Raw genomic sequence first — 72,089 nt, 5'->3', positions numbered from 1 at the left:
CAGAAGTGAAGTTCTTCGTAGCCTGCATGAATTGCATGAAATAACTTTCAGAAATTGCCTCTTAAACCCCCCAAGTCTCCCCTTGTTCCGCTATAACCCAACCAATTGAATGTTTTCTCAATTTGGTCCTTGGTAGTTTTTAATTTTACAACTTCATTGCTTGTTTGCTTCAATTAACTACTATGCTTTGTTTAAATTGCACCTCATGCATGAATTTAAGAGCTTTATGATCAAGTGAGCTTGCGTTTGCCTATTTCCTTTAATTTTCCCAAATAAATTGGTACCTTGACCATTTCTTTTATTTTGGAGGATAAATAAGTGACTTCACTTCATTGGGGCCCAATTTCAAGGGAGGTACACTCTACCCTTTTATTTGCACTTCATTTGACCCTACGTGCTCCTACGTGTTATGTGAATATGCATGTCTATTTCGCTTTCCTTGCTTTTCCTTAATTCCTTGCATTTATTTCATTTACTTTACTTTTATTTAAGTTATTCATTATGGGGTATGTGTACACCTCTTGGCTTGTAATAGATAGGGCTTGGCGAGCTTTCTTGTCCATTTTTCCCTTTCCCCCTTTGTTTAAGTTATTCATTATGGGGTATGTGTACACCTCTTGGCTTGTAATAGATAGGGCTTGGCGAGCAAATTGGGTCCATTTTCCCCTTCCCCTTTTGTTTTAGTTAGCAAATGTAATAGTTAAAGGCCTTAATTGCCTTATGTGTCTTGCATGCTTAGTTGCTACATGTTAATTTGCTTTATTAGGCTCTTGCATCTAGTCGAGCATGCTAAATGTTACGTGCTACGTGTTTATGAGTATTTGGTATGTTTACTTGCTTTCCATAGTGTGGATGAATGGAATGGATGAATGTACGTCACCACACTAGTCCAACGCTAGTTGTGGCTTCTTTTATCGTTTCCACTAGTCTAATGCTAGTAGGAATTCATAGAAAGGGCTAGTCCAACGCTAGACCCAATAGGATTTTTCCTTTGTTTTTCATTAATGCATTATTTGCTTGTTCACTACATGTCATGCATTTTTCCTTAGTTTTATCATCTGGCATGCTCCTCGATTCCCCTTTCCCCTCATTTTAGAATTTTGCACCTCATACTAGTTATAGGGTACATTTGCCTGAAGAGTCCCCTTCTGATAAGGGAAACGAGCGAGTGTGGCTACTCGATAGCCTTAGCACGCTAGTTTTGCTTTCTAATCAAAGGGAAAATCGAAGTCGAAAAGTTAGGAGTCATTCCCATACCCGACCTGATGCATTCCTTTAGGTTCATTCATTCTCATTTATCACTTACTCATTTTTTTAATTCACATTTCCTCATCACATTTCCTTTCCTTATTGTTCATTTTGATTTCTACTTCACAAAATTGCACTTAATTACACCTATATGCACTTATCACTATATTTCATACACTGGCACACAAACACTTGGATTTTTCATACAATTTCACACATGCACCTTTTCATACACTTGCACACAAACACTTGGATTTTTCATACAATTTCACATGTGCACCTTTTTATACAATTGCACACTTGCACTTTAGCCATCATTTGCATTAATCGACCTCTATAAGGTTTTCCTTTATTGGCCGCCACAACTCATGTGGTTGGGACCAAAAACCTTACAAGAGACATTTTAGAATTTAGGTTTGCATTTTTTCTTTCTTTTGCATTCATATAGACATATCCAACACGCGATACATACCTTGGGTAGAAAAATTAAGGAAAATTGGTTTAAGTCACGCAACTAGCCTTGGCTAGGTCGAAAGGGTGCCTTGGATTTTTATCCTTGCCTTCCCCTTCGTCAAATGTGACCCCCGATCCCTTTTTTGGTTACGTAGACCCAAAAGTTCTCAAAAAGGGTTTATTTACTTTTTCATTCAAAAACAGAAATCATTTTTGGGTGACTTGGTACACCTTAACTCTATACCAAGTGGCGACTCCATTTTTGATACAAAAAACCCTTTTTGAACTTTATATGGCCAAACCGTCGCATTATCAAGTCCCATGGCCTTTATTTTCATTTTGCACACGTTCACATATTCCACACTACTCACACACCACACACATCATCATTCATCACTTCAAAAAGTGGGGCGCGACAGTTGGCGACTCCACTGGGGACTTCCTAAGTGGGTCCAAGCATTTGATTTAGCCATTCTTTTCCTTTTTCTACCCCTTTTATGTATAGCATGTGGATATTAGGGTTGCATTTCTCATTTTAGGGCTTTTTGTCCTCGTATGCGTATCAAACTACTCCCTCGCTCACGTATGTATGATTGGTTGATTGGATGTATATTTTACTTGTTTCATGTAGCGCTTTGCATTACATTTGGGTGGGGGAACATACCCTAGAGCCTCGCATTGGTTCTTGATCCCTCCCCTCCAAATGAGCACTAGCATACGTGCATACGCTTTATATTTATCCCTTCTTTATTTTTTCTTTAGTGGCTTGTCACGCCACTCCACCCTATTAGGATTAGGTGACTCACTTGGGCATGTGATCACAACACGATGTGTGTGTAGCATGTTCCAATGGGTCACTCAATCTTCCGCTTAAAGCTATTGGTTGATAGCCTTTAGCTTTTGGTCGAAGATTGAGGTTTTGATAGATTCACTCAAACACGTAGCCGTGACACGATGTGTGCGTAGCGGTGTTTGGGGAATCGCTCGAGCCACCGACAAAGAATCTTGGGATTGATGACCCTTGATTTCTAAGTCTGAAGGCTCGGGGACCTGAGCTTATCGAGTCTAGATGCATTAGCGAACCCCAACCTCATGCATCCATAGTAGAATTGCCTAAGGTAGAGTCTGCCTTATCCTGTTAGGGACACTATTCACGAGGGGAGGGGTCCAACCCCTTTTTCCTTTTTATTGCTTTGTTTCTTTGATTGCTTTATCTTGTTGTTATAATGTGTTATGTGTACTATCAATTGCACTAACCATTTCTTTGTTTTCTTGGCCTGCATTCATGTGCCATAGCAATAAGAGGCCTCTTTGGCACTCTTTTAGTGACTCACCCACTAGATAACTCACATGTTTAAATTTCAGTCATTATACTTAATAAATACATGTCATTTTAGACCTTTTCCCCCTCGATGCATTATTTATGTCCTTTAGGTCATATTTGTCGCATATTTACATAGCTTTAATAAACTGGCATCATGCATTAACCCTAGAAAGGGAATGCCATTTAGGGGATCCCGCGTTAGGAATAAACCACCTTATGTCTCGGATACTTAATCCAAATGAGACTTGCACGTTTACCTTTCTCGTACCATCCGAAGGGGTAGTGCACAAGGTAAGGTAAAGATCCGATCATTTTCATGAAGCAATTTTTGGAATATGAGCGTCTAATAATCACTTTTTGGCCATTTTCTCAAAATTGGTAAAATTCCCTTGCATAAAAGGATATTAATTCGAAGAAAATTCACAAATGACTCCTCATTGTTGAGACGATAAATATAGAGGCCAAATTTTGATTTTAGAGGCTCATAGACCAAGGCATTGTAATGATTTCTTGAAGCCACCCAGTGGGCGAATAATTCAATCGATTTTTGAACAAATCATCCATCTTGTCCAATCCATTTTTTTCAATTCATTCAATTTTAGTACAATCTAATCATTTTTGAAATAAATTCATTTGACCAATTTACCCTTTTTAGGGTCATCCGGTCGATTTTTGAATAAATCGTCAATTCATTTGACCAATTTACCCTTTTTAGGGTCATCCGGTCGATTTTTGAATAAATCATCAATTCATTTGACCAATTTACCCTTTTCAGGGTCGTTCGGCCGATTTTTGAATAAATCACTAATTCAATTTCATTCATTTGGCCAATTTACCCATTTTTAGGGCAACCGAGCCGATTTTGAATAAATCAAGTTTCGTTCAATCTATTTGATCAATTTACCCTTTTTAGGGTGATCTGATTAATTTTGGATAAATTAAATTTCATTCAATTCATTTGACCTGTTTCCCTTTCTAGGGTAATCCGGTCGATTTTTAATAAATTGTCAATTTCATTTGACCAATTAGGATTTCAATGTCGAATTTCAAAATGGAAAACCTGGTCGATTTTGAGAAAACCATCAATTGTATCCAACTATTTGATCAGTTGGGGTTTAGACTCATGCTTCACTGAGAAAATTTGTCAACGAATTCCAAACTCTTTGATAGGAGGTTCGTCACGGTCAAACCCGTGCGTTTCGCAAATCAAAGGTGATCAATCTATTCGGACGTTGTCCTCATTTTGACAAATCTCTCATGGGCCAAATTTTTCAAAATTATTTTTCACTCGATGAGTTGATCGGATCCATCAGGTATTGTATAGTGCCTGCTCTGGAGGATTGCATTTTCATGCTAGGCCTACCCTTGGCATAAAAGGGTTCTCCCATAGGACATGCATACTGATTTTATATTCTTATTTACTAACTCAGGGTATTTTTTCTTTTGTTTTTCCCCCTCCCCTGCATTCATAAAAATGCTTCAATAAGGTGAAAATATTTTTCTATATCTGATAATAATTTGGATCTAATAAAGTGTCAAAATTGCAAGTATTGTGTGATTTTTTGGGCAGATCATACAATGGAAACATAAATGATCTATCTGGAAGCTCTACGATTTTCCAAAGGGAAATGCTGTTTATTTGATTTGTTAGTACATTTTGTTCCAAAAGAAAATGAGACAAAAGTGTATATGTTGAGCTCTTTACAAGTTTCTCTCTTCTCATTTGTATCGTAATTGAATGAGAATTTTTGTTTCAAACTTTTTCAGCAATAAAATTGTGTATATTTAGGTACATTTCATTCTTTATTCTTATTCATTGGAGATTTCATGATGAATTTTGAGAAATAAGACCAAATTGAGATTTTTTCAACCTATAGGCTGAATTTCACAAGTGTACACTCTTTAAAATCCTCATGTACACTAGGTTGGTGATCTGAGCTATACAATAAGAGTGCTCAAAAATTGAAGGAGGTCACTCAAAAGGCCCAATGAGATACCTTTTCTCCTTCACTTAACCCCAGAATAAAATCAGTCACATTGATTGATAAATTGCAAATTGGGACAATCTTTGCTTGGAAAAATCCCCATTGGTTTAATCGGATTCAATTCACATCTAAGTGAAAGAAAAAATGTGCATTATTCTTGTTTGTTTTGAAAACTTGGAATGATACTTTGAGCATTCGTTTCTCTACCTATACACATTTTATCATTTGCTTCCCCTTTTGAGCCTTTGAAAAAATGATTTTGTTTCAAACAAGTGCCTTGGCAATCACTACCCTATATTGGAAAATTTTCAAATATCAAAAAGGGGAATGGATTTTCAATAACCATTTCGTTACTTTGGTTGTCATGAGGTGTAAGAATGATGTTTTGGCCGTCGTTTCTGCAACCTAAACACCATTTATCCCTTGCGTCCTCATTTGAGCCAAAATAGGTGGTTCTTTTCGAATGCACTTATGATCGCACCCCACATTGGGGAAGGAGATTGGGGAATTTGAAAAAAGGAAAAGGGGAAAGGGAACTGCAATTGGGGAAATTTGATTCCACTTGGGTTCCAATTTTGAAAAAAGAAAAGGAAGAGTTTTGTCCGCGTGGATCGCCTATGTTTCACAAATATGGATGAACAAGGGTCTTCCTCAGTCAGTTAATTCAGATACATGCCAGAAATTTCCCATTAATGAAAGTTTCCTTTCAGAGTTATTGTAAGGAACGGAATACAAGTCAGGCCATCTTCTTTTCCGATCAAGCATTCTATCCCTAGTTATCCCTTTTGAGCCTTCAGAATAAAATATTTCGTTTGGCAACCCCTGAGAATCGCAAACCCCACACTGGGGGCGAGTTTGAGTTGAAAAGAAAGTTTCAAAAGGTGAAAAGTGAAAAGCAACAAAATCAAAAGCAAAAGAAGAAAAGAGAACCTCAGTTCAAAATTTTGTGAAAGTTCAAAAGAATGGCAAAAGGCCGAAAAATCAAAAAAAGAAAGAAAATGAAAGAGAAAAAGCCTCAATTGAGCAAAAACTGGGGCAAATTCTGGTTTAACCCTAAAATAGGGTTGACGCAACAATGTGATTTCAGATTTTTCAAACCGCTTTTGGAATCCGCTTTCAAGCCTTAACTTTTCTAAGCACCCCACCTGACCCCACTACAAAAGCCGAAAGCCCTGACTTCTGTTCTTTGCAATGGCCCTATCAAGAAAATTTCGGATGCCGGAAAATTTTAGCTGTATTCTGAATTGATTAGGTGTGAGGTTGACACTGCTCTTCATGTGAAACCCCGCGGGGGCATTTTTGGAAAAGAAAAGAGAGCGAATGCAAAAGAAAAATGCAAAAAGATTTGATACTGAAAGTCCTTGGTGAATGTTGAGAAAATGCAAACAAATTCTGATATCTTTGAGGTCAGAATAGGGGCAATTTTGAAAAATGCGATCTTCGGTGCAATGTCCTTGAAAGTTTTATTCTTTAACTATCGTTTTCAAGCCACATTACAAGCTAATAAAGTCCATCGTTGACTTATTCCTTCATGACAATCCAAAGTGACGATTATGCTCGTAAGAAATCCATCAATCATTCGTTATCATGGGGGTATAACCCGTTTTCACAGGTTTAGCTATCGCTTCTACCCATTTTGTTGCAAACCTACAAAGCCTATACGTTGACTAAGTTTTCTTAAGAAATAAGGGTGACAAACTCTTTGCTTTCACTAAGATGTGATATTGAATGGATTACATACAATTGGGGCACAAAATAAGACAAATCTTGATTTCTCATTTTCCTTAGCCATTTCAAAAGCAGAAATAATACCCACTCGGTGATCCTGAAAGATTGAGCTAACAGGAAATGGTGACCCATTACCCAAAGCATCGATGCTAAAGTGAGGAAGAAATCTTTTGTAATTGGGCATTATTTTGAGAAATTCATCACGAAATTTTCTGTATGAGTATTGAGCAAGACATTTTAGATTTCTTCACATTGTATAGGAAACACAGTTCCTTACTTTGTTCAAATAAATGAAGCTTCATCCAAACACATTTTTGCAATTAGATGTGCCCACACTGGGGCAAGTTTTCATTGGAGGGATTTTGAAAAATAAGCCCACATTGGGGCAAATTTTTGTTCATAAGATTTCATAAAATAAGCCCACACTGGGGCAAAATTTTCCGCAATACATTTGAGGATTTCGTCCAAAAGTCAAAATGATACATTTTCAAATCAATCACGTTGCTCTTTTCATGAAATTTAAGTGCATGTCATGCTTTGTTAAGACCCCTGTGTAGGTATTCATGATTCAAAATGACGAAAAGCATCCAGTAAGGCGGAAGGCCGATACTGCAAAAAGGAGCAAGAAGAAGGAGGAAAAATGGACCCGACACTGGGGCAAATTTTGTTGAAAATTCTCTCGGAAAAATCCGAAGGGAAGGGAAAAATTCAGAAAAATCAAAAATCAAAATCAAATTCTTGTTTCTTGGAAAATCAAATTTAATGTCTTGTTTCTTGACAAATCCAATTCAATTTCTTGTTCCAAATATCACGTTGGGCCTGGATTTAGTGCCGCCAACCTCACTTTATCACGTTGGGCTTGGTTTCCGTGCCACCAACTTCACAAAAGTCACGTTGGGCCTGAGTTTCGTGCCGCCAACATTCCAAATATCACGTTGGGCCTGGATTTAGTGCCGCCAACCTCACTTTATCACGTTGGGCTTGGTTTCCGTGCCACCAACTTCACAAAAGTCACGTTGGGCCTGGATTTTGTGCCGCCAACTATCATAAAATCACGTTGGGCCTGGATTTTGTGCCGCCAACTATCACAAGATCACGTTGGGCTTGGTTTCCGTGCCGCCAACTTCACAAAAGTCATGTTGGGATTGGTTTTAATTCAACCACCGTTAGCATCGAGTCTATCTCACTAACGTGTGCGTTTTCACCCTACCACCGTTAGCATCGAGTCTATCTCACTAACGTGTGCGTTTCTATTCCACCGTTAGCATCGAGTCTATCTCACTAACGTGTGCGTTTTCACCCTACCACCGTTAGCATCGAGTCTATCTCACTAACGTGTGCGTTTCTATTCCACCGTTAGCATCGAGTCTATCTCACTAACGTGTGCGTTTCTGTTCCACCGTTAGCATCGAGTCTATCTCACTAACGTGTGCATTTTCATTTCCTACCACCGTTAGCATTGAGTCTATCTCACTAACGTGTGCGTTTTCTATTCAGCTGCCGTTAGCATCGAGTCTATCTCACTGACGTGTGCATTTCTGTTCAACCACCGTTAGCATCGAGTCTATCTCACTAACGTGTGCGTTCTCATTCCTACCACCGTTAGCATCGAGTCTATCTCACTAACGTGTGCGTTTTTATTCACAACGCCGTTATCCCGCGGGTCTATCCCATTTTAAATTTCCTGTTCGGGTCTACCCCGTTTTAAAATTTCCATGGGTCTATCCCATTTAAATTTCTGTTTGGGTCTATCCCATTTACATTTCCGTCCGGGTCTATCCCATGGGTCTATCCCATTTAAATTTCTGTCTGCGTCTATCTCATTTAAATTTCTGTCCGGGTCTATCCCGTGGGTCTATCCCATTTAAATTTCTGTCTGGGTCTATCCCATTTAAATTCCTGTTCGGGTCAGTCCCGTTTAAATTTCCTGTCAGGGGTCAGTCCCCATCGTTCGAGTAGCTGCAACCGAATAACACAGGTAAGTATTCGGTGTCTACTTCTTTGTCTCAAGTTTTTTCAAAACTCAGACAAAGAGGGGCAAACTGTAGACACCAAATTTTTGGTGTAATTTCATTTACTTTTAGTTTTTATTTGTAGTGTTAGTTTTATTCATTTTTTAGTTTTAGTTTCTAGTTTTATTTTTATTTTAAATTTTTATCATAGAATTTCTTGAAAAAAAAAGGAAAAGAAAAAAGGGAAAAAGCATTCCAAAAAATATGATTTAGTCGTTTGTAATTAAAATTCAATGTTTTCTTGAAAGTGAAAAAAAAGAAAAAGTGAAAAAAAACGATGAAAATGGAAAATGAAAAAAAAGGATTTGGAAATTGCACTTTGTTTTTTCATGTTTATTTATTTTTTCACCCAATGTTAATTAAATTGTTTTTGTTATTTATTTTTATTATTATCAATTTGGTTTTTTTAAAAAATAAAAATAAAAAAAAAATGGAGGATACGCGACAGCAAGCTGCGTTTTTTCGCAGCTTGCAAAGAGGGGCTCGGGCAGGCCTTATCTGCAAATATAGGAGAGATGGCTGGGGTTTTAGGGTTGTGAGGTTTCCATATAAATAGAAAGAGAGCCAGCAGCCGCAGGGGAGAGGTTCTCGGATGAGGTGAAAAAAAAAAGACGGCAGGAAAAATTGAGAGCAAGAACAGAGGCCGGCTAAAAAAGAAATCAGAGAGGTAAAGGTGGCGGCGGAAAATCTGGGAAAAGAAAGAAAAGAAAGACCAGAGGAAGGCTGACGGGACGGCTGAAAAACTGAGGGCTTAGAGAGTTTGAGCGGCTGAAAGCTGAACACAAGGAAATCTGGAAGGTTGAGAGACTTCATCGGAGAATCCACAGAGAGTTTTGAGGGAGCCTTGGTGCAAGGCTGGGGAGAAACAACGCAAGGAAAGCCTGTCCAAGCCACCTCCAGTCTGTACCTGCCGCTGCTGCTGTTTGCCATGGGCACCATCGCGCGCAAGATGCTGTCGTACGTCTCCAGTTCCACCACAGTACGACCACCAGGCGCATGGGCATTCGACTCCGGAGAAAGCGAAGCCAACCTCCTCCAGCAGCATAATCAAGACTCCCTCAACAGCGTCCATCTCTCCAATGGTGCCTCTCTCAACTCTGCTCCCGCTGCCGACTTCCCATCCGTCGCCGCTCGAAGCCGCTGCCACCGCCTCGCTAGATTCTACCATTGTCGCCTACAAATCCGCCACCGTGAGATGGCCATTGGGAGGTAACTTTTACGATTAGTATTTCAGCTTCCTTCGAAGGGAGTCTTCTGTGAAATGGCTACTTCAATCTCTATGTTAATTATTCATGAATTATTGGGTGCATACATGTTTCCTGTGATTGTTCGGACCGAAGCTCTTTGTTTTCTGTGAATGCTGAAGTTTTCATTTGCAAGATTATGGTTGGAATCTTAGGCCCTTATCTTGTGGACTTGTTTTGAAGTTTCGGCAGAGGTTTAAGGCATTTTAGTTGAGTTTTTGATAAAAATTTGCAGCAGAAAATTATTGTAGAAAGCCTCCCTAGCTGCTGAACCCTTCTTAGCAGAAAGCTTGGTTTGAATTCTGGTTTGCATGAAATTCTGGTTTCTTATTGATTTTGTTTGCATGATAAAAATGGAAGAGATTGTAGCTGGTTAGTTGTAGAAACCTGCGCATGAAGCCTGCTGCAATGAGCTTAAAGCTTTGGTCTTGTTGAAGCAACATGCGCGAGCAGCTTTCTTTTTCCTTAGATGGCCGTAGCTTTGGCTTTGTTTGAAACACTGGATTTGTTTGCTGCTCTTTTTGTTGCATATTCAGTTTTGTTGTGTTAATCAAAGTGTCCAGATGTTAAATGAGGTCAAGTGATAGTCTTTGCTGGTTTTGTTTGAAGTTTACTTGAAACCTGCATTTGAAAGCTTGAAGTTGCAAAAAATTCTGGATGAATATTGCAGCAATCTTCCTCCTTTTTTTGCTGTTTAAGTTTCTTTCTAGCCTTGATGATCAGCTCCGTTTTCTCATTTCAATGAATTTACATGTTTAGTTGATGATTGATAATCAGAATTTTGGCATGTGGTGAACGTATTTGCATATTGAAATGGAAAGCAAACCTTGGCTGGAAAATAAACAATCAGTTTTGCCGAGCCATTTTTGTATGTTTTTCCAGGTTTTTTGCACTAGATCTTGCTAAGTTTTCTGCTTGTTTGAATGGTGGTGACTATGAAGTGGGTTGTCTAGTCTGAATTTGTGATGTTGGTTTGGAAATATCTAATCAAAGCTGTGCTCAAGAAATCTGGTCTTGAGGGAGATGTGCAGCAGATTTTTTTCGGTTGCTAGAGCATATGAAAATTGCAGAAGTGAAGTTCTTCGTAGCCTGCATGAATTGCATGAAATAACTTTCAGAAATTGCCTCTTAAACCCCCCAAGTCTCCCCTTGTTCCGCTATAACCCAACCAATTGAATGTTTTCTCAATTTGGTCCTTGGTAGTTTTTAATTTTACAACTTCATTGCTTGTTTGCTTCAATTAACTACTATGCTTTGTTTAAATTGCACCTCATGCATGAATTTAAGAGCTTTATGATCAAGTGAGCTTGCGTTTGCCTATTTCCTTTAATTTTCCCAAATAAATTGGTACCTTGACCATTTCTTTTATTTTGGAGGATAAATAAGTGACTTCACTTCATTGGGGCCCAATTTCAAGGGAGGTACACTCTACCCTTTTATTTGCACTTCATTTGACCTACGTGCTCCTACGTGTTATGTGAATATGCATGTCTATTTCGCTTTCCTTGCTTTTCCTTAATTCCTTGCATTTATTTCATTTACTTTACTTTTATTTAAGTTATTCATTATGGGGTATGTGTACACCTCTTGGCTTGTAATAGATAGGGCTTGGCGAGCTTTCTTGTCCATTTTTCCCTTTCCCCCTTTGTTTAAGTTATTCATTATGGGGTATGTGTACACCTCTTGGCTTGTAATAGATAGGGCTTGGCGAGCAAATTGGGTCCATTTTCCCCTTCCCCTTTTGTTTTAGTTAGCAAATGTAATAGTTAAAGGCCTTAATTGCCTTATGTGTCTTGCATGCTTAGTTGCTACATGTTAATTTGCTTTATTAGGCTCTTGCATCTAGTCGAGCATGCTAAATGTTACGTGCTACGTGTTTATGAGTATTTGGTATGTTTACTTGCTTTCCATAGTGTGGATGAATGGAATGGATGAATGTACGTCACCACACTAGTCCAACGCTAGTTGTGGCTTCTTTTATCGTTTCCACTAGTCTAATGCTAGTAGGAATTCATAGAAAGGGCTAGTCCAACGCTAGACCCAATAGGATTTTTCCTTTGTTTTTCATTAATGCATTATTTGCTTGTTCACTACATGTCATGCATTTTTCCTTAGTTTTATCATCTGGCATGCTCCTCGATTCCCCTTTCCCCTCATTTTAGAATTTTGCACCTCATACTAGTTATAGGGTACATTTGCCTGAAGAGTCCCCTTCTGATAAGGGAAACGAGCGAGTGTGGCTACTCGATAGCCTTAGCACGCTAGTTTTGCTTTCTAATCAAAGGGAAAATCGAAGTCGAAAAGTTAGGAGTCATTCCCATACCCGACCTGATGCATTCCTTTAGGTTCATTCATTCTCATTTATCACTTACTCATTTTTTTAATTCACATTTCCTCATCACATTTTGCTTTCCTTATTGTTCATTTTGATTTCTACTTCACAAAATTGCACTTAATTACACCTATATGCACTTATCACTATATTTCATACACTGGCACACAAACACTTGGATTTTTCATACAATTTCACATGTGCACCTTTTTATACAATTGCACACTTGCACTTTAGCCATCATTTGCATTAATCGACCTCTATAAGGTTTTCCTTTATTGGCCGCCACAACTCATGTGGTTGGGACCAAAAACCTTACAAGAGACATTTTAGAATTTAGGTTTGCATTTTTTCTTTCTTTTGCATTCATATAGACATATCCAACACGCGATACATACCTTGGGTAGAAAAATTAAGGAAAATTGGTTTAAGTCACGCAACTAGCCTTGGCTAGGTCGAAAGGGTGCCTTGGATTTTTATCCTTGCCTTCCCCTTCGTCAAATGTGACCCCCGATCCCTTTTTTGGTTACGTAGACCCAAAAGTTCTCAAAAAGGGTTTATTTACTTTTTCATTCAAAAACAGAAATCATTTTTGGGTGACTTGGTACACCTTAACTCTATACCAAGTGGCGACTCCATTTTTGATACAAAAAACCCTTTTTGAACTTTATATGGCCAAACCGTCGCATTATCAAGTCCCATGGCCTTTATTTTCATTTTGCACACGTTCACATATTCCACACTACTCACACACCACACACATCATCATTCATCACTTCAAAAAGTGGGGCGCGACACTTGTCAGATAGTAAGCAAAAAATACTATATATTTATGAGTAACTTATTTATTTGATATCTTTTAGGATGTACAAAATGATATATGAATTTCAAATTCATTAATTTAGTAAATTTAGGAGTTTTTGGTGGGATCTTACGACCCTACGATTCGATCCTACGATCCGATTCTGTGAAACTAAAATCGATCCGACGTGGGATCCCGATTTTACAAACCTTGCCTGTGCCTAGCTAGCAAATGTAATAGTTAGGGCCTTAATTACCTTATGTGTCTTGCATGTCTATGTGCTATATGTTTAATCGCTTTCTTAGGTCTTGGCATCTAGATATGCATGCTAAGTGTTATGTTTCCGCTAAAGCCTCTGGGAGATTTTGTAATTATTTTTCAAAGGAAAATTCTGTTTATTTGATTTGTTAATACATTTTTGTTTCAAAAGGAAAGGAGACGAAAAGTGTATATGTGGAGCTCTCTAGAAATTTCCCTCCTCATTTGTATCGTAATTGAACGAGAAATTTTTGTTTCAAACTCTTTCAGCAATAAAGTTTTGGACAATTATTGTTTTGTGTATATTCATGTACATTTCATTCTTTTGCTCATTGGAGATTTCATGATGAATTTTAAGAAATAAGACGAAATTGAGATTTTTCCGACCTCTGGTCTGAAAATTCACAAGTGCCTGCCTTAAAAAATCCTTATGTACACCAGATTGTTGATCCGAATCATCCAATAAGAGTGCTAAAAAAAAAGGGGTCACTCAAAAGGTCCAATGAGATACCTTTTCTCCTTCGCTTAACCCCAAAACAAAATCAGTCACATTGATTGATAAATTGCAAATTCGGGCAACTTTTGCTTGAAAATGTCCGCGGTGTCTAATCTGGTTCAATCACATCTAAGTGAAAGCAAAAATGTGCATTATTCTTGTTTGTTTTGAAAATTTAGAATGATACTTTGAGCATTCGTTTCTCTACCTATACACATTTTATCATTTGCTCTCCCATTTGAGCCTTTGAAAGAATAATTTCGTTTCAAATAAGTGCCTTAATGATCAATACCTTTCATTGGAAAAATTTCAAATATCAAAAAGGGAATGGATTTTCAATAACCATTTCGTTACTTTGGTTGTCATGAAGTATAAGAATGATACTTTGGCTATCGCTTCTACAATCCTAAACACTGTTTATCCCTTGCATCCCTATTTGAGCAAAAAAAAAAAAAAAAAAAAAAAAAAAAGGGAAAAATTGGTGGTTCGTTTCGAGTGCACATATGATCGCACCCCACATTGGGGAAGGAGATTGGGAAATTTTGGAAAAAAGAGAGAAAAGAGAAAAGCAAAAATGCCAAAAGAAAAGAAAAGAGGGAATCACAAATTGGAGAAATTTGAATCTATCTGGGTTTCAATTTTGGGAAAAAGAAAAGGAAGAGATTTGTCCGCGTGGATCGCCTATGTTTCACAAATATGGATGAACAAGGGTCTTCCTCAATCAGTTAATTCAGATACATGCCAAAAATTTTCCATTAATGAAAGTTTCCTTTCAGAGTTATTGTAAGGAACGGAATAAAGGTCAGGCCCTCTTCTTTTCCAATCAAACATTCTATCCCTAGTTATCCCCTTTGAGCCTTCAGAGTAAAATACTTCATTTGGCAACCCCTGAGAATCGCAAACCCCACACTGGGGTAAGTTTGAGTTGAAAAAGGAAAATTTCAAGAAGTGAAAGAGTGAAAAGCCACAAAATCAAAGGCAAAGGAAGAAAAGAGAACCTCAGTTCAAAAATAAACTGGGGTAAATTTTGCGAAAGATCAAAGAATGGCAAAAAGCCGAAAAAGCAAAAGAAGAAAGAAAATGAAAGTGAAAAGCCTCAATTGAGCATAAACTGGGGCAAATTCTGATTTAGCCCTAAATAGGGTTGGCGCAACAATGCGATCTCAGATTCTTCAAATCACTTTTGAAATCTGCCTTCAAGCCTTAACTTGTCTAAACACCCCACCAGACCCCCATTACAAAAGCCGAAAGTCCTGACTTCTGTTCTTTGCAATGGCCCTGTCAGGAAAATTTCTGATGCCGAAAATTTTAGCTGTATTTCTGAATTACTCGGGTATGAGGAAACCCATCAGCTCGAGGGAAAAGAAAAGAGGCGAAAGAAAAATGCAGACAATTCGACGCTGAAATCCCTGGTGAATGATGAAAAGAATACGAACAAATTCTGAGATCTTTTAAGTTCAGAATAAGGGCAATTTTGGGGAAAATGCGATCTTTGGTGCAATGTCCTTGAAAAATTATCTTTTAACTCTCGTTTCAAGCCACATTACAAGCTAATAAAGTCCATCGTTGACTTATTCCTTTATGACAACCCAAAGTGAGGATTATGCTCATAAAATCCATCGATCACTCATGATCATAAGGGTTGTCAGGATCAAGCGCTTACCATTACACCAAAAGCTATAGCTTTTAGCGAAGGCGCAACTTTATTTCCTTAACCACAATGACAGCGCAAAGCACCGTACCACGCTCGGTCAGCATGAGGGGCTGCACCCCTAGGTGCCACGGGCTGGGCGGTTAGTCCCTTCGAGTCGGGATCTGAGGGATGTTGCTGATTAGGCCAACAATCCCTCCCCCAGCAACAGTCAGGGAGACTCGAACCCGCGACCTCGCTCTGATACCACTTGTCAGGATCAAGCGCTTACCATTACACCAAAAGCTATAGCTTTTAGCGAAGGCGCAACTTTATTTCCTTAACCACAATGACAGCGCAAAGCACCGTACCACGCTCGGTCAGCATGAGGAGCTGCACCCCTAGGTACCACGGGCTGGGCGGTTAGTCCCTTCGAGTCGGGATCTGAGGGATGTTGCTGATTAGGCCAACAAGGGTGTAACCAGATTTCACATGTTTAGCTATCATTTCTACCCAAAATTTTGCAAGCCCATGAAGCTTATACGTTGACTAAGTTTTCTTAAAAAATAAGGGTGACAAACTCTTTGCTTTCACTAAGATATGGTATTGAAGGGATTACATACCATTTGAGCACATGAATAAGACAAATCTTGACCTCCAATTTTCAAATCAGAAATAACGCCCATTACCCAAAGCTTCGGTGCTAAGGTAAGGAAGAAATCTCTTGTAATTTGGCATTATTTTGAGAAATTCATCATAAATTTTCTGTGTGGTTTTAAGCAAGACGTTCAGTTTCTTACTTTGTTCAAATAAATGGAAAGGCATCCAAACCAATTTTTTGCAATCAAATGGGCCCATACTGGGGCAAAATTTTTACTTCCAAGATTTCACAAAATAAGCCCACACTGGGGCAAATTTTTATAGTCCATTTGAGGATTTCGTCAAAGACTCAAGCAAGACTTTCAAATCAATCACACTGTCTTTTTCTTGTAAATTTGAGTGCATATAAGCCCCCCTGTGCAGGTATTCACAGTTGAAGTCGACGAAAAGCTTCTGAGTTGTGGAAGGCCGATGCCGAAGGAAAAGAAGAAAGAAGGGGAAAAGGGCCCTACACTGGGGCAAATTATTTTTGAAGAAGATTCTCTCGAAAAATCAGAAAAAGTCAAAAATCAAAAATCAAGTTCAAATTTTTGTTTCTTGGAAAATCAAATTTAATTTCTTGTATCTTGACAGATCAAATCCACTTTCTTGACCAATTGGATGGCAGGATTGGGTCTTATCCCACTGACCATTCACCAAATCCCGTTGGGCCTGGATTTTGTGCCGCCAATTTCACTTTATCACGTTGGGCCTGGATTTTGTGCCGCCAACATTCCAAAGATCGTCCCGTTGGGCCTGGACTTGGTGCCGCCAACTTCACTTTATCACGTTGGGCCTGGATTTTGTGCCGCCAACATTCCAAAGATCATCCCGTTGGGCCTGGACTTGGTGCCGCCAACTTCACTTTATCACGTTGGGCCTGGATTTTGTGCCGCCAACATTCCAAAGATCATCCCGTTGGGCCTGGACTTGGTGCCGCCAACTTCACTTTATCACGTTGGGCCTGGACTTGGTGCCGCCAACTTCACTTTATCACGTTGGGCCTGGATTTTGTGCCGCCAACATTCCAAAAATTCTGTTGGGCCTGGATTTTGTGCCGCCAACGTTCCAAACATCAAGTTGGGCCTGAATTTTGTGCCGCCAACTTCACTTTATCACGTTGGGCCTGGATTTTGTGCCGCCAACATTCCAAAAATTCTGTTGGGCCTGGATTTTGTGCCGCCAACGTTCCAAACATCAAGTTGGGCCTGGATTTCGTGCCGCCAACCTCACAAACATCAATTTGGGCCTGGATTTCGTGCCGCCAACATTCCAAAAATCACGTTGGGCTTGGACTTCGTGCCGCCAACATTTGACAAGATCCCGTTGGGCCTGGATTTCGTGCCGCCAATTTCACAACATCCCGTGGGTCTATCCCAATTTTACATTTCTGTTCGGGTCTATCCCAATCTTACATTTCTGTCCGGGTCTACCCCAATTTTAAATTTCTGTTCGGGTCTATCCCGTGGGTCTATCCCAATTTTAAATTTCTGTTCGGGTCTATCCCAATTTTAAATTTCTGTTCGGGTCTATCCCAATTTTAAATTTCTGTTCGGGTCTATCCCGTGGGTCTATCCCAATTTTACATTTCTGTCCGGGTCTATCCCGTGGGTCTATCCCATTTAAATTCCTGTTCGGGTCAGTCCCGTGTTAATTTCATGTTTGGGTCAGCCCCATTTTAGAATTCCAGTTTCTTGAAATCATTCTTGCAGCGAATGACACAGGTAAGTATTTGGTGTCTACTTCTTTGTCTCAAGTTTTTCCAAAACTCAGACAAAGAGGGGCAAACTGTAGACACCAAATTTTGATTAATTTTAATTTCATCTTTATCATTTATTATTTATTATTTATTTTTTTTAATTGGGTTAGATTCATCATTTTTATTTTTGTAAGATGTTAAAAGTAGCCTTAATTCTCTTAAATTTGGTTTGAAAATTGTTAACTTATCATTCATTGATTTTTGAAGAAAATGAAAATGGCAAAATAGGTGGAAGTGTGCATGTTGAACAAGTGTACACAACAATCATTAGACAAGTGTCTAAGGAATTATAGGACAAGTGTATAGGGGTAGGTGTCAAACACACTTGTTGGGGCTAAGGGGGGCTTGATCGAAAAAACAGGGGACAATGGAAAAAGGGAGCTAAGGCTAAAAAACAGAAAAAAAAAAAAAAGAAAATCAGGGGCGGATAAAGGAAAAAGCAACGAAAATTAGAAAAAAAAACAGAGGAGCTGGCGGCGGAAAGAAAAAAAGGGAAAAATCGCGAGAGACAGAAGCTGGGGGGGGTTTCGGAAGAAAAACAGAGAGAAGAGAGGCTCGTGTCGCCCGCCCAAATCACCACTGGCCCCGCATCCGCTGCGGCTGCTGCCCGCCATCACCACCGCCACCACCGGAATCAACCATCATAATCGAACCAGGGCATTGGGGTGGCTGGCTATAGGAAGAAAAGGAACAAGAGAAATCTGGAAATCGTGAGAAGCAAGGAAGGGAGAGGGAGGAAAACATCGGAAATCTGGAAAAGGAATTGCCGACGGAGGAAAAATCAAAAGGGGTGAAAAATAGAGGAAGCTTTGGGGGGGGGGTTGGAAATAGAACAAAAACAAGAGATACCAGAAACAGAGAGGAGGCTTCATCTGGTTAGGAGGGAAAAACAGAAAGGGAAGCTAAGGGATTGGGGTGGCCAGAAATAAAAGAAGCAGAGGATGAAGAGATTCTGGTGACGACTGGCAAAAAGAAACGGAGAGAAGAAACGGGAAGAAGAACTAGGCCTCCACCAATTCGTGTTTGCTGCCGCTGCTGTCCGCCATTGCCACCAGCCGCCTGCTCAAGAACCGGAGCCACCACCACCAGAACAAACCGTCACCACCTCGCCGGAATCCACCGTCTTCATCTACGGAGCAAGAGCACTGTAAGCCATCTCTCTGCCTTTGAATATCGTTTTTCTTTCTTCGTCAAGTGCAGATGCTGAAATCCCAAGGCATCACTTCCGTGAGTTGTTAGTTCAATTTTTATGCGGATTGTTCCTGAATTTCAGAATACACATGCGTTATGCATTTGATTGGACTGAAATTGTTTTTTTTATTGTTTCTGATTGTTCATATAAAATTTTGGGGCTGGTTAACTTCAATTGAGCAGAGAATGAATGAAACTTATAATGCCCCTAATCTGTTTGAGAAAATGCCTAACTGAGATTTCCCTTTGAATGATGATTTGTTTGTGTGAGTTCGACGGAAACTGATGCTTGTTTTCCTTTTCCTTGTGATTTAACCCCAGAGTTTTTAAGACTTCATAATTTACCCTAAAGCTGTCATAAGCCCTTCAATCAGGTCCTTAATTTTATTTTTGTTTGAACCTCTCACATATTCTTTTATTCATTATGACCCGAAAATTGCTGCAATCAAATCATTTCTGCCCTTAATAAGTTTCAATTGTTTTTTCATGTTTTTTAAGCTGTTTGCTTTTTTCTGGGATTAGGAGCATAATTAGTCCTTAATAATTTTAGTTGTTTTGTTTATTTTGTTGATTTTAATATTATGGGTTTAGTTTTTGGGTAATGATATTTGTTTGGGTTTGTAAAGGTGGGTCTGTTTTATTTTGATTGGGTTTCTAGTTTGGGTTTAGGAAATAAAAACCCAATCCTTTTGTTGGGTTTGCTTTGTTAAGAAATGATGGCCAGCCCACCTATAGTCTTTGGGCATTGCAGCGGGCTTAGGGAGTCTTGGCCCAGCAAATAAGAAATGGCCCAAGTTGCCTGATCCACTAAGAAACCAGAAAATGCATTTGCGAATCAGTCCCTGAATTTCACATTAACTGTATTGTGGCCCTGGACATTTTCACCTTCTTTCAATTGGGTCCTTAAACTAATTGCAAATAGGTCCCTGAACTTTATTTTTCTTTAATTTTGGCCCCAAAGTTTTGTCAATCTTTGCAATCAGGTCCTTTCTTCTCTTGACTTCTTAAATGTGGGTTGTTGACATGATTTAATTGATTCAAATTCATGCTTATTTTTTATCCTTTGTGATTATTTGCCAAATAAATTGGTACCTTGACCTTTTTATTGTTTTGAAGCTAATATCTCCATTGCAAGGGAGGTAACTTCTATATTCTTGAGTTTATTTTTCCTACGTGCTCCTACGTGTTATGTGAATATGCATGTCTACTTGGCTTTCCTTGTCTTTCCTCAATTCTTTCATTTATTTTATTTACTTTTGCTTTTTATTTAAGTTATTCATTATGGGGTATGTGTACACCTCTTGGCTTGTAATAGTTAGGGATTTAATTATTTTATTCCTTTTCCCCCTTTTAGATTGTAGTAGGGTCTCCCTAATGTAATAGATAAGACTTGGAGGAGCATTCAATGAAGACCTATCGAAGTCATGTGCCTAGCTAGCAAATGTAATAGTTAGGGCTTTAATTGTCTTATGTGTCTTGCATGCTTAGTTACTACGTGTTAATTTGCTTTATTAGGGCCCGGCATCTAGTTGAGCATGCTAAATGTTATGTGCTATGTGTTTATAAGTGTTTGGCATGTCTACTCGCTTTTCATATCCTGAATGAATGTGATGGATGAATGTACGTTTCCACTAGTCCAACGCTAGTCGGAATTCATAGAATGGGCTAGTCCAACGCTAGACCCTTAGGGATTTCTCCTCGTTAGTACATGTTTGCATGTTCATTACATATCATGCATTTTTTTTAGTTTTATCATTTTGCATGCCCCTCGAACCCCTTTTCCCTCCATTTTAGGAATTTTGCATTTCATGCTAGTTATAGGGTTCATTTGCTTGAGAGTCCCCTTCTGATAAGGGAAACGAGCGAGTGTGGCTACTCGATAGCCTTGGCACGCTAGTTTTGCTTTCTAATCAAAGGGAAAATCGAAGTCGAAAAGTTAGGAGTCATTCCCGTACCCGACCTAATGCATTCCTTTAGGTTCATTCATTCTCATTTATCACTTACTCATTTCTTTCAATTCACATTTCCTCATCACTTTTCCTTTCCTTATTGTTCATTTTGATTTCTACTTCACAAAATTGCACTTAATTACACCTACATGCACTTATCACTATATTTCATACACTTGCACACAAACACTTGGATTTTTCACACAATTTCACACATGCACCTTTTCATACACTTGCACACAAGCACTTGGATTTTTCATACAATTTCACACGTGCACCTTTTTATACACTTGCACACTTGCACTTTAGCCATCATTTGCATTAATCGACCTCTATAAGGTTTTCCTTTATTGGCCGCCACAACTCATGTGGTTGGGACCAAAAACCTTACAAGAGACATTTTAGAATTTAGGTTTGCATTTTTGCATTCATCTAGTCAAATCCAATATGCGATACATACCTTGGGTAGAAAAATTAGGAAAAATTGGTTTAAGTCACGCAACTAGCCTTGGCTAGGTCGAAGGAGTGCCTTGGATTTCTATCCTTGCCTTCCCCTTCGTCAAATGTGACCCCCGATCCCTCTTTTGGTTACGTAGACCCAAAAGTTTTCTAAAAGGGTTTATTTACTTTTTCATTCAAAAATAAAAATCATTTTTGGGTGACTTGGTACACCCTAACTCTATACCAAGTGGTGACTCCATTTTTATTAAAAAACCCTTTTTGAACTTCACTTGGCCAAATCGTCGCATTCCTAAGTCCCATGGCCTTTCATCGTTTTCACTTTCACACGTTCACATTTCATACACACACTCACATCTCACACCACACACATCAACATTCAAAAAGTGGGGCGCGACACCCGGCAACCAGTCAAATTTTCAAAAAAAAAAAAAAAACTCCAGAGTGTCCGTCTACAACACCAGGTGATAAAAGCAAGGGCAAAAGGCGTACCGGCCGTTGACATGATCGTTTCCAGTGCATGTTTTACAATTTCAAATATTTGAATATGGGGCACAGCTGAGCTATTTTAATATTTTATTAGAATAATGTTTATCGTTATTGGGTGTATTCACAATTTGACAGTGTGAAGTTATGCATTTTTCCTTCTCCTCATTTTTTTTGCCTATTTTGTTTTTATATTGCACAATAAATTTATATTTATTAAATTATATAGTACATTAAATATTAGATAACAATTTTAACAAATAATTTGTCAACAATTTGAGAACTGCATCTTATTGTAAAAAAAATTAGATTTTTCGTTTAAAACGGGTTTTGTTTAGTTTAACATCTTATAGAAGTAATTATTGATTTAACAAATCTGTTTTCATCTATTTCTATTGTTCGATTCATGAAATGTAATTTAATTAACTTAAAAGACTAAAGAGATTTAGCACGTCAAGTGGCATAAGTTTTAAATAATTAGATTTGACTTCATATTTTTTCGTCTCTTATGTTTTAAATAATTATATTTCAAATGAAATAAAATGCGAATTTGATTGAATCCATAAAAAATGTGGTCTAATTCTTATTAAAATCCTTAAAAGTAATCCAAATTGTCAAAACAGATTAGCCTAAAGAGTATCTTTTCGTTATATTAATTATCAACAAATGAAAACACTTACATCATATATAAAAAAAAATTTAGTGAAATTTTTTTTTTAAATTTGAGTATATAATAACTTTAGTTGTAAATAGTATTAGGATATGAGTTTCAATCGGCTATGATAACATACTGTAATTATAATAACAAATAAAAGTGATTACCAATATAAAAAAACTCGCAAGAATTTTTTAAAAATTCCTTGCCATTTCTTCTTGTCTTTCCTTCATATTAAATCAAATATTTCAATAATACAATTTAATGTATTTATATTTATATTCATCTTAAATTGATAATTTTATTGAATAATTTAAATAATAATAAAATCTTTATTTAAATTGAAATTTAATAAACAACTAGTTGAAATGTCAAAAAAGAAAAAAAATATTATTCAATCGACTCAATGACATATACTTATATTATAATAGAATACTTAATTAACTTTTTTAATTTATTAAATATAAGTATTGGCCATTAGATGATGAAAAATATTTTAAAAGGACTTTTATTATGATTTTAAAATATATAATATTTTTAATCTATGAATAATCTACTTTTTTTAGTGCCTGAATATACTTCTTTGTGCGTCTATATAGGATAAAGTTGGCCTCTTTTCATTGCTTCTTCCTATTATGCACAGAAAAGTTAAGTCTCCGCGCGAAATGCTAAACGAGATAGTAAAGCAAGACATTCAGGCAACCTTTTTTTTTTGTCCTGTACGCACGCTGGCAGCCTTTTTTTTTTTTTTGTTTTGCCAGGCACCCGAAATTCAGACGTCTGGAGTTTTTTTTTTTTTTTGAAAATTTGACTGGCTGCCGGGCACTCTCAGCCCGGTAGCCAGCTTTAGCAGACATTGTCGGCTACCGGGCACTGTGTAGCCGACAGCTTTATTAAAAAAAAAAAATTCTGAACTGCAATTTTGACGGAGAAGTCAGAGTCAAAAAATGCTTTTGGGTGCCGGGCTGTGTCAGCCCGGCACCCATAGATTCGTACCTAATGGCTGTCAGAGCCATACATGTGCGAGTAATTTTTTTTTGGCCTATATTCTGAGCAATTAGCCGAGTTTTGTCATATATTTGCCGTGACATTACAGCCAGTTTGTAAATCAACGTTAGTTGACTGACACAGCCACAGCCCGGCACCCATAGATTCGTACCTAATGGCTGTCAGAGCCATACATGTGCGAGTAATTTTTTTTTGGCCTATATTCTGAGCAATTAGCCGAGTTTTGTCATATATTTGCCGTGACATTACAGCCAGTTTGTAAATCAACGTTAGTTGACTGACACAGCCACACAGGGATGTTTTTGTTATGGAGCTTTGAGTTTGAGGGACCTTTTCATAGTTTTGTTAAAAATGAGGGGCTGGTTTGTTATTTGATCAAACCATAGAGGAAGTAAATGTAATTAACCCTAAAATTTTAGGAAAAAGGGGAATAAAAGGGTACAAGGAAAAGGAAAATCGTATCAGGTAAGAGCCAGCAAGGAATACAGAGCACATTACAAGAAACAAAGAACCATATGCAATTATAGATTATCAGAATAGCCAAAAAGCAAGTACAAAAGGAAAAACAGATGGATAAAGGAACGAGACTCCATTAATTGATTAATTCTCACTGACTCTCAAAACAGAATTGATAATAGCAGATTTCATGAATGTAGTAGTAGTTGATATCCAGCTATTGAATTTATGAAAAACAAGGGATCATGTAATTCATTATCACTATTCAATTCTGACATACTATTCAATCATGGAATGTTATCTAACACATCTTCAAGAAAGCACTTCAAGGAAGCATAGGATGATCCTCCTTCATTACGAGCCAACCTGCTCTTCTCCTTCATTTCCTTCACCTTCTCTTTGATTTCCTTCTCAGGATCCATCAGATGTTTAATCCCTCTTTCAATCACATCTGCACTCAAAATCTCACTGCTCACACCCAGTACGAAATCCCTTTTGAAATCTATTTTGATCTCCACTGCCATTGCCAAGTCTTTCACCATTAGGAATGCATTCTGCTGCTGCTCTGAATAAAGCGGCCAAGTTGCCACTGGCACACCGCACCAAATGCTTTCCAATATTGAGTTCCAACCACAGTGAGAAACAAAGCCCCCCACAGCAGGATGGGATAGAACTGCCGCCTGTGGTGCCCATCCAATAACTTTTCCAACAGCTGCAGTTCGCTGCAAGAACCCTTCTGGCATGACTTCATCCAGGTTCTCATACTCACTTGGAAACTCAAATTTTTCTTTAGGTGAAGGCCTTCTCAATGACCAGAGGAATCGATATCCACTGCGCTCGAGTGCATAGGCAATTTCCTTCACTTGGTCACCATCAAAACTACCTGCACTACCAAAGCAAAGGAACACAACAGAACATTCTGGCTGAAGATCTAGCCATTTCATAATCATCTCAGTTTCTTGATTTTGACTATTGCTTCCCTTCAGATTCAATACAGGCCCTACTGCATATACTGGTGGGATGGTTTTATCATTGCTCAAGGCGTGAATCGCATGGGATTCAAACTCAAGGAAAGTGTTAATTATGATTCCCTTGGTCTTCCTGTATCTCTTTGCCTGATCGAGGAACATGTCGACACTTCCATCCTTCTCAAACAATGCAGATGACAAAAGTTTAGCTGGAACAGGATTGATGTAAGTAGGCAAAGCTAATTCAACGTCTGAATTCTCGTAATGGCTCACATCTTCATTGAGATCATCTCTCAGACTTTGCAACTGGAATAAAACGCCAAGCGTTGTAGCACCGCCTGGGCAAAATATATAGGAAGGAACTCCAAATTCATTGGCTACATCAATCAAAGAGGTGCAAAACATGTCTATGACGATCCCACCAAGATGCGACGAAACACAATTGGATATTTCAGCAAGAACCTCCCTCACACAACTTTTATGGTTGTCGATAAATCGAAACAGAATCGAAAGAAAAGATGACAATTGAGAAGAAGGCTCTTCTTTCATGAGCTCAAGGTACCTTATGTGCAAATTCGGAGTTTCTACCAACGAATTTGTGTAGCTACTGACTTTTGGATCAAAGGGCAGCTTCATAACCAGGACGGTGATCGATAATCGTTCATCACATTCAACGAGAAGCTTTGCTAGTTCAACACATGATACTAAGTGGCCAATCCCTGGTACAGTAACGAAAACCAGCTCTGCTTTTTTCATTTCTGTCGTTTTCTCTGCTAACTTTAGCCAGTTGATTGAAGATGGAAATCCAACCTTTATCTCTCTGGTTTCTACCTAGCTTGCAGCGCACGCCACGTGTATCTTATCTGTTTACATTAAAAGCAGATGTGCCTTTCACACTAGTGAATCGAGTAGAAATCAAAACTACCATGTTTCCAGGATTTTTACTTGATAAATGTAAATGTACTATCAATAAATTGCTTTTTACTGTTGAATTGTGAAATTTTATTATCATTAATCAAGCTAATCATTAAACTCAATATAAAGTAGTTTCTTTCTCGTTTTGACATTTAATTATCTTTATTTAAAGTTAAATGCACTTAATTCTCCTCAATTTTATCAACTTTATGCATTTCAACTCATTAAATAGGTATTTTGTCCCCCTACTTCATGTTTTAGAACAAGAGTAGTTGGATCATTTACCCAATCTAATTACAATTGTGCCAAACGTACTTGTTATCAAATAAGTCAATTGTTACTTCTCTGATGCAAGCCACTTCATTCCAAACTTTTTGTGTTTTCCTTGGGGTGAATTCTTAGTTTATGATGAAAAAAAAAAGTCATTTTACAATTGGGGCGGTTTTTGCAGGTTTTTCTACAAATGGGGTGTTCGCATTGCGGGAATGCGAGGTCACTATAGTGAGCTCGCATTCCGTGAAATTTCTTTTTCTTTTCCTTTTCAACTACCAAATAAATAACATGCACTTCATAAAAATAACTTATATAATTTTTTAAAATAACATTGCGTTATGAAATTTCTAAAATTACAGTTGAAATTGTAACAGATATTAATGACTATTAACTATTACATTCTTATAACTAATATTCATCGGTGTCAACAAATAAATACGATTCATTAATAATAAAGGAAAATTAGAATTTGATAAAGAAAATTAGAATTTGATATAAAAAATTTATTTCATAAAAAAGGAAAAAAAGTTAGTATTTTTTTCATAAAATATAGTCAACACGTTACATGTTAACAATTTCATTCTATTTTTACATTGATATATGAAATAGATAGAAAGAACTATGCATGTGTACTTTTTCCACCGTTTAGATGTATTATAATAACCGTACAATTACCAATTTTTTTTAATATAAAAGAAATATGATTTTTTTTAGAGCACATATTTGATGACTTTAGGCACGTTAAAGTTTTAAAATAAAAAAAATTTATTCCTCTGCTAATTACAGATTTTTAAATAACATTTCTCTAACATTTCTCCGAAATATAAGATTTTAGTAGAGCTTTTAAAATAAGATTTTACTACCGATAGCATTTTAGTAAAGGCAAATTCTACAAAACAAACAACATTTACAGTTAATTTTACATTTTTTTTGGGAGCTCGTAAATTTCATTTTAAATTTTTTTTCTAGCAAGTTTGAATTTAATTTTCTGAAAGTCATACTTATAAATGCGAAATCTAACAAAAAAATTAAATACCATTTTTGGAGGTCAAATTTATCAAATGCGAGCTATTTGAAGAATTTAAAAAAAAAACATTTAGGAGCTTGCATTTAGCTCTTACTATTTTCTGGAAAAAATTCTCTAGCTCCCAAAAAAAAAGCAAAAAAATTTAAATAATACTTAAGCTCGCATTCGCGGAATGTGAGTTCAATAGAGTTGTGCTCAATAAGTAGAGCTCGCATTCCGCGAATGCGAGCTCAATAGAGCTGAGCTCGCATTCCGCTAATGTGAGCTCTACTAACCTCGCACTCGCGGAAAGCGAGGACCCCCCTACGGAATATCCCACCAAAATCACCCTTGTTTTAGAATTTTTTAAAATTCATCACAAAATTGGAAATTTCAACCCGTGGGGACATGGACTCTTCCTTTGCTCAATTTATTTTTCATTCTTCTACAATTGTTAGATTAATTTCGGTTTGCTGGAAGAGACCCCCGGTGAATTTTTGCAAATTAAATACAGATGCGAGTGTAGTAAATGGTAGGGTGTCAGGTGGTGGTTTGGTGTGTGATCACAGAGGTAACTTGGTTTTTGCTTTCTATAAAGAGTTGGGGGAAGCTGAGGTGTTGGAGGCAGAGATTCATGCATTATTATTTGGTCTTCAATTGTGTGGTGAAAGAAATGACCAGAATTTACAAGTTAAGGTTGATTCTTCTTTGTTGTTTGTTTGATTGTTTCGGGGCAATGTCTAAATGGCCATTGTGCAATTTTCTTCGTCAAATTAGAGAGCTTTGGCAGTCACTTTCTGCGTCAGTTAGTCATGTTAAATTCCATGGCGGCTAGGCTTGCCACGCTTCATCTTCATTCTGATTCGCTTTTTACTTCCATTCAACAACTTCCTTCAGTGGTTAAGGCTCGCTTGATTTTAGATGGTAGGGAATTTTTGCATGTGTAGAAATAAATTGTAACTTGTACGGGAGGAATACTCCTAATTTTTGTTTTCATAAATGTTCCTAGGTCTTTTCAGGCCCTTCTTAAACACTTTATATTTTTATTTTATGATTAATAAAAATTAAAGGTTGGCATCGCTCCCCTGTGTATGGAATTTGGCAATAAAAAAAAATCAAATAAGTTAATTGTCGCTTCTCTAATGCCTGTCACTTCATTTCTAACTACTTTGTTTTCTTCATCTATATTTTCCTAATTTGGATCACACTTCTTCCCTATTATATGGTCGTAAATCAATTTAATTCCAATGAAGTTTTGAACCTGTTGCCTACAAAGTTGCATATGAGAATTTGCCGTATTTTAGTCAATTTTGAGGACTTTCCGTGTTCATTGAGTTCAAAATTCACAAAATGCAAAAAAAAAAAAAAAAAAAAAGACGCAAGGAAAAAGAAAACTAATCAGGTAAGAGCCTGCAATGATACAGTACACTCGAAGAAAAACCGTGCCACCTTCTCAAGCATTATAAGAGTAAACTATGCTTTAATTGAATGCACCAATTATTGCAACTAGAATGGCACGCACCACAACTACGTGTGACTAAATGCTGTGAAAGACATACTCTGCTCTCAATGCCACAATCAAGTTGTCATTTTTGGTTTAGCACTATAATACTCCCTAAACTTTTACCAACTCCGAAGTTTAATTAATAAGTTTAGCTATTCACTGTTACTATTAACTGAATTGTAAGTCTACATTGTAAGTCCATTTCACAATCACGGATTGTATTTGACCTACAAAGTACCATGGAGAATATTAGAATAGCAAATCAGAGTGCGAAAGGGAAAACAGCAGAAAGCCTAACAAGCAAAAACAGAAAAAAGCATCGACTTTCAAAGTAAAATTAGTTATAGCAGAGTTAATGGATATAGTAATGGTTGATCTTCAGCTATGTATTTAAGAAAACGAAGCAATAATGCAATACATTATAACAATTCAGATCTGACAAACAATTATGGAATACTATCTATTACATCTTCAAGAAAGCACTTCATGGAAGAATAGGATGATCCTCCTTCATTAGGAGCCAACCTGCTCTTCTCCTTCATTTCCTTCACCTTCTCTCTGATTTCATTCTCAGGATCCATCAGATGTTTAATCCCTCTTTCAATCACATTTGCAGTCAAAGTCTCACTACTCACACCCAGTAGCAGATCTTTTCTGAAATCTATTTTGATCTCCACTGCCGTTGCCAAGTCCTTCACCATTAAGAACGCATTCGTCTGCTGCTCTGCATAAAGCGGCCAAGTTGCCACTGGCACACCGCACCAAACGCTTTCCAATATTGAGTTCCAGCCACAGTGAGAAACAAAGCCCCCCGCAGCAGGATGGGATAGAACTGCCGCCTGTGGTGCCCATCCAATAACTTTTCCAACGGCTGCAGTTCTCTGCAAGAACCCTTCTGGCAAGACTTCATCCAGGTTCTCATACTCACTTGGAAACTCAAATTTTTCTTTAGGTGAAGGCCTTCTCAATGACCAGAGGAATCGATATCCACTGCGCTCGAGTGCATGGGCAATTTCCTCCACTTGGTCACCATCAAAACTACCTCCACTACCAAAGCAAAGGAACACAACAGAACATTCTGGCTGAAGATCTAGCCATTTCATAATCATCTCAGTTTCTTGATTTTGACTATTGCTTCCCTTCAGATTCAATACAGGCCCTACTGCATATACTGGTGGGATGGTTTTATCATTGCTCAAGGCGTGAATCGCATGGGATTCAAACTCAAGGAAAGTGTTAATTATGATTCCCTTGGTCTTCCTGTATCTCTTTGCCTGATCGAGGAACATGTCGACACTTCCATCCTTCTCAAACAATGCAGATGACAAAAGTTTAGCTGGAACAGGATTGATGTAAGTAGGCAAAGCTAATTCAACGTCTGAATTCTCGTAATGGCTCACATCTTCATTGAGATCATCTCTCAGACTTTGCAACTGGAATAAAACGCCAAGCGTTGTAGCACCGCCTGGGCAAAATATATAGGAAGGAACTCCAAATTCATTGGCTACATCAATCAAAGAGGTGCAAAACATGTCTATGACGATCCCACCAAGATGCGACGAAACACAATTGGATATTTCAGCAAGAACCTCCCTCACACAACTTTTATGGTTGTCGATAAATCGAAACAGAATCGAAAGAAAAGATGACAATTGAGAAGAAGGCTCTTCTTTCATGAGCTCAAGGTACCTTATGTGCAAATTCGGAGTTTCTACCAACGAATTTGTGTAGCTACTGACTTTTGGATCAAAGGGCAGCTTCATAACCAGGACGGTGATCGATAATCGTTCATCACATTCAACGAGAAGCTTTGCTAGTTCAACACATGATACTAAGTGGCCAATCCCTGGTACAGTAACGAAAACCAGCTCTGCTTTTTTCATTTCTGTCGTTTTCTCTGCTAACTTTAGCCAGTTGATTGAAGATGGAAATCCAACCTTTATCTCTCTGGTTTCTACCTAGCTTGCAGCGCACGCCACGTGTATCTTATCTGTTTACATTAAAAGCAGATGTGCCTTTCACACTAGTGAATCGAGTAGAAATCAAAACTACCATGTTTCCAGGATTTTTACTTGATAAATGTAAATGTACTATCAATAAATTGCTTTTTACTGTTGAATTGTGAAATTTTATTATCATTAATCAAGCTAATCATTAAACTCAATATAAAGTAGTTTCTTTCTCGTTTTGACATTTAATTATCTTTATTTAAAGTTAAATGCACTTAATTCTCCTCAATTTTATCAACTTTATGCATTTCAACTCATTAAATAGGTATTTTGTCCCCCTACTTCATGTTTTAGAACAAGAGTAGTTGGATCATTTACCCAATCTAATTACAATTGTGCCAAACGTACTTGTTATCAAATAAGTCAATTGTTACTTCTCTGATGCAAGCCACTTCATTCCAAACTTTTTGTGTTTTCCTTGGGGTGAATTCTTAGTTTATGATGAAAAAAAAAAGTCATTTTACAATTGGGGCGGTTTTTGCAGGTTTTTCTACAAATGGGGTGTTCGCATTGCGGGAATGCGAGGTCACTATAGTGAGCTCGCATTCCGTGAAATTTCTTTTTCTTTTCCTTTTCAACTACCAAATAAATAACATGCACTTCATAAAAATAACTTATATAATTTTTTAAAATAACATTGCGTTATGAAATTTCTAAAATTACAGTTGAAATTGTAACAGATATTAATGACTATTAACTATTACATTCTTATAACTAATATTCATCGGTGTCAACAAATAAATACGATTCATTAATAATAAAGGAAAATTAGAATTTGATAAAGAAAATTAGAATTTGATATAAAAAATTTATTTCATAAAAAAGGAAAAAAAGTTAGTATTTTTTTCATAAAATATAGTCAACACGTTACATGTTAACAATTTCATTCTATTTTTACATTGATATATGAAATAGATAGAAAGAACTATGCATGTGTACTTTTTCCACCGTTTAGATGTATTATAATAACCGTACAATTACCAATTTTTTTTAATATAAAAGAAATATGATTTTTTTTAGAGCACATATTTGATGACTTTAGGCACGTTAAAGTTTTAAAATAAAAAAAATTTATTCCTCTGCTAATTACAGATTTTTAAATAACATTTCTCTAACATTTCTCCGAAATATAAGATTTTAGTAGAGCTTTTAAAATAAGATTTTACTACCGATAGCATTTTAGTAAAGGCAAATTCTACAAAACAAACAACATTTACAGTTAATTTTACATTTTTTTGGGAGCTCGTAAATTTCATTTTAAATTTTTTTTCTAGCAAGTTTGAATTTAATTTTCTGAAAGTCATACTTATAAATGCGAAATCTAACAAAAAAATTAAATACCATTTTTGGAGGTCAAATTTATCAAATGCGAGCTATTTGAAGAATTTAAAAAAAAAACATTTAGGAGCTTGCATTTAGCTCTTACTATTTTCTGGAAAAAATTCTCTAGCTCCCAAAAAAAAAGCAAAAAAATTTAAATAATACTTAAGCTCGCATTCGCGGAATGTGAGTTCAATAGAGTTGTGCTCAATAAGTAGAGCTCGCATTCCGCGAATGCGAGCTCAATAGAGCTGAGCTCGCATTCCGCTAATGTGAGCTCTACTAACCTCGCACTCGCGGAAAGCGAGGACCCCCCTACGGAATATCCCACCAAAATCACCCTTGTTTTAGAATTTTTTAAAATTCATCACAAAATTGGAAATTTCAACCCGTGGGGACATGGACTCTTCCTTTGCTCAATTTATTTTTCATTCTTCTACAATTGTTAGATTAATTTCGGTTTGCTGGAAGAGACCCCCGGTGAATTTTTGCAAATTAAATACAGATGCGAGTGTAGTAAATGGTAGGGTGTCAGGTGGTGGTTTGGTGTGTGATCACAGAGGTAACTTGGTTTTTGCTTTCTATAAAGAGTTGGGGGAAGCTGAGGTGTTGGAGGCAGAGATTCATGCATTATTATTTGGTCTTCAATTGTGTGGTGAAAGAAATGACCAGAATTTACAAGTTAAGGTTGATTCTTCTTTGTTGTTTGTTTGATTGTTTCGGGGCAATGTCTAAATGGCCATTGTGCAATTTTCTTCGTCAAATTAGAGAGCTTTGGCAGTCACTTTCTGCGTCAGTTAGTCATGTTAAATTCCATGGCGGCTAGGCTTGCCACGCTTCATCTTCATTCTGATTCGCTTTTTACTTCCATTCAACAACTTCCTTCAGTGGTTAAGGCTCGCTTGATTTTAGATGGTAGGGAATTTTTGCATGTGTAGAAATAAATTGTAACTTGTACGGGAGGAATACTCCTAATTTTTGTTTTCATAAATGTTCCTAGGTCTTTTCAGGCCCTTCTTAAACACTTTATATTTTTATTTTATGATTAATAAAAATTAAAGGTTGGCATCGCTCCCCTGTGTATGGAATTTGGCAATAAAAAAAAATCAAATAAGTTAATTGTCGCTTCTCTAATGCCTGTCACTTCATTTCTAACTACTTTGTTTTCTTCATCTATATTTTCCTAATTTGGATCACACTTCTTCCCTATTATATGGTCGTAAATCAATTTAATTCCAATGAAGTTTTGAACCTGTTGCCTACAAAGTTGCATATGAGAATTTGCCGTATTTTAGTCAATTTTGAGGACTTTCCGTGTTCATTGAGTTCAAAATTCACAAAATGCAAAAAAAAAAAAAAAAAAAAAGACGCAAGGAAAAAGAAAACTAATCAGGTAAGAGCCTGCAATGATACAGTACACTCGAAGAAAAACCGTGCCACCTTCTCAAGCATTATAAGAGTAAACTATGCTTTAATTGAATGCACCAATTATTGCAACTAGAATGGCACGCACCACAACTACGTGTGACTAAATGCTGTGAAAGACATACTCTGCTCTCAATGCCACAATCAAGTTGTCATTTTTGGTTTAGCACTATAATACTCCCTAAACTTTTACCAACTCCGAAGTTTAATTAATAAGTTTAGCTATTCACTGTTACTATTAACTGAATTGTAAGTCTACATTGTAAGTCCATTTCACAATCACGGATTGTATTTGACCTACAAAGTACCATGGAGAATATTAGAATAGCAAATCAGAGTGCGAAAGGGAAAACAGCAGAAAGCCTAACAAGCAAAAACAGAAAAAAGCATCGACTTTCAAAGTAAAATTAGTTATAGCAGAGTTAATGGATATAGTAATGGTTGATCTTCAGCTATGTATTTAAGAAAACGAAGCAATAATGCAATACATTATAACAATTCAGATCTGACAAACAATTATGGAATACTATCTATTACATCTTCAAGAAAGCACTTCATGGAAGAATAGGATGATCCTCCTTCATTAGGAGCCAACCTGCTCTTCTCCTTCATTTCCTTCACCTTCTCTCTGATTTCATTCTCAGGATCCATCAGATGTTTAATCCCTCTTTCAATCACATTTGCAGTCAAAGTCTCACTACTCACACCCAGTAGCAGATCTTTTCTGAAATCTATTTTGATCTCCACTGCCGTTGCCAAGTCCTTCACCATTAAGAACGCATTCGTCTGCTGCTCTGCATAAAGCGGCCAAGTTGCCACTGGCACACCGCACCAAACGCTTTCCAATATTGAGTTCCAGCCACAGTGAGAAACAAAGCCCCCCGCAGCAGGATGGGATAGAACTGCCGCCTGTGGTGCCCATCCAATAACTTTTCCAACGGCTGCAGTTCTCTGCAAGAACCCTTCTGGCAAGACTTCATCCAGGTTCTCATACTCACTTGGAAACTCAAATTTTTCTTTAGGTGAAGGCCTTCTCAATGACCAGAGGAATCGATATCCACTGCGCTCGAGTGCATGGGCAATTTCCTCCACTTGGTCACCATCAAAACTACCTCCACTACCAAAGCAAAGGAACACAACAGAACATTCTGGCTGAAGATCTAGCCATTTCATAATCATCTCAGTTTCTTGATTTTGACTATTGCTTCCCTTCAGATTCAATACAGGCCCTACTGTATATACTGGTGGGATGGTTTTATCATTACTCAAGGCCTGAATCGAATGTGATTCTAGCTCAAGGAAAGTGTTAACTATGATTCCCTTGGTCTCCTTGAATCTTCTGACCTGATACAGGAGCATGTCGCCACCTCCATCCTTGTCAAAAAATGCAGGTGACAAAAGTTTAGCTGGAACAGGATTGATGTAAGTAGGCAAAGCTAATTCATCGTCTGAATTCTCGTAATGGCTCACATCTTCATTGAGATCATCTCTCAGACTTTGCAACTGGAATAAAACGCCAAGCGTTCCAGCGCCGCCTGGGCAAAATATATAGGAAGGAACCCCAAATTCATTGGCTACATCAATCAAAGAGGTGCAAAACATGTCTATGACGATCCCACCAAGATGCGACGAAACAGAATTGGATATTTCAGCAAGAACCTCCCTCACACAACTTTTATGGTTGTCGATAAATCGATACAGAATCGAAAGAAAAGATGACAATTGAGATGAAGGCTCTTCTTTGATGAGCTCAAGGTACCTTATGTGCAAATTCGGAGTTTCTACCAACGAATTTGTGTAGCTACTGACTTTTGTATCATAGGGCAGCTTCATAATCAGGACGGTGATCGATAATCGTTCATCGCATTCAATGAAAAGCTTTGCTAGTTCAACACATGATACTAAGTGGCCAATCCCTGGAATAGGAACGAAAACCAGCTCTGCTGTTTTCATTTCTTTCGTTTTCTCTGCTAACTCTAGCCAGTTGATTGAAGATTGAAATCCAACCTTCGTCTTTCTATTTTCTAAATAGTTTGCTTGCGCATGCCACGTGTATCTTATCTGTTTACATGAAAAGCAGATGTCATGCCTTTCACTAGTGAATCGAACAAAAATCAAAACTACCATGTTTCCAGGATTTTTACTTGATAAATTTAAATTTACTATCAATAAATTGCTTAGCAGTGTTGAATTGTGAAATTTTATTATCAGTAATCAAGCTAATCGGATCCTCTCTCTAACGTAGAGGCTTTCTCACTCTAAAGTAGCTGTGCTCTCTCTTGGGATAAGAGCTCACCCACCTTTTTGGTGGGAAGTTAGTTTTTTTCAAACTCTTTCAAAACTTGCTTTCTCCCGCACTCCCGCACTCCCGGAGTAATTGAACGAGAGATTGTTAGATTCAAAGATAAGGGTGGCTACATCTCTTTGAAGCTAGTCAGTGCATGAAGGAAGGGAGTTCAAGCGTTGCAATCTTCAACTATGATAAGCTATCGTCTGGACAAGGAGAGTCAGTGCTCTGTTTTCCCTGTCTTCTTAAGCGTATAAGTGAGCAATGATATTTTACCTGTTGTGATCCGTTATTTCAGCAGGCTCTTTTTTCTGTCCCGATCCTCTTTCTTAGCATTTCCGTTTGTTTTTTCTGTGCTCTTTTCCTTCTCTACGGCTTGGTCCTGGTCTTTATCTCCTGTGGGTAGAGTGTTTTTTTCCATCTTAGATTTGCTGAGCCTTTCCATGGAGGGGGAGCTGTCTGATATATTACAGAAGTTTTCCCTTGAAGGGAATGAGCTGGTAGGACTCACGCTAGAGGGGGAAGACTTTCAAACTGGCGTGAGAGCTTGTGAAAACAGTATCATTGGGAGAGTTTTAGGAGAAAAAGTCATTAATTTCACTGGTATTAAAAACTTTGTGGCTGTGGCCTGGGGGTATCCCAGGAATTTGTCAGTGGTGGAATTGGGACCAAATGTGTTTCAGTTTAACTTACAAAACTCAGAAGATAAAGATAGAATAGTGGAGGGAGGGCCTTGGGTTATAGATAACCAGATGCTTGTTCTTAAAAGATGGGTGGAAGGCATTGAAGATGACTATAAAGCTTTCGTGACGGCACCTCTTTGGGTGCAGCTCTGGAATCTGCCAGTTCATTGGTTGTCTAAGGAGATTGGAAGAAAGATAGGGGGAGTGTTTAAGGAAGTTAGAGATGTCGTAATCCCTCAGGTGGATGGCAAAGAGGGTAGGCATCTGAAGGTCTTAGTCATGGCTGATCTATCTAAACCTCTTCTTAGAGGTACTGTGGTCAGAATAGTAGGAACTGGCAAATGGATAGCCTTCAAATACGAAAGGTGTCCTGATTTCTGTTATAATTGCGGAATTGTGGGACATAGTGAAAGGTCTTGCAAAGATAGGAGATTGCTAGGAGGGAATACTGATGAGAATCAGTATGGTCCCTGGATGAGAGCCGGAAATGTCAGGGTCCTCCCCTTAGAAAAAAAATGCTAGAGTCTCTGAACATAGTGATAGACGTTACTGGTCCTTTAGGAATGGGGAGTTGGTCGAACAGGAGAAAATTAAAAGGCATAGCAATCAGAGTCTGCTGGAGGTCCTCAAGGCCACTGGCAGTGGTGGGTGTAGTAACCAGGAAGGTGAAAGAGTAGGGGAGGATCATAGTATGGAGGGGGTTGTGGGGCCTTCTACTCAACAGGAGGCTCTTAAGGTAGTCTCTCATAATAGAGTAGAGGGTCAGGTGATAGGTGACAAGGAGGACTTAGAGCTGCCTCAGATTAATCAAGAAGGGGAAGACCTCCAGCTTTCTCATGTAGAGGAAGAGATGGAGGAGGATGTAGTTGAAGTAGTGCACAACCAAATCCAGGAGTCAAGAGTCTTAGAGAAAGAGTCAGAGCTCGTAGTGTGTCACCAGGAAACCCAAGGCGAAAATAAGATGGTGGGGTTACTGGACAGACAGACCAGGAGAACTTTTAGAAAGTTAAAGACTCCAGTTAGAACCAGAAGACCTTTGCAGATGATTCAGGGTAATGCAAATCCTCAGGTGAACGTGGGGAAAAGGAAGATCCTGCTTAGAGATGAAGTGATGGAGGAAGCATATCAGGATATGTGTCAGTGGAAAAAAACCAAACAGTTGGAGGAGCTGTATTTTGAGGGGGATAAGGAAAAGGAGGAGAGGTCCTTCCTTAATGGGACCTCCAGGTGTAAATGAGAGTAGTGGTGTGGAACTGCCAAGGGGTGGGGAGTCCCTTGACAGTTCCCCAGCTGAGGGAGGTTAATCACCTATCCTCTCCAAACATTTATTTTCTAAGTGAAACTAAGAACAGGAAGACGGTCATAGATAGAATAGCTAGAAGGTTAAGGCTAGACAACAATGTGACCGTGGAAGCTATGAATAGAACAGGGGGGATGGCCTTACTTTGGACTAAGGATACACAAATTGTAGAGGTGGTCACTACTGCTTTTACTATAGAAGCTAAGATTGAAGGTAATGAATCTCAGGCGGCATGGTGGTTCATTGGAGTGTATGCTAGTTGTGATAAATGGATCAGGAAGGAACAATGGAGAGTGCTTACGGATAGAAATAGGTTGTGGGGATCTAAATACCTGATCTCTGGGGATTTTAATGACATTTTGTCCAATGAAGAAAAGTGAGAGGGTGTGTTTAGGGAGGAGAGAAGTTTTAGGGACTTTAGACATTTCATTGAGCTGAACAGACTAGTTGATATTGGTTTTGAAGGCCACCCTTGGACATGGAGCAATCACTGGGACAATGAAGGGGAGATTCGTCAAAGGCTAGATAGAGTTTTGGGTAGTATGGATTGGTTTCAAGATTTTGAGAGTGCTAAGTGTCACCACATTGAGACTCTAGCGTCTGACCACTCGTTGCTTTTGTTAGGCACCAATCCAGGGATAGAAAGGAAAAAAAAGAGGTTTTACTTTGACAAGAGATGGCTCCAAAAAGAGGGGATCCAGCAAGTAGTGGAGCAAGCCTGGGGTAGGGATGAACAGGGCTCAAAATTGTTCAAAGTGACGAGAAAGATTAGGAATTGCAAAATTGAACTCTTGAAGTGGAGAAATAATGCCCAGACTAACTCTAGGAGTAAGATTGACGGCCTTAAGCAGGATCTTGAGAAGACTAGGAATGCTGGTTTAGCTAACAAAAAAGAGAAATGCCAGGATCTCAAAAGACAGCTGGCTAATGCTTACAAGGAGGAAGAAGCTTTCTGGAGCCAGAAGTCCAGAATCAGCTGGCTGAGAGCAGGGGATAAAAATACTAGATATTTTCACTCTTTTGTCAAGGGGAGGTGTGTGAGTAATAGATTGAACAGGTTACAAAGAGATGATGGATCTTGGACTGCGAATGAAGAGGAGGTAGTGACTGAACTTTCTGAGTACTTTAAGGACCTGTTTACGAGTGGTGGGAAGGATGAAATGACAGAAATCTTAGAGGGAATTCCACACTATATTACTCAGGAGATGAATGATAAGTTAACCAAGGAAGTTATGGAGGAAGAAATTCATGATGCTTTGTTCTCTATGAATCCAGAAAAAGCCCCTGGACAAGATGGAATGACTCCTTTGTTTTTTCAGAAATTCTGGAATACTATTAAAAGTGACATCATTATAGCTATTAAAGCTTTTTTTCCACTCAGGCCACATGCTCAAATCAGTCAACCACACTGTTATATCCCTTATTCCCAAAATTCTGCACCCAACCAATCTGAAAAATTTCAGGCCTATCAGTCTATGTAGTGTGCTATATAAAATCATATCAAAAATTTTGGCAAATAGACTGAAATCTGTCCTGGACCTGTGCATTAGCAAAACTCAATCTGCTTTCATCCCAGAAAGACAGATTCTAGATAATGTGATCATTGCTCATGAGTACATGCATTTTCTTAAAAATAAAAGACAAGGGAAAGAGGGATACATGGCTATCAAATTGGACATGGCAAAGGCTTATGATAGGGTGGAGTGGCAATGCTTGTTGAAAATGATGGAAAAGATGGGTTTCTGCTCTAAATGGATTAACTGGATTCATAACTGTTTGAAGACAGTGAGTTACTCTTTCAACTGTAATGGTGAGGTTAAAGGTTTTGTGACACCAGAAAGAGGGATAAGGCAGGGAGACCCTTTGTCTCCATATCTGTTTCTAATATGTTCAGAGGGCTTCTCCAATTTGCTAAGAAGGGCTGAGGAAAGCAAAAGGATCCAGGGACTCAAAATCAGCAGACTTGGTCCAGTGCTAACACATCTGTTCTTTGCGGATGACTCTATCATATTTTGTAAGGCTAATAAGAATGAGGCTGTGGAAATTATGAAGGTGCTGAAAACATATGAAAATGCCTCGGGACAGTTAGTCAACCTGGACAAATCAGCAGTGTTTTTTAGTAAAAATGTGGACGATGAGCAGAAGAAGGAGATATGCCTGGCATTAGGAGGAATGGCAGAGGCTAAGCAAGGCAAATACCTGGGACTCCCTATGGTAGTATCAAGATCTAAAGAGCAGATCTTTGGTTTTGTGAGAGATAATATAAGGAAAAGATGTCAGAATTGGAAAAACAAACTATTGAGTCCAGCAGGTAAGGAAGTGTTGCTGAAAGCAGTTGTTATGGTAATGCCCACATACGTGATGTCTTGTTTTAAGCTGTCCAGAAGATTGTGTAAAGATATATGTTCATTGATGGCCAACTTCTGGTGGGGTGAAGCTAATGGTAAGAACAAAATGCACTGGCTGTCTTGGAAAAAAATGGCAATGGCAAAAAGTGCAGGAGGTCTAGGCTTTAAGGATATTGAAGCTTTCAATCAAGCACTGTTAGGAAAGCAAGTTTGGAGGATACTTACTAAACCAAATCTGTTGGTTAGTAAGGTGTTGAAATCCAGATATTCTCCTCAGGAATCGATACTACTGTGTAGCCTCCCCAGAAATGCATCCTGGAATTGGCAGGGACTCATGGGGGCAAGAAGTTTAATCAATGCTGGAATAATAAGAAGGATAGGAAATGGAAGGAGTACAAATATATGGAGCCACAAGTGGATCCCAGACACTGATACAGGGAAGCCAACTACTAGACGAGGGAATCATTGTGAGCTGGAAAAAGTGGAGGAGCTTATTAGTCAGCATAGGTGGAACAGAAACATCATATTCAGATTCTTCAATAGCAATGATGCACAAAAAATTTTAGCTATTCCTCTGAGTCTAGCTGGTAGGGAAGATAGCTTTTATTGGCAACCAAAGGTGGGAGGGATGTACACTGTCAATTCTGGTTATAAATTTCTGATGAAGCAACACAGAAAGAGAGGCAGGCGCAGGCAGGAAGGAGCTAGCTCTAGCTATACAGCAAGTGATTCGGAGTTAGCTCAGATGTGGAATACACTATGGAGTTTAAACATCAAACATAAAATCAAAATTTTCATCTGGAAATGCATTCAAGGTGCCCTGCCTGTGAAAGCAACAGTAAATAGACGAACGGGGGTGGGTGATCCGATATGTAAGATGTGTGGATCAGCACAGGAAACAGTCGAACATCTTCTGCTGAATTGCCCCCACACGGAAAACATATGGAAGGCATCTCCCATTCAGTGGGATGGAGCAAAGGAGCAACAGGGAGATTTCAAAAGGTGGTGGCTAAGAATCTCTGAAGCAAGGCACAGGACAGAAGGGATGGAACACATTGGATTAACTGCAAACATCCTGTGGCAGGTGTGGAAAGAAAGAAACAAAAGAGAATTCGAGAACGCTACCTTTGATCCCCCTTTCAAATCTATAAGGAAAGCTCATTCGGAATGGTTAGAGCAGCAGCAAATAGAGTACAAAGAGAAAGGAGAGAGCACAGATGAAACAGTCCCTAGGCAAGATGCTCAGAATCAGAATTATGGAAATGAAGGAGAAGTGCTAATGGAGGTGACTACATCCACGAAGCAAGGGCAGTTGTTTGTGGGAATTGGAGTCACAGTTCAGCTTTTTGCAAGTAACACGATGATAGGGTGGGCACTGAAAGACATTAGTTCTGGAAACAAAATCCTAGATGAAGCTTTGGCACTGAAGCTGGTGTTGTGTAAAGCTGTACAACGCAAGTGGAGCAATCTTAAGCTGAGATTTTGTAACAAGGAACTGTGGAGACAATTAAAATATCAGAGCCCAGCGAACAGCAAAATGGCAACAGTACTTGAAGACATCTCTCAGTTACAGAGATTGTTTTGCATGTGCTCTTTTGTTTTGGATAGGGAAGAAAATATGATAGTCAGTAAAACACTGAGTGTTGATACTTTAAGCATTATTGTGGATGAGGAGCGACAGCTTCCTCAGAGTCTTTGAACACTAGTTTGTAGAGTTCCGATCGAGCCGTTGCTCGCACTTGTAATTTTTTACCATGAATGCAATGAAATCATCTAATCGTTTCGAAAAAAAAAAATCAAGCTAATCATTAAAGTCAATATAAAGTAGTTTCTTTCTCGTTTTTATATTTAATTATATTTATTTAGGGTTAAATGCACTTAACTCTCCTCAATTTTATCTGCAGTTGCACTTTATGCATTTGAACTCATTAAATAGGCATTTTGTCCCCGTACTTGATGTTTTAGAACAAAAATACTCTAACCATATTATGAGTTCAGGGGATAAAGTGCGATGCAAAGTAACATTGTGAGAGTTTTATAGCTATTTATAACTTTCCAAAGTTATAGTGACCTTCCGGTTATTACATTTCTTATTACATTCCTATTTAAAGATGGCAGCGGAGCAAATTTGAAATGGGAGGAGTACCCTTAACTGATCCGTTCTCCAAAAAACTCCCTAGCCCCCTCCCTATGCCCACTATCTCTCCCCCTTGCACCCTACTAGCTCCGGGGTGTCCCTATCTCGCACCCTACTAATAATGAACTTGCTAATAATTGTTCTACATTTTTTGCTCCAAAATTCAACATGAAATAAAGTTTAAAAATTATTTTGATCTTTTGAATTTATTTCTCTATATCTGATTTTATATAAAATCAATCAATTATCATACTTTTTTTATATATCTATAAACAACATCAAAATAGAAAAAATAAACTAACGTAACAAAATTATTGGTTAATGACAATAAATTAACTAGAAATATTGCATTAATTTATTACAAGAAAAATCATATTATTGATTTTAATATTACATACATATAGTTTTATTGTATTGTATATTTTTACGTTCTACATATCTAAATATATAATATTAAATTACTAGCAGGGAGCGGGATAGGGGTATTTTTCCCGTCCTCCCAACCCATTTAAAGCAGTAGGAGAAAGGTCTCCCCCGACCTTATTGGTCATGGATATCCGCCCTATTGTCATATTGAATCCTATTTTTAAATTGATAAAATCACAATTAACAATTGCTGAGAGCCTCTGGTGATGCACCGCATCTGTAGTTGTTACTTGTTAGGATTAATTAGGGATAATTTCAAACCTTGAGGTTTTTAACAATTTCATTTAGCTTCTTTGAGCTTTTGAAAATTACATATATCTTCTTTTTCATTTAAAATGATAATACTACCTTAAATGTTTTAATGACATTTCCTTGTTTGGTATGCTTATTCATTTTTTTTAATTTTTTTGCCAATAAAACTGTAGAATTACGACTATTCCCTCTAGTTTCCACTGTAACCAAATGTCAAATTAGTAATTTTTTTGATGAGTTAACTTATATGTAATCCAATGTTTTTACTGATTTTTTTTCTAATTTTTTGGTATTAAAATGAACAATAAATCAAAAAGAAATGGCCCAAAACTACTACAAAATTATGATTATCCCATTACTCAAAAAATTCATAAACTCTAAATGAATTATAACAACATTTTCTTTTCTATCTTATAAATCTAAATCCATAATAGAATACCATCAAAAGTATCCTATCATAGTGATAAAATTATCAAATAGTAGGTATGGACATGAAAAATTTGGTACCTTTTCCTTATAATTATATTAGATAATCTTATAATTGTATACAAAAATAAATTAAAACTCATTACACAAGCGCATATTTGGGTATTCATTTAAAAATTTGATCAAGTAAATATTATTTTAAGGTTTTGTTACTAATACTATCAAATCAAGGGAAGTAGGTGTAATTTTTCAAAACTCAGGGGAGTTCAATGAAATTGTCAGAAACCTCGGGGAGGTATCTGAAATTATCTCTATTAATTATTGGAGACTAGTTATAGGTTAAAGGGGGATAATGTAATTATTCTCTTCATTACTTCTGAGGTTGAAGTAGTTAACTAGCAGATTTGATAGTAGGAAACATTCGTAGATGTTCTTGGTACTATAGTTTTCTCTTTGATGTTTAAATATATTTGGAACTTTACAGTGAAAATCTTTATTAAATTTTTAGATTTGGAGTATCTATTATTATTCATATTTGTTTTACATGCATATGTTTGTTGTTAGACATGATTTCTGTTACTAGTGTAGATTTTAATATTTAATGAAATTTGAATTGTTTTATAAAAAAAAAATTATGAATCTAATCGTTAGAACAACTTCTGCTATAGTGTTCACAAAAATGTCCGTTCTTAAAAGCATTGCAAAAATTTTATTGTGATTTTTTCACTTTTAAAACAGTAAAATCACCGCAATGAGTTGTTTCCACTTTCCAGCCATTGAAATTGTGAACTTGGGGAAAATTCAACCACTCGAAGTCTGCAACTTATCCAGAGAAAACCCACTTCAAAATGCGGGGATCCAAAATTTGGACTATTAATTTCAGACTCCTCGCTTGAGGTTTTTAATATTTTAAAAATATTATTAACCTCCTTGAAACTCTAATTTTCTTGTAACCATTCAACTCAATTTAGAAAGAGACACAATAAAAAATGATTTCAGAAGAGAGAAGATTTTGTAATTTAACATGCCCCTTAACTATTTCTCACCAAAAACAAGATAAAATAAGCCAAATTACTTTTTTTTTTTACTGTATGCATGATCCAACTCATTCTTTTCACTTTCTAGTCTATTATTAGCTATAATCAACAAGAAATTTTCATCATCCGCTACTAAAAAATAATAGCTTTCGAAGTTTAACAAAAGAAAACTCTTTTCTCTTATCTTAAGATGTTGTTATTACCAGTGGCAGAGCCAAAAAAAAATCTTAATGGGAGCAAAATAACACTAAAATTTTTTATCTGCTCTTTTTCTAGTTTTTTAAGCAAAAAAAATAAAATTCACCAACAAGTACAAATGATACATATATTCCATGAAAAACATAAAAAGACAAACTCAAAATTATTAATGTAATAATAATTTTATTTCAAAAACAAACTAAACTATTTATAATTGTTCACGACGAGTTTTCATATTTTGATAACGGTTTACGACTTTCTCATTTTGAACTTCACGAAGTATATTTTTCTCAATATAAGTAACTAAACAATTATTCATCCAAGTGTCTCCCATTTTATTTTATAACCGATACTTCACTATATTCATAGGTGAAAAAGCCCTTTCTACTGTAACTGTAGCAACAGACAAAATCAAAGCCAACTTTAAGAGCATATAAACCAATGGATACACAATATCTCTCTTAGTCTCCACCAACCTTTGAGCTAGATCAGAGATTTTTCTTAAATCGAGAAATTCCTTAGCTGATTTCAAGTCATTAATATAAGTATCCAATTCAGTGTCAAGTGCAAGAATATCCAACTTAGAATATCCAATTCAGTGTGGGACGGTAGATGGGATGTGCTTATGAGCAAAGTTCGGTGTGGATAGATTTGTGGCTCTGTTGGGGGGAAAATGGGAAATCAGAGGAGTAATAAATGATGGAGAAAAGGGAAATTGGGAAGTGGGGACAAAGGAAGTAAATGATGGATTAAAAAAGAGAGACCGTCGGTTGTGGGGGGAAAATTGGGGACAGAGGAGGAAAGGGAATTTGGGGAGTGGGGGCACACTCAAAATTACGTTAAAATTGTATAAATATTATAAGAATTTAAGGGAGGCAGTGGGGGCCCGACGTCCCGTGCCCCCAATGCCCCCACCTTAAATCCGTCCCTAGTTATTACCACAATTTTGAGAGGAATTAGACCCCGCCTTCAAGCCTCTCAAACCCCTAGTTTTAACTTTTTGACCAGTATCTCTGTCCAAGCAAGCTTCTCATGTCTTACTCCTATTATTTGTCAAGCATATCAATTAAAAAAAAGGGTGCCTAGTATTTGGCACTCGTTTCAATTAGGCGCCCTTTTCAATGATAAATTGGTTATGTTTTCAGATTTCAAATTAGGATGTTGCTGCGGTATGTTTAGATGTCAAAACAAAGGTGTGGAAAGTTAAGGGAAAAGACATTCAAGCATTTGTGGCCACAAACGGTAGGGGAAGTGTGTTGGCTGGGCACGTGGAAAGGGCTTTTGTGACGTGCAACTGGAAGAGCTATTGGGCGTTGAAGGGGACTCCAACCGCGCATGTGAAATGTGGAGGGGGCGAAATTAAGCAACTGGCAAAGTGAGGGTTTGTACGTGAAAGTACGGCAGGGAAAAAAGGCGCGAAGCTTATTGGATAAGCTAAACAGTGTAGGCGTATTAGAAAGGATGAAGCGCCAAAACCGGAGCAGGAGGAATAGCAGAAGATAGGGATTTGTTATGGAGCTGGCGGTCGAAATAGATGCTTCGGATATGCAGTGGGATAGTGAAGGAGAAAGCGAAAATATAGTATCGCTGATGCATGAGAGTGGAACACCTTCGAATTATAAAAGTTGCAGCAGTGAAAGGAAGGCCATTCGTCGGACGGCGGAAACAATGGTAAGCCACTCAACTCATTCCGTGAAGAATATGGTGGATTGGCTCTCGGATGAGCAGCGGCAGGCTGTCAGAGAGTTTGGATTCGGGTCAATTTTGAATGTGAAGGGAGTAAAGGTTGATGAAGAGATGTTGAACTGGTTGGTGGATAACTTTGATGTAGATTGGAGGACACTGAACGTTCATGGGTACTGTCTACAGGTGATAGCCGAGGATGTGGAATGTGTATTTGGCTTGAGCAGCAGTGGGAAAGATATTGAAAGCGAAAAGCGAAGGCAAGAGATGGATACAGAGTTGGAAAGAGAATTCAATATCAGAATAAATAGCGGTGAAATTGTAGTGGAGGAATTGAGGCACAGTATATGTAGTTTGCATAACGAAGGCTTAGAATTCAAAGTGAAGTTCGTACTGTTTGTTGTTGGTAGGTTGTTAGCACCAAGTTTGGATGACACAGTGAGCCGGGATCTGGTGGCTGTTGTGGCTACAGAGGAGAATATGGAAAATTTGAATTGGTCGAAATTCATACTAGACAATTTGGTGAAGAGCATCCGTGATAGAGACGGCAACGGAATAGCGGGATGTGCACTTTTCTTGATGGTATAAGAAAGACGCACCATTTTGTATTAGAGATAGGAATTGCTGGAATAATGAAATTAAACTTTGATATAAAGGACCTGTAAATGATGGTAGGCATGTTTGTCCGTGCAGATTTACTATCTGGAACGATTCTATATCAAGGATGAGGACGAGTTTCGCAAGTTCCAGCCGAGAGGGCCGAGGCTAAGATTTTGGGAAAGGTACAAGATTAATGAAAGTGTGCGAATATTGAGGAGGAATCACATATTTGAGAGGGAACAGGTAATGTAAAATCCTTTCGTGTGAATTGTTGTTGAAATTGCAATCTGCATTTTGTGACGTTACTAGTAGTACAAAACTGAAGGCTTGTAGTGACAAGGCAATGTGCAGTTTTACAATAACATAAGCTATAGAGAAGACATTGATAGAAGACTGATTGAAATTGAATGTGGTAATAAAGATGTGAAGGATAGTATTGGTAGAATGGAAGCAATGATTGAATATCGTTTTGAAAGGCTGAGGAGCATGTATGAAAGTGGAAGGGTGTGCAAAACAAACCGGGCACTTGGTGTGGAGGGTGGGCAGAAGGACGATTGGCGTGGTAATGTTAAAAGAGGAAGTGAGTTACATAAAATTAGTCCTACAACGCCAGATGTTAGGTCCAAAAGCAGGAGTGAAAATGATAGAGTAACTACGAATAGTACTGTAATGGGTGAAAAGAGTGCATCGAAAATTACAAAGTGGAGGAGTAGAAAGAGACTAAGGATGGACAATACAGAGAAGCCTGTGTGGGAAGACAAACAAAACAGAAGACAAGGTAAAAGAATAAAGGTATGCATTGGTTTGTGGCAAGGTATTTCGTAGCATTAGAAAAGTAAAGTATAAATTGTAGTTTTATGTACAGATGGATAGCAGTGGGATGAACGAGCGTCAAACGAAGATGGTTGCTTTATTGGCAAATGTGAGTATTCCAACGTTCCAGAATTACTAAAGTATGGGAAAATATAGACAATGAAAGATGACATATTTTTGTGGTAGCAGGAAACGAGGCTGGCATCTATCGGCGAAAAATTGAGTGAGGGAAGAGCAAAAATACTGAAATTCTTGTTTGACACTCAGCTGTCGCAAGGGTATGTACTGGATCATGGATTTGTTAAATCAACAGTTCTATTTTGTTTTATCTTTTATTTGAAATTGCAATGGCAAAGGGGATAGAAAAGTATTTGCAATTATAAGGTTGACTAAATATGTAGTATGATTATCTCTATAGGGGAGAGGGCATAGGAACGAAAATCTTGGAAGCAGTTAAAATTGGTTTACAAGTGAGCATAAAACTTACAATTTATTTATGTGCTATCAATCATGCCTGCTTATATAAAAAGCAAGGGTAGGTAACATGCTTGCATATAGAATAAAAGGTGAGTATTCCAGAAGTTTGAGAATGGAACTACAATGATAACTCAATGACCCTTATGGTGAGTACATAACCGCCTTAGGCTAACTCAATGATCCTAAGAACCGATTGAGTCATTGAAACCGTGATTGCTGGTTGTATTAGTGAGGAAGAGCGAACCTAAAGCTGATATCAAGTTTGTAGATTAAGTTTGTAGATTATGAAACCGTAATACACATAGGAAAAAGATTAATGTACCCTGTTGTAATGATAGGGAAGTATTGGTGTCAATTAAGGGGCAGACAGCAAGTCGGGATGCAATGGGGTCCTTGCTTCCTGAAAAACCCATGGCATGTGATGTGAGTAATCAAGGGATTGAAATTGGGTGGTGTTATGTGGACTGTTTCATGGAGGACGAAGTGATGTGACTTGAGTTTGGTGCAGATAATAAATTACTATTGTGCGATGAAAACAGCAAGGCAGCAAAGGCATGCTGTAGATCAGTCAATTCGATGGTGGTTCATGCCAACTTGGTTTCAGGTACAAGTGTTCGGCCAAAGTTGGGGGGTGTGAGTTCGTACATTCATATTAAAATGTCATATTTTACTGTCGTGTTGTAGCAAGAGATTTTGGAGTTCAACAAATCAGCAGACGAGCTCTACTCTACATATTTACAGGAATGTAAAGTAGGAGATAATATAAAAAAGTGTGAGAAGGTACGAGAAGCTGCCCTATTATGTAGCATAATGGAATAGATATAGATTCCCATGATGATGACTAATTAACCGCTGCTATGCTTCAAATATTCGTGCCAATGTGGCACAATGAGCATTGGTATATGTGTGTGGTGGACATGGCAAGCGAAGAAGTATTAATTTATGATTCAATGAGAGGACACGAGCAAACGGATTTGAATAGGCGCAGCTCCGTGGAGACAATGGTAAACTAAGTTGGTTTGTCAAACATTTCATGAACACGACCATCACCTTTACAATTGGTGGCAGTAAACTTAAAATTGCATATGTTTTTCTTGTATGGCCCTCAGATTGAAAGGTTGGAAGCAGCGTTGATTTATGGTTTGGAGGGGCAGTATTCGTCATGCCTTTGGCTGTACAAAATAAAAGTTGCAGCCACATGTCCACAGCAACAAAATGCGTAAGTTGCATGTGCATAGGTTTGGAAGTTTTTTCCATAATTCAGCAACGGTTGTGTCTAAATTTGTGGTTATGGTTTGTAATGCAGGTGGGATTGTGGGTTATTCATGCTGAAGTACATGGATATGTTATCAAGTGGAATTGGAAGCTGGAAATGGAATCAGGTAAGGAAAAAGGAATGGCGTCGTGTGCTGTAACAGTAAGTACGTTTGCTTGCTTTGGTTGCGAACGATGGAGATAGTAACAAATTTATCGGTGCAGTACAATTCGGAGCAGGAGCGGCGCAAAGTAGCACTGTCTTTGGTTCTGGATGATGCCAACGTTGTCCGTCATCAAATTATGCGGAAAGCGAACATGCACAGGAGGTTGGAGATGAATAAAGTTGAGGTTGGATGAAGATGGCAAGATAGAGAGACAAAGTAGCGGCATTTTGTGGAAAGGGGCATGTAATAGGGGCTATCATACTCGGATGCACGTCGTCGTAGCCCAAAATGTAGAAGACGGAGACAGAGAGTCCAAAAGCTGTCATAGTAAGGCAAGCGGTTTGTGTGTATCTATGAGTTTCATTAGAGGAAGGGAAAGCAAAGTTCAACCGAGCAAACTCGCCGGCGGTGGTGTGGGGAGACCTTGCCATGGGGATAACGAGTGCCACAATCTTCATGTGGTCGAGAGTTAAGAGAAGATTTGTGGTTGGTTATGACTAGCGTACAGTGATCCATGGTATGCACTCATTAGAAATAAATGAAAAAAGATTGAAATATTTGATTTGTGGTAATTAATAATTAACGCGTTTAAATTTATGTTTCGCGAGAGTTTATGAATTAGGTGTGTTGACGTATTCGAAACAATTTGTCTTAAAACGGAGTTTAAACCTGCAATAGGTTAGTTTCTTGCTTTGCATTCTATGCTAACGGGTAAATGGCACTCAAGTATAATATCGATCCGATTTTATCGAACAAATAAATTAGCCATACATAGTTGGCATTTTATTGCAAACCGTGTTGAATTAAATTTTATCCGATAAGTGAATTTGTAAGTATGGGATATTGGTACTCTGTTGTCATAGTGGAGAAAATCCATAAAGAGCTGGTGTTTTATTAGAAAAGGGGTTTAATTTACATTTAGCCGATAAATGAATATTTTTTTAACGGAAAATGGTTACCTTGTACTTATAACGGAGAAAGCCATAAAGAGCTGCTCTTTTATTCGACAACGGGTTTAAGTACATTTCATCCGGTAAATACATTTGTTTTTAAGGCACCTGGATACTTTGTCAGTGTAACACGGTCGCAAGCCATAAAGAGCTGATCTTTATTCAACAACAGCTTTAACTATATTTCATCCGATAAATACATTTGTATTTGATGCACGTTGGAGACTGTGTCAGTTTAACGGAAGAAAGCCTTAAAGAGCTACTCTTTTATGAACAACGGGTCTATTTTTTTGCTTTTCGATAAATGAATTTGTATTTGAGGAACTTGGGTACTGGAGACTGTATGAAGGAAGAAAGGCATAAAGATGTTGACTTTTATAACACAACGCCTTTAACTATATTTTGTCTGATACAAAAATTTATTATTCCCACTATATCCTAAAATAAATTTCTAAATGCACTGCAAAGCTTTCTCGGTGGCCCTGTGTCATGTACTTTCTTAACTTCCAGCAAGTTGAGAAATCAGAAAACTGGGCTTTCTTCCGTCCGTTCTTCACCCATAATTCACCAATAACTAATATTTTTCCGTTCTTCACCTATAATTCACCCGTAATTCTCTTGTTCCGTTCTTCACCCATAACTAATATTTTATATAATTATAATTATATAATTTATTAATATTATATACACATATATATTATACGGGATAATTTCACAAACCTCCCCTGAATTAACGTATGAAAAAATGGGAAACTGGATAATTTATGGAGAAAAGCCATAAAGAGCTGGTGTTTAATTAGAGAATTGATTTATTTTTATTTTATTCGATAAATAAATTTTTTTATGGAAAAGGGTACTCTGTTTTTATAATGGAGAAAAGCCATAAACAGTTGGGGTTTTATTAGAAAACGAGTTTTTATATATTTTATCCGATAAATAAATCTATTAATGGAAAAATGGATGCTTTGTTCTTATAATGGAGGAAGGTCATAAAGAGCTGGTCTTTTATGGGAAAGTGATACATTACGGAAGTGACCGCGATTTTGTTTATGAAATTATCCCAAAAAATTTAGAATTAGTTTATTTATTTATTTAAATAATTATAATATATATTTATATAATACATTATATAATTGTACTAATATTTTATAATTATAGAGAATATTATATATTAATTAGTATAATTTTTAGTATATATTAGTATATTTATAATAACAAATATAAGTATAATTATATAATATATTATTACCACATACACATATATATTATAAATATATGCACATATAATATACATTTATAAATATATATGTGGAATCTCAATGAGCTGAAGGTTAATATTTGAGTAAAATTGGGCAAATAGCTCAAGATGCAAGAAAAAAATAGCAACTTATTATTTGGAAACGCAATTTATTATTATTCACCTTGTAGGAATGCATATGCAATTGTTTTAGAAATTTGTCTTGCTCAAATATTCTATTTATTGGAACAAGAAAACTAATCTTTGGACTTTGATTTAAAAATTGAAAGGGCAAATATGTAAAGTTGCATTCTCATAATATTCTTTCTTTCCATATCTCTCCAACTCTCAAATAAGGGAAAGATGTTTGTTTTCTTTTCTTTCGTTGAACTCCCAAACGAAACATGCATCTTTTCCTTTCTTTTCTAAGTTATCTCTTCTTTTGTCTTCTCTTCCTTCGTAAACTCCCAAAGTAAGCCTAAAGCCGATATCTAAATTTTTGTTTAAGAGAAAGGGGTATTTAACCGTACATTCAGAAACCTAGTGCTCGCATGTAACGGGGTAAAACAAGTTAAGAACCCTGTTGACTGTAGATACTGGTGGTCGTGATGAAGCTATCAATATTGCATTCGTGTGAATTTAACAAAATTCTGCTGTTCTACGCAAACCAGACAGTGAAAAGCTATGGAAGTGGGTGTAATGAACAATAATTTCATGTTAACAATCAATTGAACACCAAACCAAGAGCACCACCACAGCAGTCTTGCTCTGTTACAAATTGCTTCCATACCTTGCATGTGTCTCTATACCCATGACATATTTACAAGAATATAATAGCAGTATTTGCTGCAGGAATCATAGAATCCAGCCAATTACATTTTCTGCATGAAACCGTTCAACAATAAACGCATCGCTTGCACTGTCTACACAAACACGACTCTGGGCAAACCACGAACTTCCCATGAAGTTTCTCCTGTTTCAATATTCCAATAATAGACTGAACCATTTTCTTCATGCAAGACAACCTTCCAGCCTGAAGTCACATCCCCAACAAGGAGTATGTCCAAGCTGCTGGGTATGTTACCTGTTCTGTCAAACCATTTGCATGATGGAAAACATCTGTGCCTGCGTCATGTGCATCCCTTCAATAACGTATTCCAATTTGTCCAACGAATGCATCAATACTGGCCCACAAAAGTATTGTAAGTTCTCCAAACCTGTCAGCAGCATAGACATCCCCATTCAAAAGTGAGGCAATCTTAAGCTCCTAGTCCAGCAGCTAATTTTCACTATCCAATGACATATTCAACCAGGGGTTAGCTAAAGGAATACATTACTCATACAGACTTCGTGTTGGTTAACAAATTCCATTGCTGGACTTTATTTTGGTACAGACGCAAAGCAAGGAGCCTAGCTCAATTAATGTCAATCATTGCTCCCTGACCAACTGTTAGTATTGTGCGTATCCGAGAGGTTAACCAGACGGACAGATTTAGTGAGTGACATTTAGATCCTTAATGTTTAGACGAGAAGTTGCCAACAAACAATTACAATGAAAACAGGCTAAACTTACTACATGCCAATGTTTGTTGCAGGAGTATATGGCTGACGCATCCTGCATTTGACAACAATTATAGCCATTATCTGATAATTTTTTCTCATGTGCATTCGGGACCCTGCAGACAACATACGTCATTCCCAACTTCGACATTTTTAGAATTTGCATAAAAAAACTCAGCGACGGCCCTTTGCAAACAAAAACAGAAATAGGCGAAGAAAGTAGTACCAACATATATGAATTAGATAGGCCCAATGTCTCACTAAAGCATAACAGTTTTGCTTGTGTGTCCCATCAAAAGAGAGGTTCTCTCCGTCCAATGGTTTGGAGAAGCTTCCGTACAGTGAAAGGTCCATAAACTGATCTTTCTCGTGCTTTCAAACTTTCCTTTTTTTCTTGCTCTGTGCAGATGATCAGACGCAATTTTAGCTATCATAATGAGGTGTTGAACTATTGTGAACATATTCCTGAACATGAATGCAATGGATACCTCCAGAGAATATCTGTTTGGGGCTTCCCGTTTGCGCGTCACTTGCTTTGCTGTGTTCTGCAGTCCAAACTTGCTGACAACATTAACATAAAAGTTCCAATCCACACTGCCTTCTGTTACGGGTGATTGTCCAAAACGATTTCGCTTAATGAAATCTTGTACATTATCAGCACTGCCCAATTTCTTCAGGTGTCGTACAAAATCTCCTTCAGGATCTGCAAATAAGTTTTGTGTCAGACTAGCTGAACACCCTGTGCTTACCGTAGCAAAAGCCACATTTCAAAGCATCACGAACTGCGTCTTACCCAAATAATTGTCTTGTACAGTGTAACATGTATAAGAGGTGGGGAAGATGGCATTGTACGGCTGAAGAATGAGTAATATGGAAACAGTTAGCCCTGATCATGTTATTTGTGCATACCGGAACATATACAACATAACGATCAGTGGGTATGGTGCACTTACAGAATTAAAGAATGATTTATACGGAGAATCATCGACTAATATAGTGTTAGAGCTGTTGTACGACTTATATTCTCCTCACACGTGTTTCAGGTCCTTAAACATCACCGTTTTGTCTGGATTTTCCCTAAGGCTGGTTTGTGTCATAGTGTACCGCGACTGATCCTGCACAATATTGATTGTTCCCGACTGTCATTTATCAGAAGTCTTACACACAGACTGACTACACATAATCGAAGTAATTTGTGAATGACATCTCACCCAAACAAATAACAGTCTCTGCTCCAAACGTTCATTCATTTTTTTGGATAGACTGTCCAACACTGGTTGAATATTGTGGCTGCAGAAAACACAAATGTCTTGAATTCCAATGATAACAGAAAAACTTGTATTGAAGTTTCAGTTAATGAAGTAATTCAAATATAGGTTGGCGGATACCTTAGCTTTGATGACCAAACAGCCACCTCAAAATATGGCAGACAGACCTTCAAAAATTCAAAGCAATGTGGTCTGAAGTTAAAGTCCCGATTTCTGGTCATCCTTGTAAATGCACTGCCCAGAAGCACTCTATTCAAATCAAGAATAAGAAGCTTCTTCTTTGAATCATTGGCGGACGCAAGTTCTGGCGGGCTTTTTGTTACCCTTGTACCTTCGACTGGGGAAAAATTGAAGGCATACAGCATTTCAGCACATGGATTTTGCATGTGAGATCCAATTTGAATGTCATAATGCGAAATCAAACAAGAGGAATTGGAAAGTATAAAGCAAAGTTCTGGGTCAAGAATTTATTACAATGTCGTGAGCAGCAGCCCTGCAATAATGGAATAGCGGGAGTAGAAAAGCAATTTGTGAATGCGATGGTCACGAGGAGATGCATCGGAACAGAGGTACATACACTTTTTATGATTTCCTTTATACAATGATTAATTTCGTACCAATAATTTGCTACAACCCTAAAGAATTTAAAATTTAATATTGCCTTCATATGCAACGAACCAATTACAGTAAAGGCGAGACATAATGTACCGTTCCCTGTTTCGTGATGCCCCACATCCTTGGTAGCATCATCTTGCAAATCTCCTCTGGTTACAGCCTCATGTGCCTGTTTATTTTCTATCAGGAAAGCAGCATAAGCGAACGGGTCCGCAAGTTTCCCCAAAGCGATCTCCCAAGCAATAAATTTTCTAGTAATGACAACATCAAGCTATACATACATTCAGAAACAATGTCAGACGCAATAAAGTGAGCTTGCCACAAGGGGTTGTCCATTTGTGCACTTACAAATTGTGGCCGACACCCCTTTGCCCAACATTGCACAAACTTCAAGGTAAAAACCCCGCAACTTGCCGCGTCTGTCTGTTTTAGTTTGTATTTTACAAGAATAAATGTCCAGGGTTGATTTTCGTGGAAAATTTCCATCAAAATCCATTCCTAAAAAGGAAATAAATACAGCAAGTATCGAATGTTAGAAATATGTTATCTTCTTCGGAAATGAAGCTAAGGTACGATTTTGAAGTTTACTCACCACAGATTGTATCAAACCTTGGTAGAAGGTTTTGTAATTGTCCATAGAATCAACAATGTACACTTCTTTGTCCTTGACATGTGCAATCATGAGCAACCAATGATTTGAATAAATGATTGGGAAAAAAATCTGCAATCGCATATAACAAGCAATGTCGAATGTGTTAAAAGCTAAGATATATTAGGCTGAATCCAATTCCACTAACATGCAGCTGCTACTTATAGTGTATAAGAATGTTAAGGCGAGAATGATAGCTAATGTTTACCTTTTCAGGATTTGTCATGGAGTCGTCATTGCTTTGATCAACGAATGGCTTTTTGGTTGCGGGAGATATGTATGGATAGTCTAACACGCATTTCAGCTACAACGAAGTGATTGATAAGCAAGTATTAGGTCCACATTTTGCAAGGCACAACAGCACATACAATAATTTTCCTTACGTACCCAAAACATAGGATTGAAGAAAACAAATTACTTATATTCTTTCTGAAGTAAGTGAAGGTACTGGGTCACAACCTTCACAGAATGGAACAAATTCAAACATTCAATAAGAGTGGAAATACAAAGCGAGATCAGTGAACAAGGTAGGCCTGTGCAATCGCATAAAAAACTTACTTTGTCACTGAGACATGTCTCCTGAAGCATCACTTGCTCCAGTTCTTCTCTTGTAATATCAAAGAGATGCTGCCTATCTAGTATACTGACACAGCTGTGAACAATGATTGACATGATTACAATAATCAGATGAAAGCGAGATCATTGTTAGCCATTGACAGTATCGATACTTTAACATACATCTGCGGGACGAGTTCTCTGACATGAAAGCATACGGCTTCTTTCAATTCATCAGGTGCTATGTCGGAAGCTTGTGGTAGACACTGGACAATAAAGGTATTAGCATGTATAAAGGGGATTACAGGAAAGCGCAAGAGCATGTCTTACATCTCGTAGAAATGGCAATATCTCAAATCCACAGTCCTTCACTTCGATGGCACCAACCCTTTGTAAAATTTGTGTCACTTTATCCACAACCTAGTCATACAAATATTGGGTTATGCTCCTGTGTTGCCATCGAGAAGAAGAAACAAAAAGGAGTAAAATAACATTGTCACATACAGTTGCCCCTTTTCTGGTTTGTTCAGATAGTATGACAACATCTTCAAGGTGTGCCTTTTCCCCCACAACTGGCCGGACCTCGACCCCAGCACACTTCCCCCCCTTATCCATCTCTTTTATTTCTTCAACTTTTCTATTCGTGTCCCCAGTCTGACCAATGACAGCATCAGAGGTATAGGATTTCTTCCACATCCAACCACCATCTTCAGATTTGAATGCCAATTTTTTGAAATACGATACTCCCATTTTTTGGCCATAAAATCCTTTGTCAACATGGTCAGCCAAGAATGGCACATTAAAGCGCCTAAAGAGCCTGGTCAGCAACATACCAAAAAGGAGATGTGTTCTCTTATTCTCCCTGCTCTTAATCTTCCTAATCCTGTTGAGCATTGTTGCAATGATCAAATTGCCTATGTTGACGGGTTGTTTGTGTAACATATGCCACAATATAACTCTTTCTAATGCACTAATGGAAGTGATACTTCCAGCTTTAGATACAATGTTATGAGTTATTATCAGATGTAACAGCCGTGGCAACACTTTCATATACGGCGCATAAAACTTATTTTTTTTGCCCATGTTCATAACTCTGTCACCATTTAGCCTAATCTCTCCAAGAAATTCTAGGTCATTGTACCCCTTCACAGCAACCTTATCCACATTCTTTGCGCTAATCCGTTTATAGTCAACAGTGTATCCACTGTCAACCAACCTAAACTCTGAACACAAAATCTCAGCAGACAATTCCATGTGTACATTCCTAACCACTGAACGCAGAACAGACTTCTGCTTATTTGCCCTACAGTTAGCATAGAATTCCCTAACCATTGCATTATAGCACTTGTCATTATTTGCCAGCAAATTTAACAAATTTTGGGCATTAAAATATTCCGTGATATCGATACACTCACCAGCGAGAGCTTCTACGTCGACCCACATGCCTGCATACACTGGAAGACTCATACAGGCCTCCATTTTACTGCCTATGCTTGCTTCGGGATGCGATTCAATTGTTGAGTACTTTGAGCAACAGAGGAAGCGAACGCGATAAATCCGATTTATTTGGATCTTGCCGCCTAAAACTCTTCGAACTGCTCCAAATTTCAGAAGGGAGGGGAAACTTTAAACCGAAGCTTTTCAGTGTGTTTACACAACAACGGAGCTTTTGATGGGTTTAACAGGAGAAACGATAAGAAGTTCAAGAAAGACAAGCTTTTTGTGGGATAATTGATCAGGCGGGGACCGGCGTGGAGGGGAGGCAAACCCGATTTAGTCAAATGAAAATCAACCCGATTCGGTATTCGAGCGTGTATTCCGAAGCGGGTTATGCGGAAGCCAAATTACAAAGGGTTATATTACAATCTATTTATAATAACAAATGTAATTATGTTTTTATATAATTTATTAATATTATATACACATATATTATAAGGGATACTTTCAAAAACCTCCCCTGAATTAGCTTATGAAAAAAATCAGAAAATGGATAATTTATGGACGATAGCCAAAAAGAGCTGGCGTTTTATTCAAGAACTTGTTTATTTTCATTTAATCCGATAAATAAATTTGTTTACGAAAAAATGGGTACTCTTTTCTTATAATAAAGGAAAGTCATAAAGAGTTGGTCTTTTATTGTAAATCGAGTTTATTTTTATTTTATCCGATAAATAAATTTAGTTATGGAAAAAAGGGTACTCTGTTCTTATAATGGAGGAAAACCATAAAGAGCTGGTCAATTAACATAAATCGCTTTTATTTTTATTTTACCCGATAAAAAAATTTATTTATGGAAAAAAGGGTACTCTGTTCTTATAATGGAGGAAAGCCATAAAGAGTTGGTCTTTTACGAGAAAGTGATACTTTACAGAAAGTGACCACGATTTGGATTTATGAAATTATCCAACGAAAATTTAGAATGAATTTGTTTATTTAATTAAATAATTATTATATATATTTATGTTATGCATTGTATAATTATACTAATATATTATATGACTATAAAGTACATTATATATTTAAAATATTTTTATAAATGTATATTATAAATATTTTTATAAAATATATTTACATATTACTATTTATATATATTTATAAATGTATATTATATGTGCATATAATTATAATATATATGTGTATATAGTAATAATATATTATATAATTATAATGATTCCTATTACTTATACGTATGCTAATATATACTAAACATTATAAAAAATATATACTGTACTTCGTACCATATAATATATTAGCATAATTATATAATGCATTATATGAATATATATAATAATTAATTAATTAAATTGACAAAATCATTCTAAATTTTCTTTGGATAATTTCATAAATCAAATCATGGTCACATTCTGTATAGTATCACTTTCTCTTAAAAGACCAGTTCTTTATGGCTTTCCTCCATTATAAGAACAGAGTACCCTTTTGTTAACGCACCGGATTTTTAGAAAAGCGTCATACTAACTTTATGAATGATTCGATCAAATACAGAACATACAAGGACCAAGATAAGCTATTTAGCTTTTCATACCAGTAATATTAAGAGAGTAAGAAGTAGCGGTCAATTCAGTTGCCAAACATAATTAATTTGTACACGATGGTGACAAATTTGTGCAGTAAAAGGAGTTCTCAACATTCAATCTAATACACTAACGATAAGGTAGGGCACACAAATTGCTCCAATTTCTTCATCGCAAGCGCAGCCTTCACATGTACTCTCCTCCACGTCATCGGCATCCATAGGCCATGAAGATGTTTTCCTCTCATGTGTCATGGCACAACAAATGGGCGTTGGGTTTAGAAACACAGGATTCTTGACCCATATCATCCTTAGCAGCGCTTGCAAATTGTCACGGCAAAGTTTCACTCTGCCTTTCAGAATTCTGGATTTCTTCATCCCGCTCAGCAGTCTCATACCTTTGCGCTTTAACTCATCCCCACCAACAAAGATGTAAATTATTCCCAACGCATATGCAGCATCGGCATGGCCTGAATTGGCAGCTTCTTCCAGGCATTCCAATGCTGAATCCTCATGCTTGTCTGTAAAATAATCAACCTAAGCAGTGCAAGGTTGATATTACAGTCTTGCGTAAAACTGATTGAAATAGTAACGAAAAAGTCAAAAAGTGCAGGCGGAACAGTGGCGGCGGGACAAGAATTATTTACTGGGGCCCAAAGCTGCAGTAACTTATTGTATATATCTTTTGGGGTAAAGTGTGCAGACCAAAATCACAATGAAGTTCAAATGAAAGAGATGATGTGAGCTTAGTCTAGAAATTTTGTAACTCAAGTATGCTTATGGAATATTAGTTCATTACTATTCCATTTAAAACATTACCGAATTTTCCCATTACTATTGCGTCTTACGTTCCAAAGCAACCCAACTTGTCGTAACTTTGACCAGGAGTTATACTGTACATGACTAAATTGTTCATTAGCAACTTCAAATGAAAAGGCAGAATATTCAAGCAAACGGGACATCAGCCCGATGCTTACCACTCCTTTTCGATACAAGGCTTCTGAATTTTTGCTTTCTCTACACTTCTTCAAGAACCTCAACACTTCGTCATTTTTTTTGCCACGGAACGATTTCAAACTTGTCGAGTGACACCTGGTGGTAAATGTTGTTTGCGTCCGAAACTTCGTAAAACAACTTACAGCTGCAAAATAAGAGAAATGATCCATTAAACTCAAACGAAAAGCACATGTCAAACAAGAATACGCCTCTTCCTATTTGTATCATCAATAGCAGAACGAACCATAGTTTTGCCCGGAAAAGATCAGTGGATGAAGAAGATGCGACACGTGCAAGCACCTCGATAGCACCTCGGTCGGAAGGGAGAGGATGGAGGTTCTTGAACTCCCTTTTTGTTCATTGGCCATGTCCGGTTAACTCCTTTTACTGGCCACAGTTGAGTGAATCCCTCAAAGCCCCAAGAATGGAGTAAACTTCAAACAACAACTACTTCCTAATAAAATCCAATAATGATTGATCAGGTGTAATATCCCGAATTTCTGGGAGACCGACTAACCGTAGCGATAAACGAATAGAAATGGGAAAGTGGCGACTTCTCCTGCAAACGACGCAATATTCTGTCGTCAAAAACTGTCATCCGAAACAATTTTACAAATCGACCAACGTATCTGTCAATACGTTTAATTCATCCGAACCATAACAATACACCGATAGCAAGGGAATATGAACAGTCAATTAGTTAACGTACATCGTCAATTGACCAACGTTTATCGCAGAGCAAAGGAGCTTCCACAGTGATAAACAGGGAGGGTTAGTTCGTACCTGTAATGGGTCGTCAACCAGCTTCTAGAAATCGCTATCACAGATTTGGCAGACAGGTTTGGCAGGGTAAATGGCAACCAAAAGGTCGCGTCCGATGCATATACTCCCGCCAGACTGACTCCTCGTATGCTGCCACGGATGTCCGAACTGGAACCCATTAATTGAGAAGAGGCATAAAGAGTTGGTGTTTATTCGCCAAGTGGGGTAAATGGCATAAAGAGCTGGTGTTTATCCTCTGTAAGGCTTTTCTCTATTATAAGAATTGAGTATTATTTTTTGTTATAAAACTAATAAAATGAAATTCTATAATTGAATTGAAATATGAGACAAAATGAGTAGAGGATTGTACCTGTAATGGATTGTAACTTCTATATATAATATAGCAATAAATCATGAATTAATTCTCTTGGGAATACAAAGGGACATCCACACTTTTAGTTGTTTCATAACATTTTTTATTTTATGTAACTTTCACATATTTGATTTATGTTACATAGAAAACATACTAGGTTTCCTTTTGGCCGCTATTAAACCTTTTTTCTTATAAAGAGCTGGTATGTTTCCAAAAAAAAATCCAATACAAAACGTACTACAAAACATGCCAGTTTCCCATAAAGAGCTCGTATAGTATGCGTTGTTTGTTCAATTTTTCCTAAACCGTCATATATTTAATTTATGTTAAATAAAACCATACTAGTTCTGTCTTGGCCGGTATTTGCTGCTATAAAGAGCTAGTATGCTACCCATAAAAAGTTGGTACAAAATATACTAGTTTTCCTTTGGTTGCTATTTAACCAATTTTTCCTATAAAGAACTGGTATGTTTCCCATAAAAAGCCGGTACAATACACACTACAAAACCTGTCAATTTCCCATAAAGAGCTGGTATGTTATGCGCTATTTCTTTTTCTTTTTTTAACTTTCACATATTAAATTTATGTTAAATACATAAATTTAACTTTCAGAAATTGGCACCAAATTACTTCTTCTATTGCCGCCTAGGAGTAATAATTTTTTAATCACCTTCATTACATATTAAATTTCTGTTATTCTAGTTAAATGTAATTACCAACCAGCAGATACATTTGTCAATTAGTTAACGTAAGTAAAATTTAAAAGGTGATATACTAATATTTTTACGAAAAGAAAACTAATAGGTTTTGTATTTAACATAAATTAAATACGTGAAAGTAAAAAAAAAAAAGGTAATTGCCCAGTAATATATCCGTTTTGTATAGGTTTCCTCTATTACGAGTTTCTTCCATTTAATTAGTTTAATTAGTTACTTATTTTATGTTAAATAGATAACCTACTAGTTGACTTAAAATTTATGAAAATCGGTATTTTTTCTGGCACATCTGGTGCTTACAATTTTTTGTATTGTACTTATAACCCCTCAACTTTAGTAATCATTCTAATAATTTATTCTTCTTTCAATTTTCTACCAATACAAGGACCAAAGGGGCATCCATGGAATAAAAATACGTTCTCACACATCAAAATAATATTGTAATCAGGTTTGGACTGCATTGTTACCAAAAACTCAAAAGTAAGGGAGGTCAGTGAAATTTTGAGAACCTCAGGGGATGCCAGCGAAAGTGTCAGAAACCTCAGGGGAGGTTTGTGAGATTATTCATATTTATTGTATTCGTTCCGAAACATCAACTACACATGATGGGAGACTCCAAGTACTTAACCAAACAATAACCTCATTCCAAACCCAAATAAGCAAACAAATGTGTTGACTATTGTTGGGGAAAATCTATTCCCTCCAACCCCCAAATTCTTGTTAAAGGCGCTGTCCGTCGACACCGTGGGAGCGTCGTGTCCTTGTGTTTGGCAGAGATAAAGTTAGGCGGTGTAGCGGAGGAGATTAACCTTTGCGAATGGCTTCTTCGTCTTCAACCGGGTCGGTCAATAGCACGGTCTGGCCTACATTATATTGCAATTGTGGTCGAAGCTGTGCAGTTCGTGTTGTTTGGAAGTCTGAAGCAAACAGGGGGCGCCACTACTATCGCTGCGCTAACGCCCTGGAAAGTTCTTCGGTAGAACTGTTCCGAACAAAAATTTCGGATTGCTAAGGTAGTTGTATTGCAGAGGCCCTGTCGAACGTTCATTGGGTGGTGTGATGAGTTTGCACGAGCAACGGGGTTTGAAGTTCCCGATCCCGCCCTGTCAAGTACCGCCCTCGTCACCAATACACCCACGGCGGAGGTGTCTGCCATCATAGCTGAACTGAGAAGCATGCAAAGGAACGTGACGATCCTTAACATTGCTGTGGTAGCTGTGGTGGCGGTAGTCCTTGTTCTGGTTCTGAAACCGTGAATTAATGTGTTGGCGTTGATTGCATTCCCTTCAAACCCCCCCGTACAGTACTGGACTATGGTGTCCGTAAGGATAGAATGGGCATTTAGGCTCGTTTACAACCTCTTATATTTTTGGTTGCTACTACTGTGGCATTGCCTTTTGTCCATCCGTTGTCAACCAGTGGTTGCCGCATGTGCTACTAAGTTGGCCCAACCGGCGGAGTGTTACTGTTTAAATGGTGATTTTGCGTTATATAACATACTAGGTTTGGTTTTTGTTTACATTGTGCATTATGTGATTTTTCGAAATGCCTGTTCCCTTTGTCCCCCGAAATGTGTGTGCGGATGAGGTACTAGGGATCGTTGATTGATCGATGAACGTCATTAGTCACTGCGTTGTTAAATATGAACTTCAGCTTAGCCAGCCAACTGAACAAGCTGAAACTTACGTACAACCAATTGGGATGTGGCACAACATTGTTAGGTTTATCACAGTGAAATTTGTGGAGTTGAACGACGAAACAAGTTCTTACTTATACATTTGGATTTAAGTACCTCCGCTTACATATCCGACAAACGGTGCACTCCTAATTTTCAGGCCTTGCATATTATCATCCCCTAACCCCTACCCTTCATACGCTAACAATCAAAACCATGCATGGTACGCCCAACAACAGCAAGGGCCATGAACAAAAAACCACCCACCATCCAAATATGATGTTGAACAAAAAAAATTAAAAGCACACCATTGTACCTGCGAACGTTCACTCGAAACGCTCCACAATAAGACCAAACATAGGGTTTAAGGAGGCAACCGTGGTAGCTACCCTGAGAAAGCTGCGGTATTTTTTGCGCCGCACAATGAGGAGAAGGCAGTCAATAGCATCTCTATCTTCAAACTTGATCTCTACAGCTGATGGATTCCAGCAAATGGTTACGGTGTGAAGGTTGTCCGCAATGGTAACGTTGCGTGTCATACTGGTGGGATACCCCTGTTCAGTCAGAAACCATGTTACAGACCAATCTTCAAAGTTGGCGCCGAAGAGGATCCACACGTCGGTATGGAGCAGTGGTTTTAGACCGAGAAAATGTGCAACAAATTCCTCCTTTCCCACAAACCAGGCATTGTAGGTCATGATGTAAAACACCTTCAGGTTCTGCATAAGGGGGAGTGGACGACGGCGCCACTTGACCAGCGACCGGAATACTTCCTCGTTCGCAATGGAGTTGCGAACGGGGATGCAAGACACCAACATCGACTGTGGAAACTCCGTTCCGAGAAACCTATCTAACCGAACCAGCGCTTCCTCAACTATCCACTTCACTCCAATGTGGTGAAGTGGTAAGACCTCATCTTGAAAGTAGCCGACCATGCCTCCGTTGTTGAGGACATGTATTTCAAGAAGTCGTCCAAGTGCCATGAGTCAGTCTGGAAAAGGATTATGTTACGAGGAGGCTAGTCGGTTCAGGGGTTAGAACATACAGAACGAAGCAAATCTTTCGTCTAGCTACATGTTACAGGTGGTAAAGAAAGATGCGAAACTTATAGAAGGTGGTTGTATGAAACTGAAGCGGCATGCAATAGCGAAGGCTGTTGTGCGAAACCAATGCGGGGGTGAATGGGCATGCAAGGAAGAAGTTTAGTTGTGTGAAGCTCTTATAGGAGGAGATATGGATGACGGACCAGAGTTTAAATGGAGGAGCTTGCAGTGCATCGACTGAGTGGTTAAGAGCAGTTTGACCTCTATAATGATTCCTTTTGCCGACTACGGTTAACGAACCTAAGTTAGATTAGTGCGATAATAAGTCACAGTTGGCACTGCATCTAAATTTTTATTTGGAAAAATTAGAAGAACCAAATCGCATGCATATTTCTGAATTGCACTACTCCGCTGTAGAAGACCAGCTGTGGACGGGTTCGGTAGGAATATGAGAACAGAGTACCCATTTCCGTAGGCAGACATGTTTTTCCGAATACAATAATAATAATGATTTTTCCAATAAAATACCAGCCTTTTATGTGTTTCCGCCATTACAACAACAGGGTACTCATTTTCCCTTCTACAAATACATTTAGTTATGGGTCGAATAACAATGCAACCGTTTTCGAAGAAAATAGCAGCTATTTACGGCATTCCTCCATTACAACAAAAGAGTACCCATTGTTCCATACACAATTAATTTAAGGGATAAAATACAAATAAAAACATTTCTGAATAAAACACAAACTATTTTCTGCCTATCCTCCGTTATAAGATGACGGTACTCATTTTCCCATTAACGGCTTTAGTTCCTCCTTTGGCTGAAACAATAATAAATCCATTTTGGTAGACAAGAACAACTCTTTACACCTTTCCTACCCCTATTTGCTTGGAACAAGTTTGTAGCTTGCTTATTACAAATAAACGAATTGAAGACGGTTAAACAAAACAGACTTTATGGCTTTCATGTTGCACAAGTAATACCACAGTGCACATTTAAGCAGAGTACCACTAACCAAATTATGTATTTGAGTTATAAAGTAACCCTTGTCCACTTCAACATACGCTTTTCTTGGGTTTGCTCCATTGTAATCGGAGTACCCATTTTTAGGTATCAAAGCGAATTTGCTTGAATTCGGAGTATCGTCCCCCGAAAATAATTTGAAAAGGTTAAAACACCAGCTCTTTAAGTCTTTCCTCCTTCATGACCTTTGACTACCCGTTTTCCCAAAACGCGTTATGAAGTTGGGATGACATAAAATGCCAGGCAGTTCTCGTATAAAACACCGGCCATACTTGGCTTTCCTCCATTCAAGTAAACAAATACGTTTCCTAATCTAGGTCGAATGGGGCATGCAAGAGAGATTTTTTTATCATCACTAAGAATACATTTGTATCACTTACTGTATTTTAATCTATGTTGGATGGGAGCCTACAGAAGCGGTTGTACGAGTTAGTGGGTTAATAAGACCCAACTAGGTTCAACAACTGGTGTAAGGCACACTAGTTATATTTTTCAAGGCAGCAGAAAATTTGGCTCCGGTGATCATACGAGTCACATGGGCTACAGGGAGCTTATGTTAGAGAGCAAATTTAGCTCGGTTGGGGTGTAATTCCCCAAGATGACAAGACTGGCGCCAGTCTTGCTTATAGGAGAAGATGCACAAAGGTGTACGGTTGGACAGATAATGAACGGTCATACGTCAATGGTGGCCCACCTTTCACTGTGAATTCCAATGTGAGATTAGAAGGCAACATTTTTGAATGACTACTGCAACGTGCCCCTTCACATTTGCTTAGGGGCGGCAACACCGGCGGTCCCAATCGCGTTTGGCGAAAGGACGAAAGCATGTTCCCACCTTGAAATTTAGTCCAATCTTTACAGGCCATATGCACTGTGCAGCCGCAGATATTAGTCATGACACATCAGTAAATTCACAATTTTCTTTACATTTGATAAACTTAAGTGTTAGTAATTCACAATTCGCGGCTTGTAAAGATTAGCGAAAGAATTAAAGAGTTGGGTTCAGCAAATGGGTTATTCATTTTATTTGTTTACAAGGGTAGAATAAGCGATGTTGTTCATTTTATTTTGTCATGGGATAAGAGCTCACCCACCTTTTTGGTGGGAAGTTAGTTTTTTTCAAACTCTTTCAAAACTTGCTTTCTCCCGCACTCCCGGAGCTTGATTTTCCGCCAGTAATTGAACGAGAGATTGTTAGATTCAAAGATAAGGGTGGCTACATCTCTTTGAAGCTAGTCAGTGCATGAAGGAAGGGAGTTCAAGCGTTGCAATCTTCAGCTATGATAAGCTATCGTCTGGACAAGGAGAGTCAGTGCTCTGTTTTCCCTGTCTTCTTAAGCGTATAAGTGGCCAATGATATTTTACCTGTTGTGATCTGTTATTTCAGCAGGCTCTTTTTTCTGTCCCGATCCTCTTTCTTAGCATTTCCGTTTGTTTTTTCTGTGCTCTTTTCCTTCTCTACGGCTTGGTCCTGGTCTTTATCTCCTGTGGGTAGAGTGTTTTTTTCCATCTTAGATTTGCTGAGCCTTTCCATGGAGGGGGAGCTGTCTGATATATTACAGAAGTTTTCCCTTGAAGGGAATGAGCTGGTAGGACTCACGCTAGAGGGGGAAGACTTTCAAACTGGCGTGAGAGCTTGGGAAAACAGTATCATTGGGAGAGTTATAGGAGAAAAAGTCATTAATTTCACTGGTATTAAAAACTTTGTGGCTGTGGCCTGGGGGTATCCCAGGAATTTGTCAGTGGTGGAACTGGGACCAAATGTGTTTCAGTTTAACTTACAAAACTCAGAAGATAAAGATAGAATAGTGGAGGGAGGGCCTTGGGTTATAGATAACCAGATGCTTGTTCTTAAAAGATGGGTGGAAGGCATTGATGATGACTATAAAGCTTTCGTGACGGCACCTCTTTGGGTGCAGCTCTGGAATCTGCCAGTTCATTGGTTGTCTAAGGAGATTGGAAGAAAGATAGGGGGAGTGTTTAAGGAAGTTAGAGATGTCGTAATCCCTCAGGTGGGTGACAAAGAGGGTAGGCATCTGAAGGTCTTAGTCATGGCTGATCTATCTAAACCTCTTCTTAGAGGTACTGTGGTCAGAATAGCAGGAACTGGCAAATGGATAGCCTTCAAATACGAAAGGTGTCCTGATTTCTGTTATAATTGCGGAATTGTGGGATATAGTGAAAGGTCTTGCAAAGATAGGAGATTGCCAGGAGGGAATACTGATGAGAATCAGTATGGTCCCTGGATGAGAGCCGGAAATGTCAGGGTCTCCCCTCAGAAAAAAAATGCTAGAGTCTCTGAACATAGTGATAGACGTTACTGGTCCTTTAGGAATGGGGAGTTGGTCGAACAGGAGAAAATTAAAAGGCATAGCAATCAGAGTCTGCTGGAGGTCCTCAAGGCCACTGGCAGTGGTGGGTGTAGTAACCAGGAAGGTGAAAGAGTAGGGGAGGATCATAGTATGGAGGGGGTTGTGGGGCCTTCTACTCAACAGGAGGCTCTTAAGGTAGTCTCTCATAATAGAGTAGAGGGTCAGGTGATAGCTGACAAGGAGGACTTAGAGCTGCCTCAGATTAATCAAGAAGGGGAAGACCTCCAGCTTTCTCATGTAGAGGAAGAGATGGAGGAGGATGTAGTTGAAGTAGTGCACAACCAAATCCAGGAGTCAAGAGTCTTAGAGAAAGAGTCAGAGCTCGTAGTGTGTCACCAGGAAACCCAAGGCGAAAATAAGATGGTGGGGTTACTGGACAGACAGATCAGGAGAACTTTTAGAAAATTAAAGACTCCAGTTAGAACCAGAAGACCTTTGCAGATGATTCAGGGTAATGCAAATCCTCAGGTGAACGTGGGGAAGAGGAAGATCCTGCTTAGAGATGAAGTGATGGAGGAAGCATATCAGGATATGTGTCAGTGGAAAAAAACCAAACAGTTGGAGGAGATGTATTTTGAGGGGGATAAGGAAAAGGAGGAGAGGTCCTTCCTTAATGGGACCTCCAGGTGTAAATGAGAGTAGTGGTGTGGAACTGCCAAGGGGTGGGGAGTCCCTTGACAGTTCCCCAGCTGAGGGAGGTTAATCACCTCTCCTCTCCAAACATTTATTTTCTAAGTGAAACTAAGAACAGGAAGACGGTCATAGATAGAATAGCTAGAAGGTTAAGGCTAGACAACAATGTGACCGTGGAAGCTATGAATAGAACAGGGGGGATGGCCTTACTTTGGACTAAGGATACACAAATTGTAGAGGTGGTCACTACTGCTTTTACTATAGAAGCTAAGATTGAAGGTAATGAATCTCAGGCGGCATGGTGGTTCATTGGAGTGTATGCTAGTTGTGATAAATGGATCAGGAAGGAACAATGGAGAGTGCTTACGGATAGAAGTAGGTTGTGGGGATCTAAATACCTGATCTCTGGGGATTTTAATGACATTTTGTCCAATGAAGAAAAGTGGGGGGGTGTGTTTAGGGAGGAGAGAAGTTTTAGGGACTTTAGACATTTCATTGAGCTGAACAGACTAGTTGATATTGGTTTTGAAGGCCACCCTTGGACATGGAGCAATCACTGGGACAATGAAGGGGAGATTCGTCAAAGGCTAGATAGAGTTTTGGGTAGTATGGATTGGTTTCAAGATTTTGAGAGTGCTAAGTGTCACCACATTGAGACTCTAGCGTCTGACCACTCGTTGCTTTTGTTAGACACCAATCCAGGGATAGAAAGGAAAAAAAAGAGGTTTTACTTTGACAAGAGATGGCTCCAAAAAGAGGGGATCCAACAAGTAGTGGAGCAAGCCTGGGGTAGGGAGGAACAGGGCTCAAAATTGTTCAAAGTGACGAGAAAGATTAGGAATTGCAGAATTGAACTCTTGAAGTGGAGAAATAATGCCCAGACTAACTCTAGGAGTAAGATTGACGGCCTTAAGCAGGATCTTGAGAAGACTAGGAATGCTGGTTTAGCTAACAAAAAAGAGAAATGTCAGGATCTCAAAAGACAGCTGGCTAATGCTTACAAGGAGGAAGAAGCTTTCTGGAGCCAGAAGTCCAGAATCAGCTGGCTAAGAGAAGGGGATAAAAATACTAGATATTTTCACTCTTTTGTCAAGGGGAGGCGTGTGAGTAATAGATTGAACAGGTTACAAAGAGAGAATGGATCTTGGACTGCGAATGAAGAGGAGGTAGTGACTGAACTTTCTGAGTACTTTAAGGACCTGTTTACGAGTGGTGGGAAGGATGAAATGACAGAAATCTTAGAGGGAATTCCACACTATATTACTCAGGAGATGAATGATAAGTTAACCAAGGAAGTTATGGAGGAAGAAATTCATGATGCTTTGTTCTCTATGAATCCAGAAAAAGCCCCTGGACAAGATGGAATGACTCCTTTGTTTTTTCAGAAATTCTGGAATACTATTAAAAGTGACATCATTATAGCTATTAAAGTTTTTTTCCACTCAGGCCACATGCTCAAATCAGTCAACCACACTGTTATATCCCTTATTCCCAAAATTCTGCACCCAACCAATCTAAAAAATTTCAGGCCTATCAGTCTATGTAGTGTGCTATATAAAATCATATCAAAAATTTTGGCAAATAGACTGAAATCTGTCCTGGACCTGTGCATTAGCAAAACTCAATCTGCTTTCATCCCAGAAAGACAGATTCTAGATAATGTGATCATTGCTCATGAGTACATGCATTTTCTTAAAAATAAAAGACAAGGGAAAGAGGGATACATGGCTATCAAATTGGACATGGCAAAGGCTTATGATAGGGTGGAGTGGCAATGCTTGTTGAAAATGATGGAAAAGATGGGTTTCTGCTCTAAATGGATTAACTGGATTCATAGCTGTTTGAAGACAGTGAGTTACTCTTTCAACTGTAATGGTGAGGTTAAAGGTTTTGTGACACCAGAAAGAGGGATAAGGCAGGGAGACCCTTTGTCTCCATATCTGTTTCTAATATGTTCAGAGGGCTTCTCCAATTTGCTAAGAAGGGCTGAGGAAAGCAAAAGGATCCAGGGACTCAAAATCAGCAGACTTGGTCCAGTGCTAACACATCTGTTCTTTGCGGATGACTCTATCATATTTTGTAAGGCTAATAAGAATGAGGCTGTGGAAATTATGAAGGTGCTGAAAACATATGAAAATGCCTCGGGACAGTTAGTCAACCTGGACAAATCAGCAGTGTTTTTTAGTAAAAATGTGGACGATGAGCAGAAGAAGGAGATATGCCTGGCATTAGGAGGAATGGCAGAGGCTAAGCAAGGCAAATACCTGGGACTCCCTATGGTAGTATCAAGATCTAAAGAGCAGATCTTTGGTTTTGTGAGAGATAATATAAGGAAAAGATGTCAGAATTGGAAAAACAAACTATTGAGTCCAGCAGGTAAGGAAGTGTTGCTGAAAGCAGTTGTTATGGTAATGCCCACATACGTGATGTCTTGTTTTAAGCTGTCCAGAAGATTGTGTAAAGATATATGTTCATTGATGGCCAACTTCTGGTGGGGTGAAGCTAATGGTAAGAACAAAATGCACTGGCTGTCTTGGAAAAAAATGGCAATGGCAAAAAGTGCAGGAGGTCTAGGCTTTAAGGATATTGAAGCTTTCAATCAAGCACTGTTAGGAAAGCAAGTTTGGAGGATACTTACTAAACCAAATCTGTTGGTTAGTAAGGTGTTGAAATCCAGATATTCTCCTCAGGAATCGATACTACTGTGTAGCCTCCCCAGAAATGCATCCTGGAATTGGCAGGGACTCATGGGGGCAAGAAGTTTAATCAATGCTGGAATAATAAGAAGGATAGGAAATGGAAGGAGTACAAATATATGGAGCCACAAGTGGATCCCAGACACTGATACAGGGAAGCCAACTACTAGACGAGGGAATCATTGTGAGCTGGAAAAAGTGGAGGAGCTTATTAGTCAGCATAGGTGGAACAGAAACATCATATTCAGATTCTTCAATAGCAATGATGCACAAAAAATTTTAGCTATTCCTCTGAGTCTAGCTGGTAGGGAA

General features: G+C 38.1%; 5 protein-coding genes across 5 annotated transcripts; 2 read left to right on the top strand and 3 right to left on the bottom strand.

The window, feature by feature from the left end:
- Window positions 1–24,300: 24,300 nt before the first annotated feature.
- LOC113743504 (anthocyanidin 3-O-glucosyltransferase 2-like) lies at window positions 24,301–25,848 on the bottom strand. Its single transcript, XM_027271550.2, has one exon. The coding sequence runs from the start codon at window positions 25,836–25,838 to the stop codon at window positions 24,402–24,404; it is 1,437 nt and encodes a 478-aa protein (XP_027127351.2). The 5' UTR covers window positions 25,839–25,848; the 3' UTR covers window positions 24,301–24,401.
- A 3,378-nt stretch (window positions 25,849–29,226) lies between these two features.
- Window positions 29,227–30,673, bottom strand: LOC140006877 (anthocyanidin 3-O-glucosyltransferase 2-like). Its single transcript, XM_072049548.1, has one exon. The coding sequence runs from the start codon at window positions 30,661–30,663 to the stop codon at window positions 29,227–29,229; it is 1,437 nt and encodes a 478-aa protein (XP_071905649.1). The 5' UTR covers window positions 30,664–30,673.
- Window positions 30,674–34,050: 3,377 nt separating this feature from the next.
- On the bottom strand, window positions 34,051–35,488 carry LOC113743935 (anthocyanidin 3-O-glucosyltransferase 2-like). The gene has a single exon (XM_027271992.2). It carries the CDS (start codon window positions 35,485–35,487, stop codon window positions 34,051–34,053), a length of 1,437 nt encoding a protein of 478 aa, XP_027127793.2. The 5' UTR covers window position 35,488.
- Window positions 35,489–37,737: 2,249 nt separating this feature from the next.
- Window positions 37,738–39,285, top strand: LOC113743936 (uncharacterized). The gene is made up of 2 exons (XM_027271993.2): window positions 37,738–38,180; window positions 38,247–39,285. The coding sequence occupies exons 1-2, from the start codon at window positions 37,738–37,740 to the stop codon at window positions 39,283–39,285; spliced, it is 1,482 nt and encodes a 493-aa protein (XP_027127794.2).
- Window positions 39,286–39,463: 178 nt separating this feature from the next.
- LOC140006876 (uncharacterized) lies at window positions 39,464–41,851 on the top strand. Its single transcript, XM_072049547.1, has one exon. It carries the CDS (start codon window positions 39,464–39,466, stop codon window positions 41,849–41,851), a length of 2,388 nt encoding a protein of 795 aa, XP_071905648.1.
- Window positions 41,852–72,089: the final 30,238 nt, after the last annotated feature.

The sequence above is a fragment of the Coffea arabica genome, chromosome 5e (genome assembly GCF_036785885.1).
Source record: "Coffea arabica cultivar ET-39 chromosome 5e, Coffea Arabica ET-39 HiFi, whole genome shotgun sequence".
NCBI classification, from domain to species: domain Eukaryota; kingdom Viridiplantae; phylum Streptophyta; class Magnoliopsida; order Gentianales; family Rubiaceae; genus Coffea; species Coffea arabica.
This window is presented reverse-complemented; position numbering and strand designations above follow the sequence as displayed.

Coding starts and splice junctions, on each gene's coding strand:
- LOC113743504 (XM_027271550.2), bottom strand. CDS start 25,838: ATGAAAAAAGCAGAGCTGGTTTTCGTTACTGTACCAGGGATTGGCCAC.
- LOC113743935 (XM_027271992.2), bottom strand. CDS start 35,487: ATGAAAACAGCAGAGCTGGTTTTCGTTCCTATTCCAGGGATTGGCCAC.
- LOC140006877 (XM_072049548.1), bottom strand. CDS start 30,663: ATGAAAAAAGCAGAGCTGGTTTTCGTTACTGTACCAGGGATTGGCCAC.
- LOC113743936 (XM_027271993.2), top strand. CDS start 37,738: ATGAGAGTAGTGGTGTGGAACTGCCAAGGGGTGGGGAGTCCCTTGACA. Junction 38,181..38,246: donor ATTTTGTCCAATGAAGAAAA/GTGAGAGGGTGT, acceptor TGAGCTGAACAG/ACTAGTTGATATTGGTTTTG.
- LOC140006876 (XM_072049547.1), top strand. CDS start 39,464: ATGGCTATCAAATTGGACATGGCAAAGGCTTATGATAGGGTGGAGTGG.